We start from the raw sequence: 72,089 nt of genomic DNA, 5'->3' as shown, positions 1-72,089 counted from the left end.
AACAGATGAATGGATAAAGAAAAGGTGGTATATATACATAATGGAATATTACTCAGCCTTAAAGAAGAATGAAATGATGGCACTTGCTGGTAAATGCATGGAACTAGAGAATATCATGCTAAGTGAAATAAGCCAAACCCTAAAAACCAAAGGGCAAATGTTTTCTCTGATATGCGTATACTAATTCAAAATAAGGGGTCATACTAAGGAAAAATAGAGGTACTTTGGATTAGGCAGAGGGGAGTGAAGGGAGGGGAGGGGTTTGGGGGTAGGAAGGTCAGTAGAATGAATCGGACTTATGTACCTATATGATTACATGACTGATGTGATTCTACAACATATACACCCAGAAGTATGAGAAGTTATACTCCATTTATGTACGATGTGTCAAAATGCATTCTACTGTCATGTATAACTAATTAGAACAAATAAATAATTTCAAAAATTAATAATACATACAAAATCAACACTACGAATTCATGAAAATAATCTCTGATTCCTATGAGAAATTGCTCCCTTTTTGGTCCTTACTGTCCTAATGTTAATGGGTTTCATTGGCCATTGTCAATACTACCTTGGCAACTTTGACTGCTGAGCCATAACCGGTTGTAAATCCACAGCCGATGAGGCAAACTTTCTCCAGCGGGGATGCTGCATCAATTTTGACCACGGCCATCTCATCCACCACCGTGTACTGGCAGAAGGTGCTGGTGTGGATGAAGTGGTTGACTGGCTTCCCCCTGCAGGTGAACCTGCTGGTGCCATCTATCAAGGTCCCCCGGGGTTGTTGTAAACTGATCAATGGAACACACAGACACACAAGGGACATGAAACAGGAGCAAACAAATGTGCAACAACTTTGTTAGCTCTGCAAGGAGAGTGTAAGAGACCTACCTGCTTTTCAAACAGACATTGCCTTCTGGGTGTTTACAAACTTTGCATTTTCCACACTGGGGATTAAAGAGGGGGATGACTTTATCACCTGGAGGGGAGAAAAACAAATTTTTCTTAAATTTCTGTCCAGGAATTAATAAAGCAAGAACTTAACCTTACATGAAACGATGTGTATCTTTTAAAAGGCTACAAGAAATAGCGTTCAATCAACCATGCCTTTCCTTATTTGGGTTTAAGATGTATATGAAGATTCCCAAAGAAGAAAAATGAATGTAGAAAATAACATGGATTTTAAAAACTATTTCCACTACATTCATAGCTAATGTTTATGGCACACCCTGAATTTTCCTGGAGACTTAACACACATCATCTCATTTAATCCTTACTTAATTAAACCTGAAATATTCCTGCTGTAAGTATAGATATAAATTTCAGTTGCAAATAAGTTGTCATAGTTCTACCAGATGCTGGGAAGATCTTATATTTTGTACAATAGTTATAATAAAACAAAAATGAATAAAATAAAGTAATAAATGCAATAAAACATTTTTAGAATAAAAATAAAACAAAACTTGGCCATAAGTTACAATCAAAATGAGAATTTCAGCAACCACTTTTTGACTTTTCAAAGTGACTGTGCTTATCTTTTTTATGAAAGGAATGCTTTAAAAAAAATCTTCATTCCTTTTTGAGAAAGACTAACAAAAATGGGACAAAGAGCTAAAAAAATTCCTGTGAAAATCTCAACTCTGAATGTTCTCTCATTGAGAACAAGAACTATCAACTGTTTTAGCTGATAATTTATTAATGATCTATTTTTCTTGCTATAGAGAAAGCAAGAGTTAAAAGTAAGAGTGTCCTTTTGTTATTAATTTATTTCCATTTTTTGGCTTAGAAAACTAAGTCAAAAATCAAACTGTTTATTTATTATTTGCTTTTCAGAGTTTAATTAAGTATTTGAAAAGAGGGAGGCTGAGTCTACTGGCTAAAGTGATCTTTTTAGAATTAAACATAATTGGTTTTAATCATCTATACTACCTATCCAACCAGACCAAGAAAAACGGTTGGCCCATTACATTTTATAGACAAACTTTATGTGGGGATGATGGCATGAAAATTTTCTGTTTATTTATCATTTAACTCCAAAAGCATGTTAATATAAAATAAAATAAAGATAAAACAAGTATTAAAAATAAAATAATTAGGAAAGGTAGCAGAATACAACAGTTACTAATAGGGCATTATGTAAAAATGTGGATGTGTAACTGATGTGATTCTGCAATCTGTATTTGGGGTAAAAATGGGAGTTCATAACCCACTTGAATCTAATGTATGAAATATGATATGTCAAGAGTTTTGTGATGTTTTGAACAACCAATGAAAAATTAAAATAAAATAATTAGCCATTTGCAACCAGTCACCTTTAACTTGGAGTAAAGATAATAAAAATGATATGGTTTATGACCGATGCCTTCTGCCCTTTCTTTGGTTTCCTTCCATCTAGTGTGTTTTATTTGTTCGGTGTTTGAGAAGGAAGGCCATACTGGAAAAGGAAGATCGTGTTGACTCAGTCCTAGGCTCACAGCCTAGGACTTAGCACAGAAGTAATGGTTTCCATAAGCTGATCTAGAGTCTCAGGATCTAGACTTAGGATTTTTCCCCTTGCCCCATTTGTAGTTCTAAAATGGAAGGTATGAAGTCATGACTCCACTCTGGCAGGCTCTGTGTCTCTTTGGATGCTCAGATACCCCAGCCACTAACCTGGTATTTAGTAGCTACTCAATAAATAGTTGTTGAAGGAGAAAATACAAGATCATCAGAATGTACCCTGCCTGAGTCAGACCAGGGAGAAAGGGAAGGAGGGAACCTCTCTAGCCCACCTCATCTGTGAGCTTGCGCCAGTTTTATGGCACTTATTGCTTCTTTTTCCTCATCTGGTTTGGATGATCTTGGGATCTTGAACTAAAGCACGTTCCCGGAATGTGAATTCTGTACCTGGTTTTACTGAAGTCACCCCTTCTCCAATGCTCTCTACAATGCCAGCTGCCTCATGGCCTAAAATCACAGGAAGAGGCCAATGGAGGTTTCCACTGACCACATGGTCATCTGAGCGGCAGATTCCTGTGGCCACCATCTACAAATTAAAGGTCCAGTGATTAGGTCCAGAGAAGATGATGACTCTCAGAAGGACATAACATATCCACATGTGTGAAATTCTGCTTCTGAAAAGTTTTCAAGTCTTGCTAATTGTCCCCCTACTCTCCGAATGCAAAACACTGTTTGTCCTCAAGATTGTTCAAAACCCTTTTCTACCTTCCTTTCCTGAATTAAATAATTTAGAACAATCGATCCTGAAATATTGTGGTACGTGCATGATATACAAGAATGCATGCTTTTTTGGAAGGAAAAATTGCAGATTATCACCAAGAAAATATTTAAGGTTAATTGATTTTGATACCTTGTATATAATCCCTTGCATTTCTGCATGGATGCATAAATTCTTTTTTGTTTTACTGGGATTATACTGTACATGCTCTTGGGTTACTTTTCAAAAAATGAACAATATATTTATAGCTTGACTTAGCAATAATTGTAACACATTATATGAACAACAATATAAAAAGTGCCTGTTAATGGATTTTTTTTGGTTGTTTCTATTTTGAATAATCTCTGAATTTTTTTTTCAGAGATGGTATCAGGGATTAAACTCAGGGGTACTCAGCCACTGAGGCACACCCCCAGCCCTATTTTATATTTTATTAGAGACAAGGCCTCACTGGGTTGCCTAGTGCCTCCTGGTTGCTGAGGCTGGTTTTGAACAGGTGATCCTCCTCTTAGCCTCCTGAGCCGCTGGGATTACAAGTGTGCACCACCACACCCGGCTCTGAAAAATTTTAACCTAAAATTAAATATAAGTAAAAAAAAATCACCTTAATACGAACTTCATGGGCCTTAGGGGGTGCAACTTCCACCTCTTCAATGGAAAAGGGTTTCTTTTGCTCCCAAAGCACAGCTGCTTTGCATTTTATTACCTGGGAAATCAAACAGAAAGATGATACTCTCGAAATAAGGAATTAGTTCTTCTCACTTTTGTCAAACATCCATCCCCCCCTTCACCTATTGTGTCACAAAGTGCTCCATAGAAACGAATATGTATGATTTACAAAAACATTTTTTAAAAATAAAACTTTCAAAAATGTGTGAAGCATTACCACAGGAGAGAGAATCATAATTAACTGTAAGACACAGTTTTTTAGGCCATCCTTACAGATATCCTAATGTCCTGAAATCGGTTGTTTGCCTGCGACTTGTTGACTTGTATATGAAGTTCTGATCATTATGTTTTCTCACTTGCTCAATTTCTGCTAAAGTCCAAGGGATCTGACTTTATAATAACTTCATATTTCTCTTGCCACATATGATGCCTTTTTCCCCCAAATGGCCTCTTCTCCTCCTCTAATTTCCTTTTTCCCATGGTCAATGGCAAAACAAATATGAGGGTACTTGAAAATAATATACTAGTTGTAGGTGTGATTATTGGGTGTCCATGATGTGGCAGGCACATGGTGGTCTGTGCAAGTTTTACCATCTTTAAACCTGCCAAGATTGCTACCAGGAAAATATTATTGGATTATTGCCTTGTTTTGTATTTGAAAAGATTGAAGCTAATTGATTTAGTGATTGAATAATTTTTCCAAAGCTACAAAGTTGGCTGTTAAGAAAATTAAGATCAATCCAGCTTTATCTTCAAAGTGGAGTGAAAAGAAAACAAACAAAAAACTAGATAACAACAATAATAGCAGTGACTAAAATACATGGACTTATTTCAATGTACCAGATGCAATTCTAAATGTCAATAGTACAAATTTATTAAACTCTCAACTACCTTATGAAGTTGATGTTATTTCTAGCACCATTTAGCATTTGAAGAAAACAAAATGCAGTGTAAACATACATGAAAGGTTTTCAAAGAGTGAAGTATTGGCATTCCACCCGAAAGGATAGATTGCTTATTATCATTTTCATTGATATGATTTGTTTACAATTTTTCTCTATGAATTTCCTATTTTTTTCCAGCCAAGTTTTGGCAAACGTAAATTTTTCTTTTTCCCCAAGAACTTTTCTTTTTGAAATATTGTAAATACAAATGAAAAACCACAAGATGGAATCAGAACACTGGCAACTGTCAAGTGGTCCCAGTGTGATCAATATGGGGTTGCAGTGCCACACAGTGTATAGAGAACCCTCAGAATCTGTAACGAGAATTACCATAGTGAGATATTGTACGTGCAAGCCACTCTTCAAACAACAAACACGTTGGAAACAGTTGTATAGGCTTTTGCAATTGAGCCATTAAACAGTATGAATTAGATATATTGAATGACTGCATGTATTTCTCTGTACCTCAATCAGAATTTGCATGTTGATGCTGTCTTTCTGAACATTGATGATTCTAATGCTTTGAGAGCAATATGCCTTTTGTCAGAGATTTTGACAGGCTTAAAAGGAAATTTCAGTTTTCTGAATCAAATTCCTCTCATAAAACTTTAGTCAAACTTGACTTCCCCGTGTTTGTAAGAAGAACAAGATTACAAAGGATATCATTTAAATTATGGTGTCTCAATATAAAGATAACCTTTGATGACAGACATTTCCAATGTTAGGTAGACTTGACAATAAGTTGACTTGGAATTAATTATCACTTTATTGCAAATTTATTTAAGTAGGAAATAAAGATATTAATAGACTCATTCTACACACTCTATACATTGTTGAAGTTATTTAGGAATAGTTTATTTTCATTGTAGTTCAGTAAGTATCATATATCGAAACAAACATTGCATATTGCATTAATATATATTATTTCTAGTTTAATTAATTTTAGATTATTCATCAAAAACTGTATCCTTTTACATGTTATGCTAATAAGAGCATATGTCCAATAGTAAATCTTTTTTGCTTACTTTGCCTGCTGTGCTCATGTTTTTTCGGTCTTCTCTGCCTTCCAGGAGACTGAAGAATACCTGCAGACGTCTTCCCTGCACCAGTATATACAGCCTCTGGGTTGCAAGGGTATTTTGTTTGCTTGAGTGCTAGTGGATTCTGCACGTGATCTGGGTTTTTAAGCCACGCCTATCAGCTTATACTCAGACCAAGTTAAGTTAGAAAGCAAAGGACACTGACCTGTAGTGAAAAAAAAAAACCCTCGATTTTGTAATGTGCCCCCTGTACATAACATTTTGTTTCCATTAGGTTAAATATTTTCTTACACACTCCGTCCCCTCATTCCATGTGTCCCCTCTCTCAGTCCCACTCAGGTCCGAGTTCTCTTTTCCCTTGTCTGCACCAGACTCCAACTTTGAATCTTCCTGCTGCAGTTAGGGAGGAGAGGAGTAAGTCAGCAGGGAGATGAAGCAGGACAGGCAGAGCCAAGGGCCAGAGGATCGTATCTGATACAAGTTGCTCCTTCTATTTATAGCAGAGAAGCAGACACACAGTCAGCCACAGCAAAGCTGCTCGCTGTCCCTAGCATTTCTGTTGCATACAACACCCACCAGCATTGACTGACAACCTCCCGGTGTCAGGCACTAAGCTGGGGGTCTAGGGGCAAAGTGATGAGTCAGAGATGGCCTCTGCCCATGCTAAGGGGCAGTTTGGGGCAGTAATTTTGGCCTTTGGCCTGTTCCATCCTAGCTATGTGAGCTAGGACTTAATATGTTATTATTCTTTGCCGTGGCTTTCTTGTCTGTAGGGTGAGAATGAATAACAGCACCACTTCTAGAACTATGGTAAATAAATGAAAAAATTATGCAAATCAACTCTCATGGAGGCTGGCAGGTGGGAGAACACTCAATAAGTACTATCTACAATTATTACCCATAAAGGGAAGCTCGGGGTATATTAAGGGAGAAAGGCAAACAGGTAAACCAGTCATTACCTGGCTTATCAAGGGAAGAGCATCCTCACTGGAAGACTCAGAGGAAGCTTTTAGAAAGCAGACATTTGAGTTAGAGACTAAAGATTGATCATTTTGGCTAACTGACAAAAAAAAATTCACTTGGACATTTCTGTTGTCTTTTGTTCAATGCTATGAGTTCAAGAAAGAGAATATGAGTTTGATTTTTTTTAATCAAATCTCAAGTCTTTTACCAATACCCAGAGACCACAGTGCATATACCTGCTTAATTATATGTAGTCTGTCAACACATATACATAAACATAAGCTGTATATTTCTCTAGAGTTGTCAAAGGAACAAAGATGTTGACTGTGTACAACTTTGATTATGCAGGTGCAAAGAGTCAACTAGGGGTACACAAAAGGTAAGAAAGGTCTGTGTCTCACTGTGATCAGATGATCAATGAACAGGCATTAATTCTAGAGAATGGCCATCAATCTTCTCTCTCACCACACATCTTCATGTCCACTTGCTCCAAACTTGAAAGACTCCAGATGGCTTTTTACAGAGTAATGGACAGACACAGAATGGATTCAGATGTTATTTGAATTCTTAATAAATTGTTAGTTACTCTGTGAGGCATAAATTTACAGGAACCAAATGGCCAACTATTGTGTTTCCAGAACTCTACTTGGAGTTTTTCATACATTATCATAGATATTTATAACCTTTATAATACATTACAAGAAATTATGATTATGATTCTCATTTTACAGGTGAGAGAAAAGAAGCTCAGAGATTCCAGGTCTCTAAATGACCTTTTTAAGACAGATTGGCCTCAAGAACAGAACTGTATGCTGGGTGGTGTTCCTGAGAGATTTATAGAAGGGATATATTATGAAATCACACAAATATTAAAGGATAAGATGTGGGGGGTATATCTTGAACAACTGGACTAATTGTTCAATGAGGGGCTAATTGACTCTCTCTCTCTCTACCCTCTTTCTCTCTCTGAATGAACTAAGACCCCAATTTTTCTGTCTTTTCAAGTAGAGTTCCTCTATCATTCAGGTGGGTCAGGTGGTCAGCCTAGGCCTTATGAGAAAACATGTTCACCTGTCCAAGCCCAAAGAATGATCTAAGGTACATAAGGAACAGAAAAAAAGTGAGGCTTTACTTTAATGACAGTCTAGCAAGATCAGGTGCCTGGTGTCCAGAGACCCCCAGACTGGGTACAACCACTGCTTTATCTCCTAGAGCACAAGATTCCTCCCCAGTTCCTCATTGGCTGAGTACTATGGGGTGCACAATCTTCTTGAATGTGACAGGTTTTAGTATCTCCTACTGGGTTACTTAAAAGAAATATACCTTTAGTTATCCCCACCTTCCTTTGTTCTCTTGTGACAGGAAAGTCTCCCTGGATCGAGTACCTTTTGGCATATATACAGTTTATCTCTGTTGGTCAGGTAGGGCCCCTTTTTTCTCATCTGTCAAAGGGCTGTAAATCTTTACACTGAATGTTAACTTTCCATCCTGCTTTCCCCTCCAGCTGCCTTTCTTACACCCCAAGTCTTTTTACATTTTAAAGCTAAATACTATCTTTTGAAAATGGACCACCAGATTTTTTAATTTCTCAGAGCCTGATGTTTAGTCCCATGTTCAGAGTTGTCATGAAGCTGGTAAGTGGCCACAGCAAAATCCTAAGTCCCATCTGTCTGATTCAGAAGCCCTTCCACTCTTCTGAAAAGAAGGGAGTGGGACTGGCGAGAGTTTAAGACATTCAGCTGTCTACTCACAAAAGCAGCCCCCACATTTTGTAAGGTCTAAGAAAAAAACAATATAACTGGCAAGAACTTCAGGAATCATTCCATCCAAATTCCTCATTTTATTGGATAAAGGACTTGGCAAAGCAACATGGTTAATATTTACTTAAGAGATATTTGGATAGAAAAAAAGTACATTTGTTCTTGTGGGTGCATACAGAGTCGAAGAGCTTTCAAATATTGTGGGTTCAGGCAGGATAAGGAGCAAAACCAGCCTTCTGGCTGCAGGCCCACCCTTCCCTCAAAAATCGATGTGTTTAATCTACCCAAATTCCACACTATAAATCAAGAATTTACTTAATATTTTGATTTGATTTGAAAGCCCAAATCGGTGAGCATTAAAATTACCTTCTTTCCCCAAATTTAAAAAAATATATTGCCAAACTGGACCCTCATTTTGATATGAAGAGAATGGGTAAAATGTTGGAAATGCTTGTTTATAGATACCACATGAAAGGTCTTAGAGATAATCTCAGAGAAGCCAAAAAGCAAAACTGAACAGATATTCTTGGAAGTGTCTTTTAAATTTCAAATGAACAAAGTCTAAATATTCAGTGACATGCTGTAGATCAGCCTGATGAAGTCTATGCACATGATAACTTTTAAGATGATGCAGAAACAATAGCATTATAGGACTAAAATAATGATAAATGGCATGAATTTCATAATTTCAACATTATAAAATCATAAAAAATATAAAAATGCATATCAGGGATGTGTATAATATCTAAACAGGAAATAGGATAAAAATATGGTGATTTTTTTTATGACAGGGTATTGATTTTATTAGCCATCACATTATATCACTAATAGCTAGAATTTAACAGATGATTGCTTTATTAAGTGCATTACTTAATATTGACAAAAAATTCATGTTAGAAAATTAGTATTAGAAATCACTCTTCATGAAGAAACTGAGAATGAGAGAGATTAAGCAAATTCCCTGAGGTAAGAATGCAACAGGTTTCCCAGTCCTTGCCTGAATTGAAGTTCCTAATGAATAATAATGATAATAATAACAATAACAACTAACAGTTAGGTGGCACTTAGTGTGTGCCAGGCTCCTAAGTGCTTTACATTTACTCAAATTGGTCCTCTAAGTTCGCTACTTATTATTCTTTTTTGTAGATGAGGTAACCAGGGTCCCCCAGCCAGTCAGTGGCCAAATCAAGGTTGGAACTCAGGATCAGAACAGTCCAGCTCCAATGTTTTCAGGCTCAAGTGTTTACTGCCCTGGTCCCAATGCTTTGAGGAAATAAGGAAGGGAAGACAAAGAAAGAGAAAAGTAAGAAAATGAAGAAAAATTAAAATGATTTGTGATAAGTCCAGACCAACTTCCAATGTTGCAGTCTGAAAGAATGGGAGAGAAATAAGTGCTTTTATTGGCTAAGAAGGGAGGTTGATTTGAACATGTTAAATTTTAGGTAAGATTGAGATATTCTAAGTGGCATATTCAGTTGGCTGTTGGGAAACCTGGGCGTGTTATAGTTAATGTGAAAATGACTAATACTTAGACTGAGACCTCTAATTCTTAATTCTCGATCTGAGAGAAAATCTACAGAGAAGAGCAGTGTTTAAGAAAACTGGCAATAAGAAGTGAAGAGATGAAAAACAGCAATTGGAAAATTACATGGAAGATGAAGGAACAGTTATAAAGAACTCTGAGCAAGAAGTCAAGAGGAAAGACTCTGAAGAAAAGCACCAGACTTGGTTCCCAGAGGTTCTTTATGCCACTGAGGGAGTGGTGGGCCTGCAGCCAGAAGGCTGGGTGACCAGACAGGAAAGGATGCAGAGCCACTCATTTGGAGGAGTTTGTCGGTGACCGGAAGGAAGGAAGGAAACAGGAAGTGGCTGGAGGGAAGACTGGAAGGCTGTAGAGGTCCCTTCGCAGCAGTGAGTAACCTGTGCAACTGAGGCTGTTGAGAAAGCTCTAGTCAGAATGGAGCTTCTGTTGGTGCTGGAGAATGGGCAACCTGTGGAAAAGGGGCCCCGGTGGAGGCATTCAGATTTCTAAAGTGGAAATGCTTTATGTGGGGCAACTGGAAGGAAGAGGGGATGAGTATAAATGGGCCTTAAAAGAAACACAGAGAAATGTCACACAGCTTATTTACCTGTTATTTCTCCCTGTTTACCCATCTGTAGTCTGCTCTATGCTGCTAGGGTTGTGATTCTACAGACTCAGTTTTCCAGACTCTTTTGACATCTGGCTTTGCTAATGGTTTTGCCAGTGAGAGGTACTAGAGCGCTATGAAAGCAGGAGGAGGAAAGAGAGACCTGTCTTTCAAGTTCCCATTAGTGTCACTCCATTCACACAGTTGGCTCTGGCACCAGCCTCGCTTCACACCCACAAAAGGATCAACACAGCTGGGTCATGCTCTCTTGGTAGAGTAAATATGAGATTTGATATTTGCTTTTTGGGCAACCACAGGTTATAACCTTTCATGGGAGACCTATGGCCTTTTCTCTGACATCATAGTTCTGGTGGCCCCACCACTATCTTGTTTTTTTCCACTTCATGTTTTTAATGTTCTGAGTCACCTCAATATGCCCTTTGTAGTCTTTGAGGCTTCTAATGTGTCTATAATCAATTTTCTGTATCAAATACACTTGGTTTAAAGCACAGCATTTTTTTTCCCTTCCTTACTGGGCACGCTGATGTAGTTCTTGGCACTGGTAGTGGTCTCAGAAGCAGACCCTTGGGTAAACATACATGTTCACACAGATTGAGTTGATGTCTTTTTAATGGCTATATTTTGGTGAAATACCACTGAAGCAAGTAAGTTGATGGGATTTGAGAAGAAAAGAAAAGATGGAGAAGAGTCAATAAGGGGGAACCAATAGAGAAGACTAGCAGGGCCCAGTTGCTCTATCTTCATTTTAGATTTGATAGATCCTGGCTCTGAGTGTTTTACCCACCCCTCCCTTTGCCTTCCTGTAGAAGTTTTCCAGAGCACTTCCAAGGTGGTTTAAATCCTATATGATATAGTCACTAAAACATGTAATTCCAGTCACACATACCTACTTGTACAATGCTATGAAATTTGTCTTAAAATTTTTATTTCTATTGTATTTTGTAAGTCCTAGACCCAAGCTCTTTCATTGTGTTCCTCATTTTCTAATTTTTGACTTTTCTAGTTTTCATTTTCATCCTGCATAATTACAGGCAAAATTTTTTTTTCTATGAAGATTCTCATGGAAAAACAGCAATATTTGTTTCTCATTTTTTCCTATATTTATTCCTTTATAAAAGGCACAACTTTCAACTTTTAAAACTTATTATTTTATTTAGATGTTTATCTCCACATTTCTAAATGGCATGTATATTTTGCTTTTCTTCTGGCATTTCTATGACAAGGATTTGTGGCAGTCACTATTAGAAACAGACCCTACTTCTCTTCCATTTCCTAATAACATACTAGAAAAATCTACATTAGCATGACCATGAAAAGGCTCATACAGATTCGTCATGTCATTTGCCATGAATTTTTTTCTCTTTACCTGAAAATTTTTGTTTTTCTCTAAATACTGACTTAAAATTTAGACCCCTTTAAAAAAAATTATAACTAATTCAACCCCCAAATCATTGCCAGTTGGTAAGTTCCCTCCCAAGGCTTGCACATGTCAAGTATCCTGACAATTCTCCTTTAGAAAAATCTTTTCTGGAACCTTTGGAGTTTCCTATAAAACCAGATGTGCTCTACTTCAGGGCACACCTGCTGCGTTGGTTTCCCATGAGCTTTTCAACATATTATTACAAACTGCATGGCTTAAAAACACAGGAGTTGATCCTTGCTGTTCTAGAAGCCAGAAGTCTGAAGTCAACATTGCCAGGATAAAAACAAGGCTCAGCATATCAAGGCTTCCTCCAGGGGCTCCTGGAAAGAATTCTTTCTCAATTGCCTTTGCCAGCCATTCTGGCTGTATTCCTTAGCTTGTTGGTGCATCACTCCAATATCCTCCTTCTCTTCCTGTTTTTCTCCCATTCTTCCTTCTTTTAATTGTCTTTTAGAAGCTTGTAGGATGTTCTGTTTATCCCTAGTAGTCTGAAATTTTATTTTATGGGGTTTTTGTGTGTGTGTGTGTAGCGGGGGAAGGGGGGGGGACCTGTCCCTGAGAATTAAGTTCCCATAAACAAACCAATTGGAGAAAAGCATATAAATGTATTTAATGAAAGTTTTGTGTGGCACTGAAACCTACATAAGGAGATAAAGGCTCAAAGACACAGAATAAATACTTACATGCTAAATTGAACAGTGTTAAATTATAAAAATGTGACAAGGCAAAGGGGCTTGGGCTAGGGTAATTCATTGTTTGAGAAATGATTGGTTCTGTCTATAACCATCTATCTTTTCTATTCATTTATCTAGGTAGTTAAAGAGCTAGCTAACTAGACCCTATTGGTCCTATTAAAGAGCTAGCTAGCTAGATCTTATTAGTCCTGGAGAACCCTGACTAATGCAGAAGATAATCAGAGTAAAATCCAAACTCAAATCCAGTTCAGGTGCTAATAAATTTGATGTGACTTCTAATATTAATGGTCTGAGAGAAAAAAAAAACATATCTTCTCAGCATGAACAATAAATACCTCAGTCTCTGTTGTTCTTCTATTCAAGATGTTTTGCACTCAACAAAAATTATGATCCAAAGTGAGAAAAATACCACTTATGAAGAGATAAGTCAATCAGGAAAACAGGCTTAGATATGCCTCAGATATTTAAATATCATACAAAGCTTGAATATAATTGATTAACAAGTTAAAATATCTAGTCAAAAAGGTGAACAACACCTAGGAACAAATGGAATTTCAAAAGGGTGATGGAGACCATAAGAAGAGTCAAATAGAAATGCTAGAAACTAATTTAAAAGCTATGATATTTTACAGGTGAGGGATTCCTTTGATAGCTTTATGAACACACTGGGCACAGCTGAGGAAAATCACCTTAAACTGGTTAGTAGATGTTCTACAAAAAAATGAATATAAATATATCACAGGGCATTATGACTTATGAGACATCAAATGGTGTAACATATAGGTAATAGGAGTTCCAGAAGTAGAGAAGTGACCGAGGGAATGAGAAGTATTTAAGAGACAATAATAAGAATTTTCCAAAGCTAATTAAGGAAAGCAAACCTCAGGTACAGGAATTCTGAAGACTGTCCTTATGCACACACACATACATACACACACAAGCTTACACACACAAGCTTACACACACACACACACACATGCACACAAACCAGGCACATCTTAGTCAGACTGACTAAATAAGAAAACATTGTAGGAAGACAGAGAAAAGTACAACAATGTAGAGACATGAAGGTAAAAAATTATAGATGAACACCCATCAGAAACTATACAAACCAGAAGACAAATACTGAAAAGAAAAGCATGTCACCTCATAATTCTTCATTGAAAGCAAAAATAATTTTTAGAGAAATGAAATTTGGGTTTATTTACAGCAATCTGCAATACAAACTTTGCCACAGGTTCTTTAGGCAGAAGGATTATGATGTAGGATGGAAATCTGAATCTGCACAGAAATGAAGACCATTAGAATGCTAAAAATGAAGATCTATGTAACTTTTTCTTATTTCTAAATACTTTAATTTTTTTTTTTTACTGTCTAGAGTAAGCCTAGTAACAATACTATTGGGAATAAAATGTATAACAGCAATAACACAAAGAATGAAGAGAGAATGGAAGTGTACTGTTGGAAGATCTTTATAATTTGGTGAAGTGATGTAACTGTACTTCAAGATAGATTGTAATAAATTAAGGAGAAAAATCATAAATTTTAGAGCAACCACTATAATGTTAAAAAACTCAAAAGATTTAGTTAATAAGTAAAAATGAAAATAAAACAGAATTATAAGAATATCAAACCATTCAAAATAAGGCAGGAAAACTACCAATAAGAAGGTAAACAAATGGATAAATAGAAAAAAATCTAGTATGGACAAATTGTGGAAAAGGACTCTCCTGGTACGGAAGTCAACATAAGTATCTGTGCACACATGAAAAATACCATAATAGTGTTAAGGAAAACAGAAGAGAAAAGTACACAAAAACTGGACATAGCACATAAATAAGAAAAGGTACAGTGAAGGGGGTAGGAGGGACAGTTTAAATTACCCATCGTTTCTCCCACAACCCCTGGCAGCACAAGCATACAGATTTCTCTCTTATGTGGGGAAAAAAGAAAGAAGAGAGCATGGTACTTTATCCTACACCCCAAAACCATACCTACCACAGTAATACCAGCACCTGGCAGGTCCCCACCTTAGGATCTTGGTCTGTACCTATGAATTGAGCCTCCAAACTATATCATTGTTAGGCCAGACTCTTCCACATGCCAAGGAGTCAGGCAGCATTGTAGACTTGATCTCCAGTGTAATACTTCAGACCCACCCTGCACAAGGCCTGCCCCAGCCCTGCACTGGCCCAGCATCCAGAAGCTTTAGTTCTACCTCACCACTACACCAACCCAGTGGACATGACTTCAGTCTGGTCTCTGTGGATTGAGGCTGCAGGCACACTCCATAGCCACAATCAATGGGTATATCCAAGTGAATCCCACCTGCGAACCCAGGAACCAGGTCAATCAGATCATGTAGTCCAGATGACACAAGCCCTCCAGTTCTAGACAGCCTGCCCCGAATCTCTAAGTGGGCTGACTCTTGAAGGGCCATCCCAAACAAGGCCAGTTTGTGAAGACTGTAATAAGTAACTTCTTAAAATGCACAGGCAACAACGCATGGCCACACGAATCAAGAACAGTTAGGAAACATAACATCATCACCAAGAGAACAATTAAATGCCCATGGCCATTTCTAAGGAAATAGAAATGAACTACCTAAAAAAATCATAATAACTGTTTAGGAAAGCCAGCAAACTTCAAAAAATACAGGGAAATGATTCAATGAAATGTCAAAAACAAAATTATCAAGATGAGAAATTTAACAGAGAGATTGAAACAATAATAAAAATCAAACAGAAATTCTGGAGATAAAAAATATAATAAATAAAAAGAAAAAGAGCATCAATAGCAAATTTAATCAGTAGAAGAATCTGTGAATTTGAAGTGAGGAAATTTTAAAATACAGTCAGAGGAAAAAACAAACAATAAATAAAAGAGAATAAAGAAAGCTTATGGAATTTTTGGAAAATCATCTGAAGAGCAAATTTTCAAGGCACAGAAAGACAAGAAGAAGAATGGAAAGGTAAAGAGGTATAAAGCTTACTTAAAGAAATTATAGTAGAAAGCTTTACAATCCTGGAGAAAGATACAAATAAATATTCAATTACAGGAAGGTCAGAGAGCTCCAATTAGACTCAATTCAAACAAGACAAGCCCAGGATATAGAATAAAATTGTCAAAAATCAGTGACAAAAGACCATCATGAATACAGCAAGAGGAAGCAAGTAACATATAAGGGATATTTAATATAGTTAACAGATTTCTCAGCAGAAACCTTAGTGACTAGGAAATAGTGGAGTTATATATTCAAAGGCTGAAGGGAAATAACTGTCAACCAAGAATATGGTACTTAGCAAAAATGTCCTTTGAAAGTAGAGATTGAGAGTTTCCAAGACAAAAGCTTAGGGAGTTCATCACTACTAGACTTGTCTTACAAAAACTGCTTAAAGTTGAAAGACTAATATGCTAATAAGTAACACAAAAATAACTAAATGTTTAAAACTCATTGGTAAAAATAAGTACACACTCAGTAGTAGTGGAATACTAAAATGATGGCATATAAATCACTCATTTTACTAAAGACAGTTAAAATAAAACTATTGAAATACTAGCTACAATAATTTGTTAAGAAATACACAATATAAGAAGTTGTAAATTGTGATATGTCAAAAATTCAAAATTGGGGAAGTGGAGTAAAAGTGTTGTGTGTATGTGTGAGAGTGATCAAAGATTTATAAATTTAAAATAACCTGTTATATCTTTAAGATGTTTTTGTAAGCTTCATGGTAACCACAAAAACAAAATACCAATAATAAGTTCATTAAAAATAAAAACGTGGAATCAAAACTATACTATAGGAGAAAAATCACTTAACCACAAAGTAAGTCAGTAACAGAAGAAGTAAGGAAATAAATAATAAACAAAACAAACAAAAAACAAACCAAATTGTGAACGTCTAGAGCGTTCGGGTCCCTGGGTAAGGGTCACGAAATAACCAGGACACAGGGGATGCAGAGCCAAGGCAGCAATCGCAACTGCATGCTGAGGTTTATTTGCAAGTTCCTTTTATGCACTTCTTCTAACAAAGCAAGCAATTCTTCAATAACACTTTACCCACATTGTCCAAATATCATGCCTCAGCGGATACACAGAGCTAGATTCAAATTGTTCCTGTTTGTTTGATAAGTACCCTCCTAAAGTTCTTTGTAGACATTATCTACTCCTCTGAGGATGCATTTGTTTCTTCAGAATGTACTGTTCCCAGGATAAGTATGCAGGAAGCTTCTTCCTCTTCGCCAAACAATGCAGAACTTGTGACTTGCGATAAGGGGAAGAGAACTTTTCCTCCTCCTAGCTGAGGTTTGCCTCAGCTGACCTAAATCACAGCCACAGCTCTTGCAAAAAGTCAGGCCTGAGGGAGCTAAACTCTGCACACTTAAACCCCAACACCAAATAACAGCAACTGGAAAACAACTAATAAAATGATAGTAGTAACTTATTACCTTTCGATAATTACTTTGAATATAAGTGGATTAAATTCTCCAATAATAAGATATAAAGTTGATAAGTAGGAAAAAAAAACACAAAAAACACAGCCATATGTTGCCTACAAGAGGTTTCACTATACCTGTAAGAACACACATAGACTGAAAAAAAATATAGTAAAAAGATATTCCATACAAAAGGAAAACACAAAAGAGTAGAAGTAGCTATGTTTACATCAGATAAATAGATTTTAATTTTAAACAACTGTAAAAAGAGATGAAGATCATTGTGTAATGACAGAGATTAATTCGTCATGACAATTGTAAATATACATGACCTAAATTCAGAGCACATAAATATGTAAAACAAATATTAATAGATCTGAAAGGAAATTAGACTGCAGTATAATAATATTAGAGAGTTTCAACACTCCATTTTCAGTAACAGATGAACCATCCATACAGAGAAACAAGAAGGAAACATTGAACTTAAACTATGTTCTAGAGAAAAGGTACCTAACATACATGTACAGAATATTTTGTCTAACAGCTGCAGAATACACATTTTCTCAAGCACACATGGAATATTCTCCAGATAGCTCATATGTTAGACCACAAAAACAAGACTTAAACTTTGGATTGAAATAAGTATCCTTCTGAAAAAAAGGATATAAAATTAGAAATTGATGTCAGAAGAAACTTTGGAAAATTCAAAATACATGCAAATTAAACAACATGCTTCTGAACAATTAATGCATCAATGAAGAAATCAATAGAGAAATTAAAAAATTTTTATATTGAGACAAATGAACACACAACATACTTAAATTTATGGAATACAGCAAAAGCACCATCCCAAGTAATTAGAAAAACAAGACAAACTAAGTCCAAAGTAAATAAATGGAAGGAAACAATAAAAATCAGAGCAGAAATAAGTAAGACACTAGAAAAACAACAGAAAAATTAAAAAAAATAACTAAGTTGTTTTATAAGATGAATAAAATTGACAAACATTTATCTATACTAAAAAAGAGATTAGATTTAAATGGTGGAGACATTACAACTGATGACACAGAATATGAAGACTACTATGAAAAATTATGTTAATGATTTGGATAATTCAAAAAAGTCAATAAATTCCTATTTATTCCTAATATACATAACAACAAACCAAGGCTCAATCATGAACAAATAGAAAATGTGAACAGATCAAAAACGAGTAAGAAGATTGATCAGTAACAAAAATTTTCCCAACAAAGAAATACCCAGAAGCTGATGGCTTCCCTGGTGAATTAATCAAATATTTAAATAATTAATAATGATCCTTTTCAAATGCTTTAAAGAGCAGCTATCTGTGGTGGTGCACAACTGTAATCCCAGTGGATGGAGAGGCTGAGTCAGAAGGATCATGGGTTCAAAGCCAGCCTCAGCAATGGCAAGGCACTAAGCAACTCAGTGAGACCCTGTCTCTAAATAGAATACTAAATAGGGCTGGGGATGTTACTCAGGGGTCGAGTGTCCCTGAGTTCATTCTCTGGTTACTCCCCACCCCCAAAAGAAAAAAGTTAAATTGAAAGGAATACTTTCAAACTAAACTTACAAGGCCAGAATTACCTGATAATATATAATAGCTAGACAAGGACACCACAAAACAAAAAAGAAAAAAAATACAAAATCAACATACAAATATCAGTATTGAATCAAATTCCATGCTTGTATGAATTTGTCAGGATGAACCCAACTACTATGTAATTGTAAAGCTGTAATTTAAAAAATGAGAACATAAAAAAATGAGTAGTGTTTCTTGACACAAACATCAAACTATGAGGAAGAGAAGAAGTCAAATCCCATTTATAATAGCTACAAGAACAAAAACAAAACAAACAAACAAAAACATTAGGAATAAGTTTAATCAGGGGTGAAATATGAAATCTAGGAAACACTGATGAAGGAAGCTGAAAAAAACCCAAATAAATGGAAAGATATACCATGTTCATGGACTGGAAGGATTAATATTGTGAAAATGTCCATACTATTAAAAAGTATTTACAGATGCAATGTAATCACTATCAAAATACCACTCACATTGTTTCAAAGAAATAGAGAAAACTATCTTAAATTTCTTGCAGAACCCCCAAAGACTTTAACAGCCAAAGCTATCTTGAGCAAGTAGAACAAGGTGACAGTATTGTATAGTAAATAAAACAGTATGGCACTGATATATATATAGAAAGAAAGATGGAACAATAGAAAAGAATAAAAGTCCAGAATTATTCTACATATTATATTTATGGTTAACTGATTTTTGATATAGCGAGAAGTCAGTTTCTTCAATGATCTTGGAAGAATTGGCTATCCATATGAAGAAGAACGATTTGAACACTTATGTCACATCATAGACTAAAATTAATTAAAATGATCTAAGACTTAAATGTAAGACTGGAAACTATTAAACTACTAAAAGAAAACATATGGGGAAACTATAACATTGGTCTGGACATCAACTTTTTAAAAAAATGACCTTAAAATTTAAGCAACAAAAGCTAAACTAGACAAAGGGATTACATCAAACTAAAAAGTTTCAAAATAACAACAACAAAAAAACACTTAAGGAGACCTGAGCAATGGAAGATATTGACCAACTTAAGCTAACTGACAGCGATGGAACATTATATCCTCTCACCCACGACCCACGCAGACGAGTTGAACTGGGTTTTAAGGAGCTGGCTGCAACATTAAACTAAGAAAGTGGGGAAAACTCACGCAACACAGAGGGCGGGATGATTCTGCGACCTCAAAGGTCAGTTTCCACGCTGGAAAAAGAGCTGGAAAAGAGAGCGTGAGTCCAGAATCTCTTTATTTTATAGCAGGGACACGGAGGGGGATAAGGTTTCAAGGGTGGAGTGTTGCTTCCTGCTGTCTCCTGGTCCCCAGATTGATTGACATCTTGGCGAGCTACACCCATCTCAGGTGCTGTGTGGGATCTTCCGCAGGGAGGCTCACCTGCATCATGTGGTCACTCCCATCATCTGCAGTGCCAGGCCTCTCCCCTCAAGAGGCTACTATGCCCGACACAATCCACACACAGCCCATAGATGGCTCATGACAATATCCAACAATAAAATAGTATGTATTCTATTAAAATGATTTGTAACATTCGTCAAAATGGACCTTAAGATGACTGTTTATATCTTGGAATTTAAAATGCCTCAAATACTCTGAAATGCTCGAAATTATATAGCATATGTCTCTGATCACAATGAAATTAAATTAGAAACCAATAACAATATATTCACTTCAAAAATTGATTAAGTGTTATAAACTATGGGTAATAATAAAATATATTGAATGACAGTAGAAAATAGCATATGAAAAGTTGTGAGTTGAAGCTAAATTAGGACTTGGGTGGAAATTATATAAGCTTTCTAAGATGACAATAGACAAGAATAAAGGCTTAAAAATTACTGATACAATTTTTTCCTTATGAAGCACAAATAAATAAAAAGTAAATTGAGCACAAAATAAGTATAAATAAAGAGATAATATAGATAAAATTGAGTGTCAGTAATAGAAAACATGCAGAGGAAATTGAAAGCTAGTTTTTGGAAAAGATTATTATAATTGATAAACCTTTAGCAAGTCTGATCAATCAAAAACATAAATTTAGCTAGGCACAGAAATTCATGCCTATAATCCCAGGGACTCCCAAGTCTGAGGCAGGAGAATTGCAAGTCTAAGCCAACTTCACCAACTTAGTAAGACCATGACTCAAAATAATTTTTTTTTAAAAAAAAGGGCTGGGGATATAGCTAAGTGGTAAAGCACCCCTGCATTCAATCCCCAGTCTCCAAAACAAACAAAACCCACATAATTTTAGGAATACAATAGAAGACAGTTATGCATATATTGGAGACACATTATAAACAATTTTCAGTCATATGAATTTAACTATTTAAGTAAAATAGGCAAATTCCTTGGTGAACACAAATTGCTCCTATCTTACATGCATATCTTATATATGGAATATTAACCTTTCTTGGATCCATGATTTGCAAGTATTTTCTCCATTCCCAAAATTGACTCTTTGTCTTGTGAATTGTTTTTATTTTCTTTTTAAAATTTTTACAAAGTTTATATATCACAGTAGAATCCATTATGATATAATTATACAAGCATGGGATATATCTTATTCTAATTAGGACCCCATTTTTAAGTTTTTCCATTAAATGGATGCACTTTTTTATATAAAGTTGACACCAATAGTGTTAACTTAAAAATAAATGGAAATTTCATGACAGCATAGAGAGCTCAGAAGGCTCCAGAAGTCCACCTCCACCTTACATGGAAGTCATCTATTATTAAGTGTCTATTGCCTTGAAATTGCCAAAAGATATTCAAGAGCACGGTATGGTGTGAGTCCATGCCTCTTTCAATCCCTTTCTGCTGATTCTATTTATTTGAACATTTAGGGGAGAAATGATTTTTGACTGATTCTCTTTTAGAGACAAAATCATATATTTTGCTCCAGTTTTTCTTTTAACTTTTACTTTCCTGAAGCCTGAGTTTACCCAAAAAAAAATAGTAATTCCTGAAGTTGTTTTTTTTTTTTTTTTTTTTTTTTTTTTTTTTTTTTAGCATCTCCTACTTCTCCTCCCTGCAGCTCAGATTGCAGGTAAGGTATCTCAGCTTGACATTTATTTTTGACATTAAGTGAACAATATTATTTTGAGATCACTGTGATCTTGCTTAATGCAACTGTTACAGTCACAGTTACTGCAGTTCCTGAATTTCCAGGTAATTGAGTGGTAGGCAGATACCTAATGCTTACATAAGAATGACCTTGCTTTTTTTTTTCTGATTTTCTTTCATTGAAAAGAAAACTTCTTAATATTTGTTGCCCATGGTAAATATCTGAAATGTAGCTTGTTTGGACAATCTTTGCAAAGCTGTGGCAATCAGGATTTTAGTATTTCCATTTAGCATGTTATACAGGCCCATAATAAATTCTGGTCATGTTCAATTCTGTGTCAGTAAATAACATGAAGAAGATCTTCTGGATATCTCAAATGAAACTAAACAGAACAAAACAATAACAAGAAGCCCATATGCATGATTGTTAATCACTTCAAAAATTTGATTAAAGCCACATAGAGTTGCTATTATACTTTTCATTTGTTCTTATACTAACTGTTCCATTTATTTTTCAATGGCCAACTAACAAATTATTACAACTTTATACAAATAAATCTTGAAGTATTTCAATACAATGATCACTTTCAAATCCTTCAGTGAACACTTAATTGAGATTTTGTAATAATCATTTTCTAACAAGATTAAGTATTTGAATATTATGCAGTTATTTAATATACATTTTGATTGCTGAGGGTAATTTTGTTATGATTCTAAATATTTAAAATTATATTCACCTTTGCTCTTTCTAATCCTAGATGAGCTTGTATGAGCCTTAAAGTAGCAAAAGTTTGGTGTTATTATTGTTTAATAACTTTAATTGCTCTAATATCACCACCATCAGAGCTATTAGTTAAACAAAATGAAATTCTAACTCTTCAAACTTTGAACTTTTTTTATACTGAGGAAGACTTTGGTAGCTGGTTAAATTCGGGCTTTAAAAAGCATGTCCATTTTCACAAGTTCTGATTTACATGTAGGTGATTTACATGTGAGGTGGTCATATAATTAGTTGTCTGAACTAGAACACTTTGTGAAAGGTGAGTTATTTATAATTTCTTCTGTAATTATAATGATTGTCTCCAATTTCTATCTAAGATATATTGTACCCAGTTATAATTGTTTAAGCTGTAGCACAGGTTTGTGTAGACCATGAGCTCATCAATCATCATATAAATACCATGTATAATTTATTGGATGACAATGAGCAAAAAAAAAAAAAATAGTGTCCCTGCTATCATGGACAGAAGTGAAAATTCACAAGCAATTTTATTAGTCTTCCTCACAATCTGAGGAAGACTAACAAAAATAGAAGTTTTTGAACTAGAAACCAAAGTTTTCATTGCTGGGAGACAGTAGGGAACTGACCTTGCAGACCATCACATTACATCATGAAGGCTTTTATTTCAACTCACCTCCTTCTGCGCCACTTATATGTACCTCTCTGGGAAAATGACACCAGTGTCCTGTCCCACCTGTGCTCCCCTGCTACTTTCATTTTAGGAGAGGATTGGGAGGGAATCATCTAAGCATTCTATGACCACAGTACTTTACATGGGTGTTTAGAACCCTCTTTCCTTCTTACAGAATCCATGCTAATAAAGAATCCCAGAGCAGTGTCTACAGCGCTACTAAGGGAATTCTGGAGGCCTGCCTCCCTATACCTTTCATTTGGTCCTTGACTTAATGACTATAACTACACTTTAAAAAGATCACATAGGACTTTTACTAAAGTAGCCTCTTTCAATCTTTATCAAACTGAACAGGGCAGGTAGAATAATTATTTTGCAAAGAGCAAAAGGCTCAAAGAGGTTGATGTGCTCACGGTCACACTATGTATATGGTAGGACATTTTTACTTTACCTCCTATATCTTTTTCATAATCCAAAGCGGTTGCTATAGAAATTAGATTTGATTGTATTTGAAGTAGTTATACGTGTACTAAGGCTTTCATCATTTGGCATCAATAAATACATTCTGAGATTTGTAATTAATATCTATCTTCCCTGAGAGCATGATGTTTGTTACAGTTAAAAATAAATAAATAAATTGGGTACCTTAGTAGAAAGTTGAGTCATGGGAGAATTGAAAACAAATTATATCTACTTTATGCTTTTTTTCAGGCCCACCCTTAACTGTGACTAGCACTTGGGAAAGAACCATAATCTTAGTGCTAAAGCAATGGCCTAGGTTTTAATATTTCCCTTGCTGGGGAGTTCTACTGTTGATGTAGATAAAAACGTTAAGTACCTTGTTAAACCTTGGCAATTTAGCCAGGCCATAAGCAACTTAGTGAGACCGTGCATGTCTCAGAAGGAAAAATAAAAGAGGTTGAAGTTGTTGCTCAGTGGTTAAGCACTCTTGGGTTCAATCCTTGGTACCAAACACTTAAAAATTATATATATATAAAAAGATGGCCAGCATGATAATTTAAGTAATCATTTCAGGTTGTGATCTTTATATTTTGGTAAAAAGAAATGTGTAGTTTCCTAGATCCTCCCTGATTGTCTCCCTGGATACTCGGGAAGTCCTTCGTGCCACCTGGCTTGGGGACGCTGGGTTCCTCTCCTTTCCTCCAGTCCTCATGCATGGGGTGAGGATCCTATCTGCATGGATGCTTGCTTGTCCACTGCACTGGTGGCAGAGGGCCTCACCTGGGACAACACATGGTCTGGTTTATCTTGGTAGGCAGAGCCCAGTGTTGTTCTCCTGACCACTTGGGTCACCTTAGCTCTCTCTAGAACAACAAACCCCATGAACTTCATGTGGCCTCTTACTTTGTTGTTTCATCCCAAGACAAGTTTGGAGATCCTGTTACACCTCCCCTATACACGCCCTGTGGCTCTCAAATCACCTGATATCTCCGTCATTTCCCTCCTTCTCCCTAGCTCTACCCTGCAATTAGGAGATAAAGGAATATTTAGTTTCTGTCCATGCTTTGCAATGAAAAGCAAACTTCAAGGTGATCTCTGTTTGATCACTCTCTTTGTTGCCAAACTAAACTCTGATGTAGCTCTATCCCATCTTGGCCTATGTTTGGGTTCTTTGCAAGAATCCAAATAAGACCCAACAGCTCCCTTCTTCTGTAATATACCTGCTCTTTCCTAACACCCAATACTGGCTGAAGCTAGAGAGGAGAAATCAAGGCATTTAGATCTGTTTTCTGCTTCTCCTTCTCCCTTTCCTTTCCCACAGGCCCTACTACCCATGGAACCATCTCTTTCTAATCCTGTTATAAGGCTGGAATAATTAATCAAGCCCATGACAGCCAAGGCTTGCTTGGAAAGAGGATGTAATACAGAAGAAGAAATTTAGAAAATTCTCTCCCCTATTAATTTGGCCTTGAAGTTTATTGTCTTACTTCAAAGCCAGGGAATGAATAGCAACAATCTTAATCCACACTTCTCTGCTCACCAGATGAAACATATGGATGTTTCATTTCAGGTCAACTGAGAAGAACGTTGTAAAAGGAGACAGTGCTGTAAAGAAGCAAAGAATTCTAATCCTGAGGCCTTTGGAAATGGGTGGAAAATTCTAATGTCTTTTAAAGTTTGTTTTGTTGTTTTGTTGGTTTTTGCTAGAGCTGAAAGGGATGTTTAATGGAAACATCTACTTTCTCTTCTGGTTACCTATCTCTGTCATTTTGGAATCTGAGCCTTGTTAGTGCCACTGAATAATCTGCATTGCTCGCATAACACAGTGTTACCATGTGGAAAATAAGTGAAAAGTTCTTGGTCTTTTAGGAAACAAACTCTCCTTGACATGCATATACACAACTAAGAGCACACAACCAGGACTGGGGAAGTATCTCAATGGCAGAGTGCTTGCCTAGCATGTGCAAAGCCCAGAGTTTGATCCCCAGTACTACAAGAACAAGAAGAAAGGGAGCAGTCACATTAAACACACACACACATACACACACACACACAACCTTCTGTGGCTTCCTCTTCAGTTTCAGCCTGTTTGCTGCCCAAAGAAAATAATACAAAGAAAAAAAAACATTTATCATCCTTTAGTCATGTGGCTGTGTTCCAGGAGAAATGACACCACATGTCAACTGTGTTTCAAAATCTCTGTCCTTACCAAGAAAACAAAGAACACATAACCCTGATTTCATAGTATTAAAGTCTACTTGGAACTGAAAAGAGGCAAAAGATCAAGAAAAATGCCTGATCCATGAAGATAATCTCCTGATCTCTTTCTAATCATGTTATAACAGGTTAGAATAATGAATCAATCAACAAAGTTTCAAAGCAGAGTGTGTTTGGTGCCTCATATAAATAATATTCTTAGGAGACTGGAAAGAAAAGTTCAATAAAAATTTAATCATAAAGCCAATTTGTAAAGTTCTTCTAAAAGCAAATAATTGAAAAAAAATATGTATATAAACTTATTATTTAGGCAGTGAAATTATTAGGAAGTAGCATTAAGCAAAGAATATAATTTTTCTCTTTCTACCATAGACTTAAACTTTTGGCACCTGCTGCTATGTATGTATGCTATAATCAGAGTTGCATAATTACTCTGAATTTATTGGCGATATTCTATGATATTCCATAAAGGATATCATGAACTCAAAGCACTATGCCTTTTGAATATTTGAGAACCTCTGCTGTGAAAGGCTTTTTTGACTCTGGGGACAGAGAACTTTCCTACTGCACTTTGAGGGTTTTAACAAAATTTTACAGTCAGATAAGACTGTTTAGTCTTAATTATTTTATATGATAAAACCACGGATTATCTGATATTATGCAATTTATTCAACTCACATTAGCTGATGAAATATCTCTGCATTTTATACTACATTTAAAAAAATTGTTCTGGTTAGTTATACATGAGAGCAGAAGGCATTTTGACACATTGCACACAAATAGAGCACAACTTCTAATTCCTTTGCCTGTCGACTCAGAGTTACACCAGTCGTGCAATCATATATGTATATAGGGTAATAATGTCCATCTCATTCCACTGTCTTTCCTATCCACACACTCCATCCCCTCCTCTTACTTTCCACTGCCCAATCCACAGTTTCTCCATTCTTCCCTCCTGTCCCGTGCCCCCATTATGAATCAGCATCTGCTTATCAGAGAAAACATTTGGTCTTTGGTTTTGGGGTTTGACTTATTTCAGTTTAGTATGATATTCTCCAGCTCCATCTATTTACCTGAAAATGTCATAATTTCATTCTTCGTTATGGCTGAGTAATATTCCAATGTGTATATATGCTACAATTTCTTTACCCATTCATCTGTTGAAGGGCATCTAGGTTCGTTCCAGAGTTTAGCTTTTGTGAATTGAGCTGCTATAAACATTGACATGGTTGTGTCACTGTGCTATGCTGATTTTAAGTCCTTTGGGTATAACCCGAGAAGTGGGACAGCAAGGTCAAATGGTGGTTCCATTCCAAGTTTTCTGAAGAATTTTCACACTGCTTTCCAGAGTGGTTGCACCAATTTGCAGTCCCACCAGCAATGCATAAATGTATCTTTCCCCCCACATCCTCACCAGCACTTATCTTACTAATGGAGGTCTGATCACAGTTCTCTTAGTTCTCTAGCTTATTGCATTCTGGGGTTAAATTACTGGGTTAATATGAAAGCAGAATAAGTTTGACTCCTATGCCTTCACACACACACACACACACACACACACACACACACACAAGCAAACAACAACAAACAAACAAACCCAAAAAAACAATCACCACAAAGAATGGCATCTACAGTATAAATTCAAAAGGCCATAGTCAGAGTAGATTTTTCCATCTCTATTAAAAAGCATATTATTTGAGATATACCACATATTTCAGCCCTTGAATCTGATTGAGACTTCATAAGCCCAAGAAAATAGAAAAGCATTTTGTTCTATTTCCCTTCTCTGTGTCTTTTTCAGAGTGAAGCATTCTGATGACCATCAGAAAGTCTGGCCATTCTGAACTGACCATAAGGTATCTTTGCCCACTAGAAGTATTCTTCTCTCTAGTTATAACCTGCAATAAATATCTCTGCTTTCCTTTCTCCAACCCAGAACTTCCATGGATGCAATTTATCATATGAAACAGCTCTAGAGAAAGCACGTGGTATCTTGGGATGTTTAGTGAACTACGGGAAAAGTGTTGCAAATGTATATAGATTTAGCATGTAGAAACAGTTCATGAGAAGGTATAGTCTTCTATATGGTTCAATTAAGAACTGCATATTGTATGACAGTTGTATTGCAAGGCAATGCTAAATGAGCACAGAGCTTAGATAGTTAGCTTTAGCTGCAAAAGGAGCTTCCAAGTGCATTGAATGGAAACTTATGACTATCTCATTCATTGTATCTTTGGATAAATGTAATATCTGAATAGATGTATTTAAGAAAAACTAAATGAGAATAAAGATAAAGTGGAACTTATAAAAGGATACTGCAGCTTAAAGGAAGGAAATAGCACCCCCCAAATTTAAAAGAAATTTTCCTTATAGAAAAAACAAATTATACTTTTAGAAAGCAATTGTTGCATTGTCTTGCAAGTATAGGAATTGAGTAGTCTCCATCAACTAGATGTTTTGATGTATTAAGGCAACATAAAGACCAGGATCCAGGTGACATACAAGTGAATGGACAACTTATATAATAACCTCAAGATACAATAATTTTAAAATCTTCAAAATGGAAGTAGTAAAGAATAGAATTGATTTTCTTGACATCAAATCCACCACCTAGAAGACAAACTCAAGATACCTTTCACCAAAAGAGGCTACTGGAATCAATTCTTGAAACAAAATGAGAAAGGACAAAAATAACAAAATAGATGATGAAAACTTCATTCATTTGATTAATATTTATTGGGCACCCATTACATTTTAGGCATATATTGGACAAAATCAAGCAAAAAGAAATCAGGATCATTTCATAAACATTATTCAGAGTATATTTCAAGACAAGGAAGCATGAAACATGACAAGACAATCATTATGTTGATAAAAGGAAAACTGCATAGTCAAGAAATACCTAGCATTGGGTGAAGTAATATTTTAAAAGTTAAAATGATAGAGAAAGTAAGAGAAGCAAACACTTTATGGAAACTTGGAAGTGTGAATCTAATATGAAAGAGGGATGCATACAATTTAGGCCTCTATCTATGAGGATGCTTGGCCTCCATGTCACAAAATACCAAGGAACAATTGTTTACCTAAGCCCTTGTTACTCAAAGTGAGGTCCACCAATCAGCAGCCTGGGCATCACTAGGGAGTGCATTAGAGATGCAGGAACCTAGGGCTCAGCCTATACCTTCTGAATAAGAATTCACTATAACAAAATCCAGATGACTCATATCCATACTTTAATCCATAATCAGACATATACCTGATATACAAAGATTTTGAATAACAAAATTAATAAAACAAAATTATAAGTGCTATATGCTCTATCTACAGAGATCATCTTCTTTTTTGAACATTATGGAAGACTTACAAAATGCACAATTAGGCTATAGTCCACACTCCTATTAGCTCAAAGTCAGTTTGAAAACTAGATTAAAATTTAATTACACACTTTGAACAACAAGCCATTAATCAACTAATAAACAAACAAAAACCTTAGCTAGTTATTGTCTCGAAGAAAAAAAATTAAAACTGTGGTCTTTTTAGACAGCTGCTTAGCAAAGTTCACAAGATGCTCTTATCCATACTCATAGATTAAAAACTTTAATTATTCATTGAGAAAAATTATAATTTATATATTTAAGTTAAGGAAATAGGAAAAACTATAACAGCTTTGTTTAGAAAAAAAAAGACCAAGATCTGTGTGCATGGTGGCCAAAATGATTCAACAAGTTTTTATTTTTATAGCTCATAAATCATATGTTTCAATCAATGATAGTATTGTCATTGTGCGTTATACTGGATGGAAAAGAACTACTCTTGGGTGGTACTGTTCCCAGCCCTTTCCCTGAAAATGGGGCTTTCGGGTGCCTGAAGAACTGAGGCTCAGAGCTGGAACCGCTCACTTGCTTATGAGGGGACCCGAGGAGGTTTTCATTTGTTGCTCACAACTGATGATCTTCCCAAAAACAAGGGAAGAGGAGAGTATTATATTTTCTTTTATTACTTTCATGAGGCAAGTAACATAATTCTACAGTGTAATTTAATCAAAATATTCTTCTGTCCCAGGTTAGGTACCAAGAATTTAAACTTCAGATTATACATGGAAAAATAAGATAAATCCTTCATTAGAAACTTAGAAAGAGTAATCAGATACATAAACCAGTATGGCTGAAAAATATCTATGGAGAAGATGACATTTACACTAGACTTTATATATTTTCACAAGTGAGTATATAAGAGGAAACTAATTCCAAATGGAAGACTTTTCCAGAAGGGACAATGTCTAGGGTATGTCTTGGCTGGACATAGAGGGTATGGAAAGAAGTAGTCAAGAGAAGAAATTCTGAAACATATGTAGGATCTAATTATACACTACTTTAAAAGATTGTATTTCACACTTGCTACCTCTATTGAGCATAATACTGGAAGTCCTAGGAAGAAAAACTAGGTTAGTAAAAAAAGACTAAAAGGCATCCAAATTAGAAGTGAAATTGTCCCTGTTTGAAGATGACATAATTCTTCATGTATAGACAAACATAAAGATGTCACCAAAAATGTTATCAAAATTAATGAGCAAATTCAGTTAAGTTTCAGGATATAAAGTCAACAGATAAAAATCAGTTGTGCTTCTATACACTAACAGTGAACTTGAGAAATCAAGAAAAAAGAAATCAAGAAAGCAATTCCATTGATAACAGCTTCAAAAAGAATAAAAGACTTAGGAATTAAATTAACCAAGGAAGTGAAAGAATTGTTTGCTGAAAACTATAAAACATAGATGGAAGAAACTGAAAAAGACACAAATAAATGGGAAGTGATCCTACATTAGTGGATTGGAAGAATTAATATTGGTACAGTATCCATACCACCCATGCAATCTACAGATTCAGTGAAATCATGTTCCAATTCCAAGGGAGCTGGCACCATGCTCACCCTGTGGTTTGGAAGAGGAACAGGTGAAAAAGGATTGAGACCAAATTGTGGAAAGATCTTGAACCATTGGTTTGAAATTAACACAGAACAATTGAAGACCATACCATTCAGCCACATAGCTGAGCTAACTTCTTTAATGGATCCAGTTGGAATAAGAAGTCAGCATTCAAATGGAATCAGAGTGATCTGAGAAAACTTCACCCAGAGATGTTGGCTTTGTGGACCACAGCAAAGTGTGAAGAGGATCCCAGGGGACAGGACAGAAAGGACAAAGGAGTAGATTAGGAAAAAGGAGATCTCTTGTAGGACAGAGACTCCAAAAGTATGTCTGAACTGACAGATCCGACCAGATCAAAGCTGCAGGAAAATGGACAATGGGGTCCAGAGAGAAGGAAGGACTTGAATTTGATTGATGGTGCTTAACAGAGGACAAACTGCCTTATGAGGATGTTACACGACCACTGAACGAACTTCCTGAACCTCAACAACACCACGGTGACACCACAGAATCTGTGAAAGAACAAGAAATGAAGCGGCAGACTTGGACTTGCAGCACCCCCCTGAGAGGGTTCCTCCTCTTGGAAACTGACTCTTGGCTGCTTTCTCATGGTTGGATTTTCAAAATATACAGATACAAAATGTTTTCTTTCAGTCTCCTAAAAAAAGAAAGAAAGAAACTCCAAGGGAATTTTTCACAACAATAGAAAACAAAAAACAATTCTAGAATTCCTGTGAAACCACAAAAGACCCTGAATAGTCAAAGTGAGCTAGAGGGAAAAAGAACAAAGGTGGAGGCTCCATACTTCCTGATGGCAAAACATAATATTGTAAATCTATAGTAATTAGAACCATATGGTACTAACCTGAAAAAAACATGGAGGGGCAAATGGAACAGGACAGAGAGCCCAGAAATTAATCCAAACATTTATGTTCAACTGATCTTGAACATGAATATCAAGAATGTACAACAGGGAAAGCATTGTTCCTTCATGAAGCTAGAGATCTATGTACAGGAAGGAGAGATTAAACCTTCATTTATACCACATACAAAGATCAACTCAAATGGAGTAAGCACTTAAACATAAGACCTAAACTATAAAACTTTTAGAAGAAAACAAGAGGAAAAGTTCCATAGCACTAGTCTTGAAAATGTTTTATAGACATGTCCCGCCAAAATTATATACAATAAAAGCAAAAATAGACAAATGAGATTGTGTCAAACTAAAAAGTTCAAGCACAGCAAAGGAAACAACCAACAGACTGAGGAGACAACCTATGTGATGGGAGAGAATGTTTATAACCCAAACTTCTATAAAGTGATTATTATCTAAAATATATAAGGAAGCCAAACAACTCATTAGCAAAAAGCAAAATAGGATTTGTAAAATGGGCAAAGGACCTGAATAAACATTTTCCAAAGAAGACATACAAATGGGCAATAAGTATATGAAAAAATGCTCAACATCACTAATAGTCAGGGAATTACATACCAAAACCACAACGAGATTACCACCTCACACCAATTAGAGTAGCTATTACAAAAATAAAATAATAACTAAGGATTGGCTGGGGATGTGAAAATGTGGAGAAAAGGGAACCCTTGCACTGTCAGTAGGAGTGTAAATCAGAATAACTATTATAGGAAAGGGAGCTTCCTCAAAAAATTTAAAAAACTATCATATGATCCAACAATTCCACTTCTGGTTTATCCAAAGCAAATCAAGTCAATATGTTGAAGCAATATCTCCACTTCTGTGTTCATTTCAGCATTATTGTCAATAGCCAAGATATGGAACTCAGTATCCAGTGTCTGTCTCTGGATGAATGAATGAAGAACATTGATATAAATCACACACACATGCACACACACACACACGTACACACATACACAACACATTCACCGTGGAATATTATTCGGCCTTAAAAAAGAAGGAAATGGTTACCATTTATCCCAACAGTGACAAACCTAGAAAACATTATGCTAAGTGAAGTAAACAAGGCATAGTACAAGAAATACTACCTATCACATGGGAAATCTAAAAAAGTCAAACTTACAAAAGCCCGACAGTAGAATGGTGATTGCTAAAGGCAGCGGTGAGGTGGGAGGATGGGGAGATGTTGGTTAAAGAATATACAATTTAAATTCTACCAGATGAAGTTCTGGAGATATAATGCACAGCATGGTGACTATAGTTAATAATATTCTAATGTATACTTGAAATTTGCTAAGAGTAGATCTCAAGTATTCTCACTACCCCCCAAAATAAAAAATAGTGTGTGTTACTTTTTACAAAAGAAATAAACCATCAACAATATTCATATTAAAGTAAAAGAACAATGTCATGTCTTATAAAATATTTTCTAGGCTTGTGAAAAAAGATTGTGAGAAATGTGTGGTGGGGAGCTAGGAGTGCTCCCAGTGCTCCCATAGAAATATTTCTATAGGTAGGAGGACATGAAGATTTAGAATTCAGAATAAGGATGAAAAGAAATAAGAAATGACATGGAGAGAACAGAAAGAGCTCAAATCATGATTAGCATCACTGCACTTTATTACCGAGGAGCAGGTGGTAGCACTACCCTGTTTCTGCTTATGTAGAAGAAATCAGGGCCATGAAAGGAAACTAAACTTGTTGAGACTCTACCATGTACAGATCATGGCAGTAGGTACTCAACACATACCATCTCACTGGATTCTCACTGCATCACTTTATATATTGTTTTGTGTTTTTACCTTGTGCCTTTTGTTTTTTATTGGTGCATTATAGTTGTACATAATAGTTGGCTTCATTTTTACATAATCATACATGTGCAGAATTTAATTTACTCCCTTTCAATTCCTGGTGCTCCCCTCATTCCCTCATTCACCTTCTTCTACCCTTTGTGTGGAAGTCTACCTTCCATTCCTGTGTGTGTGTGTGTGTGTGTGTGTGTGTGTGTGTATTTGGTGGTGATGGTGGGAGGGTAACCAGGGATTGAACTCAGGCGCATTCAACCACTGAGTCACATTCCCAGCCTCATATTGTATTATATTTAGAGACAGGTCTCGTTGAGTTGCTTACCACCTTACTTTCTCTGAAGCTAGCTTTGAACTTGTGATTCTCCTGTCTCAGCCTCCTAAGTGTCTGAGGTTACAGGCATGTGCCACTATTCTGGGCACTCTTTTATATGCTTTTAATTGGTGCTTTAAAGATATACATAAATGTGGAATTTGCTGTCACCACATTTCAATTTCACCTTGAAATTCTCTCCCCAAAGGGGTGCTATAGTTTGGATCTGAAGTTTCCCCCAAAGAGTCATATGCTAAATACTTGGTTGCTAGCATGCACGCTATTGGGACATAGTAGAACCTTTAGGATGTAGGGTCCAGTGGAAGGAATCAGGTCATTGGCATTGTGCCTCCAAAGAGGATATTGGGATCCTGTCCCCTTCCTCTCTTTTTCTTTCCTTGCCACCAGAAAGTAAACAGGTTTCCTTAGCCACACACTTCTTCCATGGTGTATGGTCAAAAAGTCACAGGTTAAAAAGTCATAGGACCAAATGATCATCGACAGAAACCTCCTAAACTGTGAGCCAAAATAAATCTTTCCCCTTTTAAATTTATTATCTCACATATTGTGTCAAAGTAAATGGAAAGCTGACTAACATGGGGAGTTTTTAAAGTTAATTAATTATTTTTGAGAAACAGACCTAGGAGATGGTCAGAAGGAAGTGATTAAATACAGATTTATGATTTCCTATGTTTGTTTCTAGGCAGTGTTAATATTTATCTTCAATAATCAAACACAGTGTTAGTTTTCTCACCATTGACAATACTAACTAAACAAACTATTGAAGCACACCATTTCTCATGAAAGGGCTCTAAGAACTTTTTAATTTTCTCCTTGATGTCTTCTATAACCCATTGATCATTCAGTAACCTATTGTTCATTCTCCAAGTGATGCATGATTTTTCCTTCCTTCTTTTATCGTTGATTTTCAGTTTCATTCCATTATGATCAGATAAGATGCATGGTATTATCTCTACTCCTTTATATTGTCTAAGAGTTGCCCTGTGACATAATATATGATCTATTTTTGAGAAGGATCCATGTGCTGCTGAGAAAAAAGTGTAACTGCTTGATGTTGGGTGGTATATTCTATATACGTCAATTAAGTCTAGGTTATTAATTGTGTTATTGAGTTCTATAGTTTCCTTATTCAACTTTTGTTTGGAAGATCTGTCCAGTGGTGAGAGAGGTGTGTTGAAGTCTCCCATGATTATTGTATGGTGGTCTATTAGACTCTTGAACTTGAGAAGAGTTTGTTTGATGAACATAGCTGCACCATTGTTTGGGGCATATATATTTATGATTGTTATGTCTTGTTGGTGTATGGTTCCCTTGAGCAGTATGTAGTGTCCCTCTTTATCCATTTTGATTAACTTGGGCTTGAAATCTATTTTATTTGATATGAGTATGGACATTCCTGCTTGTTTCTGAAGTCCATATGAGTGATATGATTTTTCCTGTAGGCAGCATATTGTTGGGTCTTGTTTTATGATCCATTCTACTAGCCTGTGTCTCTTAATTGGTGAGTTTAAGCCATTAACATTTAGGGTTATTATTGAGATATGGGTTGTTCTTCCAGTCATATTTGTTTATTTATTTAACTGATGTGATTCTGCAATCTGTATACGGGGTAAAAATGGGAGTTCATAACCCACTTGAATCAAAGTGTGAAATATGATATATCAAGAACTATGTAATGTTTTGAACAACCAACAATAAAAATTTAAAAAAAATTATTTTATATTTTTCACTAGTATATAAAAGAGTATTTTATATTGGTTCTGTAGCAGTAATCTTTTAAAATTCACCATTTATTTTTTTAGGTACCAGGAATTGAACCCAGGTGTGCTTAACCACTAAGCCACATGCACAACCCTTTCTAAAAATTTTATCTTGAGACAGGGTCTCTCTACCATGCCCAACTCCTTTTTTAAATTTTTCAAGTGTTAAACCAATTTTTCATTCCAGAAAATAAATCTACTTGGTCATGATACATTGTCTTCCTTATAGTTAGCTGATTTAATTTTATTTAGAATATTTACATATATTTTTATGAGTAAGATAGGACTATAAGTGTGTGCGCGCATGCGTGTGTGGTGTTCTTATCAAGTTTTGGTATTTTTACAGTTCTGCTGGATTCAAAACCTGAGTCAGGGAATATTCCCTCTTTTTCTACTCTCTGGATGAGTTTGTATAAAGATGGTATTATTTCTTTCTCAAATGTTTGGAAGAATCTACTGGTTATGCAGTTTGAGTCATTATCTTAATTATAGTATATGGATGCAGTTTGACATGACTGGAACCATCTTCGGTGATAACTGCCATGATTACCCCAGAATAACCCAGAATTGTCTGTCAAATTATAAATAGACAAAACCATTACAGAGGTATGTGGAACTTTACAACTAGACCCTGGTGTCAGGAATGTGCCTGACTCTTTGATATGAGCTTAAGATAAACAGATACATTCCAGCTAGGAAGAAGTAACTTTTGTCCTAATCCATATGTATGGCTCTCCTTTGACACACATTACAAGGACCCAACAGGTCTTGTTGCCACTCAGCAATCCTGGATTTTTCTATCCACCTTTCCTTCTTTGGTGTCCCAGCATGTGGGGGCCAGTCCTCACTGGCCCCAACAACTGAGTTGTTCCAGAACACATAGCCTGTTCCATTTTGTTTTTGTTTTGCTTTTTTGTCTGTTTTTTGAAAAATTTGTCCATTTAATTCAATTTATTGTATTTTTGATATCATATTATCGATAATATCCTCTTACCCTATTTTTAAATTATTTCTGATAAAGAATTAAATATATAGAATATTAAGCAATTTCTATAACTAACATCAAGACAATCAAATAAGTGAACTGAGAATACAAATGGATATTAATCCAAAGGTAATATAGAAATGGACAAGAAGCATATGAAAAGATGCTCGGAATCATTAATCATCAGTGAAATCCAAAGCAAAACCACAATGAGATATCTCACACCCATTAGGATGACTAGTATGAAAAGAAACACAACAGAAATTAACAAGTGTTGGAGGAGATATGGAGAAATTGGAAGCCCTTTGCACTGTTGATGGGATTATGACATGGCACAACCATTATGGAAAACATTATGGCATTTTTTCCCAAAATTTAAAAATAGAAGTACCACATGATCTAGCAATACCATTGCTAAATGTATATCCAAAAGATTTGAAGGCAAGGCCTCAAAGAGAAATTTGCATACCCATGTTCAAAGCCACACAATTCACAATAGCAAAAGGTAGATGCAACCCAAGTGTTCATTGACAGATAAGTGGTTAAAGAAATGTAAAAGAATTGAATAATATGCAGACTTAAAATAAAAAAGAATTTATTTTATATGCTGTGACATGGATGAACTTGAAGACACTATGCTAAGTGAAATAAGCCAGTCCCATAAGACAACTACTATATGATTCCACTTACCTGGAGTATCTAAAGTAGTCAAATTCATACAAATAGAAAATAGAATGGTGGTTATCAGGGGCTTGGAGGAAGGGGGAATGGAGAATTATTATTTAGTGGGTATAGAGTTTGGTATTGCAAGATGAAATTTTTCTGGAAGTATGTTTAAATAATTTCAAGTTTAAATAATTTCAGTATAGACACACTACCAAACAGTATTTTTAAAAATGATTAAGGCGGCACGTGTTATGTGTTTCTTACCACAATGAGAAAAAAAATAGATCTAAGTTGGACTTTTAGACATATGGATGAAAAATATACTAGATAGGATGAAATAGCATTAACAGTAGATTAGATGCTGCAGAAGAAAAGATGAGTGAGTTTGGAAGAAAAAAATAGAAACTTCCCAAAGTTAAATATAGGAAAAAATGAAGAAAGCATTAGTGAGTGGGAGGACAACATCAAGAGAACTAATATGTTTAACTGTAGTCCCAGACAAAAGGAAGGGATGTAAAACATATATGAAGACATAATAGTTGACAGAAATTGTTGAAGGAACTGGGGATGAAGGTGGAGAAAGATGTCTTATCATCATCTTCAGCCATCTAAGAAAAGGTTGACACATGGAAAAAAGATCAGAACTCTCTCCTAGGGCCTACGAGGCAGGACCAAGGCAAAACTAGAAGCTAGGAAGAGGCACTTGAGTCTGATGTGATGAACAGTTTCCCCAGACCAGTTGCCCAGCAGTAGACAGAGCTAATGTTTTACAGACTTGGAGACATTCTAGCAAAGTTACACAACCCCTTGGCAGAGCATACTTGGAGAAGTCCACTAACAGATGGGAGGGCTGGCCCCAATGGATGACTTCCAAAGCTTTTCCTAGCCAGCGATTAGAATCTTCTGGGTTGTTGGGGGAATACACATTGTTCCCTGACTTTTTCAGTTCCATCTGTTCTGAAGCTTGGTAATGAAAAGACACACCAGGGGCTGGAAAGTGGAGCGTCCCACTCAAAGAAACTAAAGAAACTTTGCTAAGAAGAAATCATTGCTTCCTATCTCTGCTTTGAACCTACAAGACTTAGACTTCATTCTCCCACCCTCCTCATCTATAAAATGAAAGATTTGAATCTAAGGTTACGTTCAGCTCTCACAGTTTATAATTGCAATTTTTTTTTAAGTTGTTTGCCTTCTGCTTACTGTATATTATCAGTTCAGTTTTTCTTCACATAAAAATCTGTGTCTTTTAGTTTTGCTCTGTTTGGTTTATTTTCAGATTGAGGAACAGTATTTTAGCCTTGTCATGCAAAAGATGGGAATCTCCGTATTCTGCATGTGAGCGATGATACAAAGGAGGCTCAGGGATAGTGGAATATGAATAGCCAGTGCTTGGACGTAGAGATAAGAAGAGTGACAAGAGATTTTGCTCTCACATAAATGGAGTCCACAGAGTTGTCTTGTGTAAACTAAGTAGGAGGATGGACTCAATGAAAACAGACATTCATAGATGAACATGGCCCCACCCTGACTTGACCATTACACCATGTGTACATGTATCAAATTTTCAGCTGTATGCCATAAATATGTACAAATTAATGTAACAATAATAATAATAAATAAGAAAACAAGCTTTCACGTCACCATCATTGATTTTTTCCCTCCTCACAACAGCACCTGTGAAAGCTTTAATTATGCTCACAGAATATATACAAGAATCACTTCACTCTTTAGTGGCTCAACCTGAGTTGAGACTGTGATACAACCAAGGTCACTATTTTATTTGACAGGTAATGGGATCCACAGGACTCGGAGGACTCTGCAGCTAAAGAAGGAAGCACCCTCTGTCTTAAAGCTCCTCTATCTCACAAACTTCTGAGTAGTTCTCCTGTATCCTCTCAGGGAAACTGTTGTATGACTCTGTGCATAGGAGAGTTTCCGTCCACAGATACCAATGAGAGCCTGGTTGACCTTTGTAACTACTGTTTCCAATCACTACTCCAGTAAGAAAATGGGGCATGGGATTGTGCCCCATTTACAGACAGGAAACTGAAGATGATGACTGTCCTTGCCTCTTTTATTCTTGGGAATTTCAAGCATGTCTACTGTCCCCTTCTACCCTTCCTGTGTGTAGAAGCATCAAAATGGCTAATGATGGATACTCAACTCTGAGTTGTTGGGATTTCAGACAGAGTGACTACACTCTGGATCATCACCTATGAAAGGACACTCAGAGGCCACAGGGAGGTCCTGAAGGGTCTTACTGGTGGGTGAAATGAGAACAGCACTGAGCTATAGTGGCAAGTTCCAAATCGAGTTTTCCTAGCCTTTTGCCAAGGAGCCTTCAAGATCTCAGGTGAGGGGACACTGAGTTACCCCCATGGGACTGGCATACAAGGGAAGGGTATAAGGAGGTCTCCTGCTAGAATTTCTGTGCTTCAGGGGGCTCTCAGTCCCACTCCTCCACTTCAGGACCCCAAGGAAAGGAGGTGTGGGGATGAAGGGAGATGTCCTGATACACCTGAAAGCTTTTTCTTCTCAGTACATATTCTCAAGGTCACCTTGCCTAAGATATATGGGATGATACTAGCAATATTATCTAAGTCTTTTTAAGCTGCTAGAACAAAATACCATAAATAAATGGCTTATAAACAACAGAAAATTATTTTTCATAGCATGGCAGATTGGGTATCTGGTGGGACACCTACTCTTCCTGTTTTGCAGACATCACTTTCTTATTGAGTCCTCACATGGTGGGAGGAGCAAGGGATTATTTTTCCAGGCCTCTTTTTTATAAGGATACCAATCTCATTTAACTGCTTTTATAACCTAGTCACCTCATCTCCTAACACTATCCCCTTGGTGGTTAGGATTTCAAGATACAAATTTTAGGGGGTACATAAACATTCATATCACATCAAACACTCCACAGGTTAAACTAGAGTAAGGACTTGTTGAAACATTTATTTACCTGAAGTTTCACTTTAGGGCCTGAGTCCTCCATGGGCTACTGTATTAGTGAGTGTTCTCTAGAGGAACATAACCAACAACACTGTTATTTATGAAAGCAGGTTTCTTAGATTGTTTTACAGGATCAGAAACTGGATAGTCCACAATGGCAGTCTTCAGAATGGAAAGCTAGAGGCATCCGTAGCTGCCCAGTCCAAGAAGTTGGAGCCTCAGAGGAAGAAACACCAATGATGTAATCCCATCAGGGCCTGGGGCCTGAGAACTCCCTGTGGAGAGTCACTGGTCAGAGTCCCCTTTGGAAGAGTGAAAGAACTAGAATGTGATGTCCTCAGGTGATTGGAACAGGAGTCCAAACACCTACCCTAGAGAAAGAAAGAGAAAATGGTGCTGTATCCACATTGGCTTCCTTTTTCTTTTGGTCTCCATCTGTTCAAGCCCAAGCCCATTGGGCTGTATTCCCCACATTCAGGGTGGGACTATGCCCTTAATTTGCTATCCCACACATCAAGAATCTCTGAAAACACCCTCATCAATACACACAAAATCACTTAATCCAACAAGTTAACAATCCATATTAACTCTTACAGCTACACTCAAATACATATATTAACAAGACAGTCATTTGACATTTAGAACTTGACCCACCATTCCTATGTGTGGCAACTGGATATCAAGTGGGTGGGGAAATAAACTGGAGCATAAGGCCCTGAGTACTGAAGAACTCACTCTCATTTTTCTTCACCAGAGACTATGTTCTCCCACCTACTTATACAACAAGCCCTCGTCCCTATTTGTGGGATGCAGACATAATACTAAGAATATAGTAAATAATCTCCTTTTATCTCCCCAGTTATAGAGCAACACAAAGTCATTATGATCCAAAATCTCAAAGGCCAAGGAGAATGTCCTTCACCCTCAAAGAGTTGTGGGCATATGTCCTGCTTGTCCTTCCCCTCTCAAAAGGCATCACCTCCCCTTTTCCCAACATCCACAATTCCAAGAAACTCCTTTTTTCTTAGCCAAATCCATGTTCCCAGCTAGGAGAAGAAAGGAAGTTCTCTCGCTGTACACAAGACCATACCAAAATAATAAAGTCCAATTTGGATGTCCACCACAGCTGCTTTGTGGCCAAGCAGCTGAGAACTGAGGCACCCACTGCCAAATGCAATCAGCACAGATTTCTCTCTTCAACTGTGACCAAGGCAGATGGGCCCCGTTGGCCTTGTTGAGACCAGTGCTAAGTCAATTGAGAACATTGCAGCCACTTTAAATACTCTTTTTACTACTTTTTAACACTTTTTTCCATAAAGTTGTAAAGAGGCCAACAAGTGTTTCCTAAGTCCAATGTCCACCCACTCCCTCAGGGAATGCTCTGTCCTTTCAAAGGATCTTTGACTGCAAACTTGATCCTCACTTTGGGAATACTTGTTAAAACAGAACAAAGTTTATCCTGGCTATTTCTACCATATTTTCAAACATTGGGTCCCTAAAAGCTGAGTTAATCATTCACAGGATTAACTACACTTTAAAAGTTAATGGTTAATGACAAAAAAAAAAAAAAGTACTTATGGTCTTGGTTCTTCCTGAAACCAGATTGTGGACACAAAGTTCTAGAGAGAAATCAACCAATACTAGATAGGAAACAGACTATAAACTCATTACCAACATTGGGCCTGTAATACCTATAAACCTCTTACAACTGAATGCAGCCTTGTATGTTCCCAGAATATGAAAAGCGTTTACAAAACAGTTATCTCAAAACCAATATTCAAAATAGTGCAATAAAAAATAAGCAACTTTGTGGCCTTTATTCTCAAAGAGCTAGTTATCCACTTGCTGTTTTCAGGGAAAGAAACTGTGTGAATGAAAAGACAGAATTCATCTGTGCAGCAAAGTGGATATGATTTGAAGTGTGGTGCTGAATTCCCTGCTAAGAGTTCCAAGCATTAAGGACCAGAGAGGATATAAAATGAAGACTACTGCAAACACCAAGCAAATGCTTAGGGAATACTGAGCTAAACCATTCTTTCCATCTTTTAAGAAATTGGTCACTATGGTAGAGAAAATGGATTCTTTTGTCCCAGTAATTTTCCTCTTCAAGATAACTAATCTTTTTCATATATAAAAACATAATACATTTATATTATAAAAGGGGATGGTGACACAAAAGTCAATTGCAAATTTTACAGTGACTTTAATTCCCTTTCAGAACACCAGTTTTCTCGTCTTAAGACATATTTCAAATGGTTCTTGATCTTAGAGAATCCTGTGGCTTTGTGAAAGAGTATCAGGGGTAAAGAGCTAATTTAGATATTGTTAGCACAAACTTCACAGATCCTCTCAGCCTTTTATTCAGAAACAAGATTGCACCCGTGAGAATGGACCTACTCTCCAGTAGAAAATGAGCCACTGGCCAAAAGAGGAGTTTGAGCTTTTATAGGTTAGACTGAGATTGTCAGTTTGGGAACTCAGGAATTTGGGTTTTGGGTTGGGGGTCAGTGGCCAGTATCTGGAGAGAATTTATGTAGGAAAAGATTAGTGTTTCCCAGAGATTATCATTCTAGGTTTGATGAAACACTTTTTCCCCACCAGTGGCCAGCATCTGAAAAGGACTTATCTTGAAAGAGATTAAAGGTATCAAGGTATGGCTTTGTTTTCCACTCCCCTTTCCCAGTCCACGCTATCTTGGGGTTTTCCATTTTCCATATCTAACAGATATTAAGAAAGCAAGTGTTCCTCGCCCCCCCCCCTTGATAAGAATGCAGAGAATAACAAAAAGGTCCAGCTACCTTTCTGTTGGCTGGTAACCTTAGTTATTTTGTGCTAATAAGAAGCAATTTTTCATTAATAACAATGAGAAAAATAGCTATTGCTTTACAATTTTGTTTGGAAGACAAATGATCTCAGAATCTGAATTTTACAAGGGAACTATCATGAAGATAAAGGAATTGGTGATGAATTGCTGGTAATGAATGAAGGTGATCCCAGTCAGGATTCATGGATTCACTTCTGCCTTGAATTGGTAAATCACCTCACCAGCAATTCTCTCTCACTTTGGCCAATACTCCTGCATGGCAGCCCCTCTTCAACGGCTACAGCACTTACCAGATTTTGGTAACTCTCTTTCCTGACCTTGACCTTCAGGCCTAGGGGCAGTAATGGTTTGCTACTCTAACAAGACCCTGAAATTTTTATCATCCCTTATTGGAGTGGTTGATCTTGCTTATTCTTCTGGGTGGGGGAACCTTTATTAAACTATCTTCATTTAAACTCTAATTTGACTATACTGATTGTCCCCAGCTAGGACCCTGACTGGTATAGGTCCCACCTTCAAGTTTTTCACCAAATTAGTGAGCAATGATTATTCAGCATGATCCTCACTGTGATGAAAATTCAAATGTCTGGACTACCCAGTTACAAGTTCACTGACACAAGACCCAGAGAAAATATAAAATGAAGACAACCATAACCACCAAAGCAAATGCTTAGAGAACACTGAACTAAACTGTTCTTTCAAGCTAGATTTATTTAGAACCTATAGTTGAGGAATTGTGTGGAGGACGTAGAACACTTAGATAGGAAGAATGGAATCATCCACCAGGATTAAATGTAAATAAATGTAACTAATATATACAAAGAAAAACCTTGGACTCACAGGGGAGTTTCAACAATTTCCCCGAATAACTGTCTCAGGCTACAAAATTATTTATAAGCTATAAAATGGTTCGTGTACTGATTAGACCAATTTCTTTACATTTCTCCATTTTCTGAAGCAGCTCCTAGGGTCCTGTATGACAGAAGTCAAGGATGGGTGTTATACAAGATGTTTAGCTGGTTCAGCGTTTCAGGGTTTGTTTGGTGTCTTCATCTGTAAGCACAAAAAGTCAAAAAACAGGAGCAGACCTCAAACGGATCAGGAAGCTTCCTTTACTCAGCAGCAGAATCAATCAATCAGGCATCAGAGGGGCTCATTTTAGGGGTGGAAAATGACGCCCAGTTACAGAAGGGGGTTGTGTTTTATAGTTTACAAAGTGGGTGGCTTAATCATTGGAGACCGAAGCAGAATGTGTCAATTTGGGCAGTCAGGAAAAAAGTTGTAAAAAGTCTGAAACTCGAAAGCTCAGAACTTGGTATTCACTGCTTTTCTTCTTCCTCTGGAATTCATTGTTTCCCAGAGCTTCATTTTTAACTTTTTCCTCCTTCCAGGACTAATTGACAATGAGGAGGTGGTGGTGTTAAAGTTCAGGGCCTAGCCTCAGTCCCTTCAGGACTCATTGCTACTAGAGAGGGATGAAAGTTTGCTTTTGGTGGAGATGCTGGGGATTGAACATAGAAGGGGTGAATGTTTGATTTTTTCTCATTGTTACTGGGAAAGGATTGACTGGGAGAGAATTAAGGATTACCTTCCTCCTGGATCCTCCTCCTTGGGGTCAGACAGTTTTGGGATTTGTTATTTCCTTGTCTTGGGGGTTGTCATTTTGCATATCCTTCACCATCAAGCACAAAATTTTCTACAGTGCCTTCATTTTCGTGAAATCTACTGAAAAAGATAAATATGATTCTGGAAAATTGTCCCAAGGGACATGTGAAAGGGAGCAGTATTTTGAACTTACTCATTGATTTTTTTTTTTTTCCTTTTTTTTTTTTGCGGTGGGGTGGGGAGTTGGCTAGATACTGCCACCCTCAGGCCTTATCGAAGTTCTGCAGAGGAAACCAATCCTGATGGGCTTAAGTCTTTCATTTATACATTTATTTCAGAAACACTAATGGACTTCTATTCCTGTTAGTCTATCTGCCAGCATCTGGTGATAGATGAATAGATCCGTGAAGGAACAAACATATAGATAGAAAATTAAAACATGACAGGGAACACAGCATGACACAATTATACCCAGGTTAGAGAGAACAGGGAGTCATTGAGATCAGAGGAAGGTATTAGAAAAGTGAAGACTAATCTGTGTCCTAAAAGGTTAGCATGTATTTGCTAATACAAGGGGGAGGGTGGGAGAATATTCTAGGAAGAGAAATAGAAAGAGAGTGCTGGAAAAAAAAATCCCAGCATGGTTGGTGCAGTGAATTGAAGCGTTGCCTAAGTGTGATAGGTACATAGTGCAGGGGAAAGGAGGTCATCAGCCCAGCACAAGGGATTCTGACGGCTGTTATAATCCTGGAGGTAAAGTGAATGATTGTTAAGCAAAGAAGAGGCATAGTCAGATTTGCCCTTCAGACACTTCTCTATGGGGACTGTTGGGAAGCTATATCTGAGGGAGTAAGGGGCAATGTATAGGGAATTTCCTAAAGTTCTCTTAGAAATTACCTTGGAAAAAGACAAGAGGTTAGCACAATTTACCTTTAAGTATTGACAATTTTTAAAAAGAATAGTGAAAATTAATCACATAGACTGTTTCTGGTAAATACTGAGTAAACTTATTTTTAACAACTCAGTAAATCAAAGAATGTCATGATTCCCCAGTACTATTAAACTTGTCTCTGATGAAGGTTAAAGCAGTTAATTCCATGGTTTTAGAGCCTGAATGCTCTGCTCTGGTTTTAAGAGGTAAATAAATGAATGAAAAATAAGTCTCCTATGTAAGGGAGAAATAGGGTGAGTTTCTGCTCTAATAGAAGGAGAGGGTAGAGATAGGATCTAAAGCCTGGCCGTTGAGCACACCTGTGCTTGGCATTGCCCTTACTCTTTTCAGTTGGTGGCCTGTTTCTCTTCCACACGAGCAAGAATTCATCAGAGCACACACAGAGCTGATTCACAATGGACAGATCCCCTTATCTCCTCTCCGCCCTATACATCCAGGACCTATTCTGAGGCTTGAGGTGAAAGAATGTGGTGGAAAGATGTTAGTGCTTCTTCCTCCTTTGCTCTCAAAATGGCTCTTTGTATTTTTAAATACAAAGAGAAAATTTGGATGAGCTAATCCAAAGTCACTGCACAATAGGCAGGAGTGTGCATTAGATAGTTGTAGAAATCTGGGCAAAAGATGAAGGAATGAGCCAGATCATGCTTACTGTTAGACCAGGATGCAAGAAAAGACCACTGACTCCAATTAAAATCAAATTAAAGCAAGCTTATTATTTCGACCGGCTGGGCTGCCTCTATCACCCAAAACTGCAGGAACAAGACAGCAGCCCCAGCTTTCCTGCAGCCCAGCTTTATAGCCCAGAAAGTTATACAAAGGGGGGTTACAGATAACAAAACTCTGAGGAGCATAACGCAAATGGTAGTTTACATTTTTGCTGGCCCCAACATCAGAATTTATGAAGGTCATTAGAGCCTCAGAGAGGGTCCTTATCTGGCCAGGGAAGGCCAAGATTTGTGAGGCGTCACTAAAGTTTCAGAGAGGGCTGCTATCTGGTCAGAGAGCCAGGCATGGGTGAGTTCAAGGCACGGGCAGACATTCCAAGCAGGTTCAGAATTTGCAGTAATTTATAGTAAAGCCAAAATTATCCTTTCATGGCTTTGTGGCGAGATGGCTCCCAATTTTAAAAATCAGGTTGGGTCTATCACTTACAAGAAGAGGAAAAGGGACCATCACATTCCCTAATTAGGAGGTACTACCAGGAGGCCTTGATGATTTATTAACTTGGAGACTCCTGCACAATGCTTTCCAAGTTTTCATGTTGAGTGTGTAGGTGGGGCCACAATTAGAGAACTCAGGAAGCAGATTAACCTTGGAGGGGAAGAGGGGCTTAGTTTTGGTCATGTCAGTTTTGAGTCTCCATTAACACCTAGATGCTTGTTGACAATAACTGAGGATTGTACCTATAGAGTTGAGGTCAACATGGCAAGCTATTCTTAGAGCAAAGCGCTAGAGATGGAGATTTGGTGACATTTCCATTTTGCAAATTTTGAAAAGGAGAAAAATAATCTTGGTAAAAGAGTGAAGAGACTTTGTTTTAGATGTCTCCTAAGTGGGGCGAGGAGACTTCAAGAAATCATCATGTAATTTTGCTTTTAGGGTCTCTTACTATTCCCATAGCACCATGGGAAATGTACTGACACCAAAGGAACACTTCTGCCCTCCTCTATTCAAGTCCTCAGTCTGGCAACCATGGTTCATTGAGCCTCCAATGTAGTGGCTCACTGTTGGGGAGTAATTCAGCATCTTCTTTTTACCTTACTACAATTAGAGCAAATGATTCAGATGAAATATTCCTATGATTCAATCACTTAAAGGAACAGCCCAAATCAGGATTAAGATTCTGCTGTACCATACATCTTATAAGCAGGCAGGGCTTAGTACTAGGTTCAAAGTCCTGGAACCAAGGCCACTCTTGTTTTTTTTTTTTTTTCCCCCTGAGGGATTTAAGTCCTTGACCAGGCTGACTCTCTTGTGTCTTCCTGGGGAGAGCTATTTCTTTGATTCCCATTTTCCAGTCTAATGCACTAAATAAATCCTTTATTTTGAAGCACTGAATTGAAAGTGTTTTAAAACTTTTTGTTTCTAAATAGATACTCCTCAGTCTTCAAAATGAAGAGAAACCAAGTTTATGATTATTTCAAGCCCTCATTCTAGTTAGAGCCTTTGAGAATTGGAGCTATAAAGAACCTCAGGAAACAGGTGCTCAGGATTTCAGTTAGAGGTGGAACTAGGATCATACTCAGGCCACATCCATCAAGCCACCATCTCCTGTTCTCACCTGAAACTGTAATCTACTATCTTCAATATTTGCACTTTTTTTCAAATAGGAAAGTTTACTTTTTAAACAGCCTTGCTGGATGAATAGTACTTAACTTGATCCATGCCAGGCAGTTATGGGATTATATGGTTCTTTGCCAAAACTTGCATTGAAACATAAAATACTAGTGAAGTTAAAAGGCCATATCTATTTTTTTCAAATGTGCACTTGTCAATCCAAGTAAAAATTATTTTTAATTAAACCGTTCACTTAAATTCTAAGTAAAGTTCTTGTTCATTCACAGTAGAGGAAAGATAATATAGATGTCAGTGCAGTTGTAGCAAACTGAAAACACTTTTTGCTAAATGAAGTCATCTCTAAGTAAATAGAGACTTAAAGACTTATAATTCTACTTTATTAAAATGAATATTATGATAAATATTGTAAGTTACTCCATCCTGTGCTCTGTTTAAGTGATATTATAAAATATATATATATTATAAGACATTAATAGCCTCATATGCCCTTAGGTTATACTTTTCCAGTTTCACCAAGTTATATGCTGATAATTCTAAAAGTTAATCACTTAAAAATCTACTTTTCCCTAAATTCTCACAATTTCTTAATCTAATCAAATAATGTGTACAATGTAATGAGCTCATTTCACAACATACTTTAAGTTAATTTATAACAGGTGTTTAAAAAAATTTATATTCAAATCCAGAGAAGAATAGTTACAAAGTGTTCAATGAATATTACTTTAGGAAATACACTTACTATACCATTGTATGCTGTATCTGCTTTAAGTCATAGCAGTTGATTAAAACTTTTTGAAAAAACATCATTATTTCATCACACAAATTCATCACACAAATGTGTGAGTGAGAAAAAGGAAAAAGAAGTTTTATTGCTTTACTAGCAAAGGAGAAGCACAGGGACTCCTGTCCCAGAGGCTGTGATTCTGCCCATTAGCAGGAACAGGGGACTTTTAAAGAGGTGATTCAAAGGCTACGTTCCATGTGTTCTCTGTCTGAAGTTGTAATTCACTTGTGAATTTGAGCAATAGTCATTTCTGAGATTTTCTGGTGCCATTCCTAAAGTCGGAATTACTTGATTCCTGTAGACAGACAATTCTGCCTAGGTTGGGGAGGAAAGGTAATCCTGTTTCCCCTGAAATTAGGGAGAAGGAGAGATTAGGGAGAAGCAGGGAGAGAGGAAGAGAAAGAAACATGTCGTTTTAAAAATAAGCCACAGTGGCAGAGCTATATTCAAAGCATAAAGTGGACCACTGTTGCGTTTCCACACTGTCAATTTCTACATTCCATGTCCATGGAAAATGGGTGGCAACAGCTCCAAGCTTCTCCCTGCTGAGAGGGCAAAGTTGGGGGAAGTGACCCAAAGTCCTTGTTCTTTATCAGGTTGGGCATGGACAATTAATGGTATCCAGTACCAGGGCAGTCCAGAGGTCGATAGTAGCAGTTGATGAGTAACTGGACAAGGTTATATAGGGCAGGAATTATGCTGAGACAATAAACAAGATAGGAAAGCATTACTTTTTTTGTAAACAATTAACACAAAAACAATTATTATTTCACCCAGTCTCTGAAAACCACAAAGATAGTAACTCATAATCATATCAGTGAAAAACAGATCAAGTTACTTTATGTAGGAAGTTAGGAAGATTTTGTAGGTTTGAGATCAGGCTCAAATTGACTCAGGACAAACCTGTGACTCTAGAATCCTTTGTGATCATTTTTATTAGGCACTCTTCCACAAAAACCCTTCCTTTCTAGCCTCCAGCTTTACTTGCTTTAGATACGGCTGCACAAGTGTATATCTTAAGTTATATTTAAAAAATTATTCCTTTTATATGTTCATGTAGTACTGTGTTTTAGCTATACCCTTCTGCCAGGTGTTTAAGACCAAGTTGGTCAAAACTGACCTTGTTCCTATCTACCTTTAAGAGTCAGCTGAAATTGCTCAGGGATCAATTCTTGGATGTGTGTGAAGCTTCTAGGATCCTCTACCAGTGGTGCCATCTGCCAGGATAGGTCAGTGTCTTGCTGGCCATATGTGGCTTCTCTTAGAAGCTTCAGGGACATTTCCCTCTCCAATGACCCTCCTCTTTGCAGTTGGCTTCCTGATCTCTAGTGTCCTCTCAATCTCTCTGGCAGATTGGGTGACTCTCTGGAGTTGCAGGGACTTTAGAGAGGTCCTCTCATTCTCTGGACCGTGGCTGACTTTAGAGGGCAAGGGCTAAAATGTTGGCTGATTTTTTCCTTGGCCCTTTTATGTCCTTGACTTTGGTCTACAAGTTTTTGGATTTAATTACCCAGAAGACCAGTTTTATCAGTCTTAAAGTGGGAATAACAGGTTATAACTTCAATATCTGTAATTTTACAGTTATCCTTTTCATTTAATTGGGGTCAATATTAGTACTGGAAGCCAGGATTATGTCCTGTCTGTCCTGTAGGTGATGACTTATTGTCACAAATTAGTTCAGGTTGTTCTGTTAGAAGTATTATTTCTGCAAAACATTAACAGGCAACAGTTATAAGGTTTTACAAGGGAAATACAAAACAAACAGTAATGTATCTTTGATGCCTATTTAGCCTCTACAAAAACCCATATATATAGCAAGTCAGTTACATACAAGTTTTACTTGCTTTTAAAACTCTTTTACAAACCTAAATACCTTTTACAATTTACCCAAAACTTTACTTAAGTTTTCTATTATATCCGCTGTTTAACTTTGACATCGAAGTAATCTTTACAACAACAACAGCAACAAAAACCTATCCTTGGAACACAACTTTAAATGAGCTTAATTTTAGCAAATATATGTTTTTTAAAATATAAAATTACAGCTTTGGAAAATCTCCTGGTAACTCCCACACGCTCAGAAACTAAATCTTTATGAAAGTTGTCAACCTTTATAAAGATTCTATGTGAAATCTTCTACTTCTCTTGTGTTTTGAGACACATCCATAATCTCAGAGGAGAGATTTGTAAGAAGGAGAGCTCCAGGTCACCATCTTAAAACACAGGGCTCTTGTCACTTAGGATCTCAAAATGTCAGGACAGTTCGAATGCTGAAATGTAAAATGAGAATTTTTAGTGATTTGTTTAAATTTTTTTTAAACAAGAGTAGTTTACACAATTGTCCTTCCTGTTATAGAAAATTCAAGTAAATCCTATTATTGGAAAACCAACTGGGCTTGAGGTCCTCGTCAATTATTTTTCTTTCTGTGCACCTCTGATAAACTCTGATAAAGGTCTGTGAGCTGATTCTGGAAGCATTAGTGTCATTGCAATAAGTTGACTAGAGGATAGGGGCTTTCAGGTCATTGCAATAAGTTGACTAGAGGATAGGGGCTTTCAGGTCATTGCAATAAGTTGACTAGAGGATAGGGGCTTTCAGGCTGAAGAGAGCACAATTAGGGCTGAGGATGGGAGAATAGGAAGGACAATCCCAGGTGCTTAGACTTCTGGATGTTCAAGAGATTGTAAAAGTAGACAAAACTTATTTTCCTACTTTATCCCTATCCTTAGTTCAAAGACTACAAAAAATGGGTGCTAAACTCTTAGTTATTAAAAGATTAGATGAATTAATAAATGAAAATAGTCTTTGACTCAATAATGAAGGCTTTCAAAGTGGTGCTCAGGCATTTACATTTTGGTGCAACCTAAACTTAGCACCTTAGTGAAGGACTGATGAATATGGGAAAACATAGAAAACAGCAGACCTATTATTAAGCCACTGTGTTAACATGTTCATATGAGCCATGATCAGACTGAGCTAAGGCTACGAAGGTTGGCAGTAAAGAGGGAGCCATGCTGGAGAAGAAATGAGGGGCTGCACCTCAGGGCTTCACAATGGTTTGTTCATGGCAGGAGAAGTAGAAGAGAAGTCAGACATGATGCTATAGCTTCTAGTCTGTGAAAGCAGAATAAGTGACATTATTTTGCTGAAATAAGATATGCTATGAAAGAATTCTTTGGGGGTGAAATTGAGGTGAATGGGACATTCAAGTAGAGGTATGCAGGAAGTAGATGGAAATTAAAGAGTGTGGGCTTACAAATGTAAGTGGGTTATTTTCTTTTTTATTGGTTCTTTTTAGTTATATATAACCACAGAATCCATTTTGATCTAGTTATACAAGCATGGAATATATCTTATTCTAGGAGTCACTGAATTAGGGTGACATTAGAAGCAAAATTTCTGAAAGCAGGATCTGTTTCTTTGGAAAACAATAGTAATTATTTTTAATAATTTTAGTCAACAATAAAATAAATAATATAATAGAATATGTTAATATGTGATATAATATTGCAATAAACAATATAATAAAAATAAAATAATTTTAATAACAATAGTAATTATTATAATCTGTAAGTTTATCTGAATACAGGTGTATTGGGTACTGATAGTTTTTCTGACAGAGGTCCATGGTTTACTTGTTTAAAAATAATTCACATGTGTGCTCATAATATCATAGTCTTGTAGACTATACCAGATGTAGAAACAAGACACAACATTGAAAAAGCACTTGGGAAAAATTGGTGAAAATTTGGATCTCAAATTAATGTACATTTCCTTTTACTAATGAAATCCAAGTCCTTGGCACATCACAGATGCTCAAAAAATATTTATGAACCCAATGAATGATATCTCACAGAGAGGCTCTTTAGTTGCTGATCCAGCTAATCATAGGCAAATGCACTTGAAATTTGTGTGAATTCTTTGTATTCCACCTTTACTATTTCCCAACCCTCAGAAGCTACAAGAGAAACCACTTTGAGAATACCCACGTTTACCTGGAGCTTGCCAAGCCCTGCCAGAGAAGTTTGGCACATGGTGAACAGAACAAAGGCTTTGCAATGAGTTTGCATCCTGGCACTGCTCTCAGGCTGGATATGTTATTTGTTTGCCTCTCAGGACTTGAGTTTTGTCAACTAAAAACTGGAATCATAATATTTGATCTACAAGGATCCAAAGAAAGCACATTTGAAAAATCACTTTGAAAACTGTAAAGGAAGGGAAATGTGTGGTATTACTTGAATAACCTAACAGCTTTATGATAAAATGAAAGAACCATGGTGAAATCAATCTGGTGTTAAAAAAAAAAGTTCAGAGAATATTTAGATTAGCATAAAAAATAGATACCTTTTCCCTGAATAGAGCAGTTCAAATCCTTCATTGATGTTTTTAAATGGTAAAACATGGCTTATCAGCTGGTTGAGGTCAAATTTCTTTGCCAGGAAATCAGTCACTAGTTTGGGTACATCGTCTCTGCTTTTCCAACCTGTAAATAAGCACATAATCTTCTCTTTAAACTTCACTAAATTATCTTTTATTATTTTATATTTATGCCTCCTCTCTCCTGCTTTGCTACCTGCCCCCACATTGGAACATTCCCAACAGCATATAAATGAGGTGTTTTTCTCCCATCTTAAGAATCAAAGGCTAAAACACCTTTCATAATCCCTGTACATCCTCCCAGCTGCCCCATATCTTACTCCCATTGCCAATAAACCACAGAAAGAGCTGTTTCCCACATCCTGTTTCTGGTTCCAGTTCCTTTCATTCTCTCACGAGCCCACTTTGATCAGGCTCTTTTCCCCAGCACACAGGTAAAGCAGCTCTGTCAAGGTCATGCTTGGTCTCCACTGTGACACAGTAGTCAGCTCTGAGTCCTGGATTTAGATGGACTATGAGGTGGATTTGTTGGAGTTGGGGGCTCCCTTCTTCTCCCTCCATTCACTTGGTTTCTAATTGCCATCATAGTTCTCCCACTTCACTAGAAAACAAGAACTCTTCTGAATCCCCCACATTTCACCGACCTCTCACTCTCCTGTGCCCCAGGGCTTGGTTCTCAGACCTTTTCTCCTTGCTAACTACATTTACTCCAGCTTCATGGCTTCTAATACATTTGTTTTGAAATTTTTTCCTTAATACTTGTATTTGCATTTTTCAATAAATTATGTACTTCTAATTGAAGAATAATCATTTTTTTTCTTTTTATGTTCTTAACAAGTTCTTGAATAGTTATTATTCACTTAAGCTGTATGAGGCTGTATGAGGCTGTATGTAATATTGGAAGTGCATCCAAAGCACCTGGCAAAATTCTAAACGTAAGACACTGAAAACTGAGACCCCAAGGAGGAGAGGAATAACAGGATTCACTGTGTCACCAACCGAGCGGGGGGCAGCTCTGGTCCTTTCTTCATGGCTTTCTCATTCTGGTATGAATCTGCACTGTCCCTAAAGAATGCAACAATTCCTTTTTGTTTGTTTATTTTGGTTTGGGATTCAGAACTTTTACTGATGTTATTGTGAATTTACTAAATTCTGTTTTTCACACACATTCTGTGTCTTTGGAGAATAAAAAGTTACATCAGAACTAACTATCACATAAGTCATTCCAACAGAGCCACTTGGTGCCTTTTATTCAGGCCTTTGGGGAACTCGACTTGCACATGCTAATATTAAAAATGTGTGGGGCTGGGGATGTGGCTCAAGTGGTAGTGGGCTGGCCTGGCATGCGTGAGGCACTGGGTTCCATCCTCAGCACCACATAAAAATAAATAAAGATATTGTGTCAACCCAAAACAAAAAAATAAAACAAAACAAAATTATGCCCACCATTATTAGCCCTAAGTCAAGGAGAGGACTGGATAATCATCTTTTGTGTGTTTTGGTCACAGTTCCATTTTAGATCATTTCATACTCATCCTTAGAAGGAAGATTTGTAAGGACAATGTGATGACATAGCAGGCTTCTCTCACTTGCCAACCAACAGAGGGAAAGCCATCATGCCCTGTCCAGAGGCTCTACTGTCCTCACCTCCAAAGACGCACCCCTTCCATGTGCGCCCAGTGAAGAGCAGCATCGGGTCAAAGCTGAGCATCTTGGCTGATGGAGGAGCACCTACCACCACACTGGTCCCATAGTTCACATGGCAGGATGCCAGGGCATTGACCTGAATGGAGAATGAGGGAGATGGTCTGCTTCTTAGTTCTCTTATAATATTTCATGGGATCAGAAATGACCTATGAACTAACTCTCATCGTTCTGGTAATTAGCTCAGTTTCCAAGTCATGAAATTAAATTAGGCCCACAGGCCTTTCATTTTCTGCTTGCTTTTAAAATTCTCAATGTAACTTAAGTCCTTAATTAAACTCCTACACACATTTCATTTTGAAGCATAAGGCAGTAATTAATGTGGTCATATCCAGGAAGTTTTTAGTGTACCATAAACTGAAAACGTGGGAAATCCTTGTGATGTTTTCATACTAACATCACCACTTCAGATAAGCCTTAAGAAGTCATTTGCACTTAATGAAATTGAATTAGTCAATTAGTATGGTTTTTTTAAGTTTAATATGAAAATGTGAATAAAGTAAAGTCTCTCTCTCTCTCTCTCTCTCTCTCTCTCTCTCTGGCAATATCTGAGTCTAGCCTCATATTTTCTGATCATTTACCAATTCTATTATTTATTAATAGCATGTTGTAGTTCTTGCTAGATTGTAACAATTGTTGGTATTTTTCAGAGACCAATGTTTCTCAAAGCACCACCTGCAAATCAGTAGAACCTAATAATATGTCCAGTATTGCATATTGCCTGGTGAACACACAACACCTAGAGTACTATTTGTTGCTATGGAATTTCCTAAGTATTATTAGAAAAACGATATGGCAATAATAGTAAGTTAAAGGCTACTTATCCCTAAATCACCAAAAGCCTTAAAGAAAATATACTGCATACTCGAAAGTGGCTTAGTTTCATTTTCTAGGCCTCCCTAACCTACCCCAGGTCAGAGATTTCTCATTCCAGAAGCTCTGGATTTCAGATCTAAATGGAGTCTGGTGCTGCTGGCTGCCACAGAGGAGGCATGTTTTAGAATACTGAAGGAAGATATTCTAAAGGTATTTAGACAAAGGAAAACAAAGCTCAGGTGAAAAGAATGAGAAGATGATAGATCATGGATTTGGGGGAAGAGATGGCAGCGTTTAGAACAGTCCCTTTTCCCTGAAGTTTCTCGTATCTCTCTTTAAGAAGTAACCTTGTGATACTTGGATTGTTAAATAAAATTCCAGAGATGGAATCACCTTTGCCAAGAATCCCACACATACATGGAAGATAACACTTGAAAAATCTATGTTGATGGGTCGATTACCTTGCCCTCAAGTGGCAAGAGAGTGGTATGATGTGATACCTAACTTTGATCAAGTAGAACCACTCTTTGAGATTTTGACTTTTTAGGTAAACCTGCTGTGTGGTTACCTGAGTAACATATATTTCCATAATTGGTTGTTAGTAAAGCTATGGAAAATGGGTTTTAACTTGTGCAAATCTAATGCTTGGTATTTTGTAGCTTCCTGAATCTTGACTCTTACCATGGTTTCAAGATGCCCGATAACTTCAAAAGTGTACTTCACAGTGTCGCCTGTCATTTCCGACAGCACCTCACTGATGGGCTTGGTAAAGTCCTTGGGACTAATACACTCAGTGGCTCCTAAAGCCAAGGCCTTCTCAAATTTGTCTTTGTTAAGGTCAATCCCAATGATCCTGGAGGCACCAGCTGACTTGCAGCCCATGATGACCGACAGACCAACTCCTCCTAAGCCAAAGACAGCACAAGTAGAACCAGGGGTGACCTGCGGGAGAGAAAGCCTCCTGTAAATGTTAAAGGTGAGAGCCGCAAAGTATCGCCAGTATTAAATTCAGAGGATTGCTATGATGTTCTCTAGGACTGGATGAATCATCACGATGATAATGCCACAGAGAGAATAGAAACAATAGAAGGCCTGAGAAAAGGAGAATTTGCCAAAACAAAAACATTGTTCCTTAGATAAATGGAAACCCTTTCTAAATGGTTTCCTCATGCAGCCTTCCCTATGGAAACTTCCGCAGGCTTCTTGGCCTCACCCTCAGCCTCCTGTGCCTCCTCACCCTTACAGCATGATTAACAAACACCAAGCCCTCTATTATCTCTTCTCAAATCATGTTAAATTTGTTTTAAATTCATTATGATTAATATTTTCTGAATAAACATGACTCTGAGTAATTTGTGAATAATTTGGTTTTTCAGTAAAGTCCAACCTCCATGTTGCAATTAGATCTGATCCACATGTAGTTTCAAAAAGGAAATGTAATTAAATCAATTTTGGCATTTTAACCCAATCCTATGCTACTAAAAAAGGTTTCAAGATGGGTGCAGAAGCACTCTACTTACAATCCCAGTGACTTGGGAGGCTGAGGCAGAAGGATCTCAAGTTGCAGGACAGCCTAGGCAACTTAGTGAGACCCTACCTCAAAATAAAATAAAAAAAAATTTAAATGGGCTGGGAGTATACCTCAGTGGTAGAGCATCCCTGGGTAAAATCTCCAGTACCCAATCCCAGACATAAAAGCTGGATGCAGTAGCACACATCTATAATCCTGTAATCAAAGCAACTCAGAAAACTGAAGACAGAGAATTATAAAGTTGAGACCTGCCTGGGCAACTTAGTGAGAACCTGTCTCAAAATAAAATAAAATAGGGCTGGGAATCTAGCTCAGAGATAGAACAAGCCTGGGTTAAATCCCTAATGCTAAAAAAAAAAAAAAAATGTCCAGTCCAAAGTTATTTTCCTGCCAGAAGAACCCTATTCCAATTTTACATTAAGTAGCCAGGAGGGGGCCTGAACACAAGAGAGCCCATGGAAAGGGTGTGATCTTTATTAGGATAGTTATTTTTTCATTTTCTTAAATGCAAAGGTATATGGGAGAGCTGGGCATGTTTTCAAACCTCCAGGTACTCTGGCTCTGTCCTCCCTTGCAGGAAGTACCTAAAGAAGCAATCCACATGATATATATATATATATATATATATATAAGAATATGCATTGAAATGTCTGTACCTGTAAGCAGAGAGTCCACAGAAAATTGCACAGGTCTGTGCACCCACCTTCCATGATTTTTAATTTTGGCAATGGCATCCTAATGCCTCAGTTCAGCTCTTGAGTTGGAGATTTTGAATCTAGATAATTGTTCTCTCAAGTATCATTCCATCATTGATTCATCTGTTTGCATTACTGTTTGATTCCTGGTGATCAGCATTCTTTTGTTTTTGTTTTTTTTTTTTTTGGTTGGATAAAAAATTCTATATACTTTTTATTTTTTTCTAGTTAGTTATACATGACAGTAGAATGCACTTTAACACATTATACACAAGTGGAGCACAACTTCTCATTCCTATGGCTGTACATGACAAATAATGGTGCTGCAACGTTCATAAAACAAACTCTCCTCAAGTTCAAGAGTCAAATAGACCACAACACAATAATTATGGGTGATCGGCATTCTTATGCCAGAAACTCAACTGCACACTCCTTGCTTTTTCTCCCATTTATCAGTTAGTTCTATTGTTTACATTTAAGAGGGAATTTTTGATAGTGGTTGAATTTCAGGCTCTAGAATTAGGTATGAATCTTATGATCTAGCTCTGTCTCTGGGACCTCTTTTGCCTGCCCGGTTGAATCCCTGGAAGCCCTAGGCTATGGAGAGTCTGAGGAATATCTTCCTAACAACTAAAAAATGGAACCACTGAAGACTTCTCCCTGTGTTTAGTTGCTTATTTGTTAAGTGCTAGTTTTTTGATTCTCCTATCATTCTGCCTCTGAGTCTTTTAACGAATCATGGCCCCAATTTCTGTTAACTTCCAGACATTTCCCCTCAAATAGATTGTCCCCCTTTCCTAACCTTTCTTTTCTGAGGAATAGGAACTAAATAATAACATGTATAATGAATTATCTACATTATCAATACTGTGAAAGAAGGCCTTAGTCTGAAGTAATTATAGGTCATTTAAAATGATTTTATTATTTTAAAATATAGTAAGGCTCTACTTTTCACTATTGTTTTATTTCATGGATCTGATCTCTTAGTGTTCCCCAGTTAAAAACATTGAAGTCAAAGGTCTTCAGGACTGGCCCTTGATCAGCTCTTGGAAGAGAACTTTTGAGTCTTTGAAATATTCTGCCTGATAAGAGTGTATAACTGAGACCTTGGGTCAAGACTTACAGTTAATGTTAACAGTGTGATTTATAATCAATTCCTATATTTTGCTTTGGGCTATTAAGCTGACCTTTTTGGGGTGGGCTACGGTATGAGTGCTGAGGCTGGTCACATGGGTGCTGCATATCTACGTGACTGGCTCCCAATAAAGACCCTGCACACAGGTGAGCTTTCCTTGTTGGCAACACATGCATTGTTCCACACCATTACTGGGAGAATTAAGCACTGTCCTTGTAATTCCCTTGGAAGAGATTCTCAGAAGCATGTGGCTGGTTTCACTGGAACTATACCCTATGTCTTTTTCCTTTGCTAATTTTAATCTATACTCTTTCATTGCAATAAATGATGATCAAGAACATAATAACTTGTCTGAGTTATTGAAACCTTCTTGTGAATCATTGAAACTGAGGGGCATTTGAGGGTCTGCTATTATGCCCTTATAGTGAATTTGGCTTATTTTCATACAGGCAAACACAAAAATTTGGGTTTATTTATGTTATTTGTCTTAAAATACAAGTACCAGAAAAAAAGATCTGAAAATAGCAAATTTCTTGGTAAACAGCATAACTCTGAAGTATTCGTATGGTATCAACATATCAAGTACAATAAGAAAAATTACAAAGAGTGAATTAAAGCTATATTGAGTGTCCCTTCTTTTACATCTATATTGGCAGAAAATTCTTAGTGGAAAATCTGAAGGAGACCTTGGAAAGGAAAGTTCCATCTCCAAGGTTTTGCCTAGAAAATCTAGAGGCAAATGGTAACAAACACGCTACTGGTGTGTATTCATGATAATACTATACATTCTGAACTGCAGACGTGTCTTGAACCCCTGTTAGGAATAAATATGTCTACCTTGACATCCAGATATATTATTTACCACAAGCCCACTCATCTTTTTGTTCTTCCACAAATTTGGATATTCCTTTCTTTAGTTCATCTATACATCTTTTTCTTCAATTAATGTTTATTAAGCTGTTTCAATGACAAGACTTCTGGCTAAACATTGGAGTAAATAAAGCAGAGTTTGTAGATGTCCTCTAGGGCTTAGAGTTTAATGGAGAAGATTGAAGATACAGTGACAGCTTCAGATTCGGGACACACAATATTAATGAAACAATCACTCTTTCTTGAATAATTAGAAGGGGTTGCTACTTAGATGGAGTAGACGGAGGACAAACAAAAGAACTTCTTTGAGAAAGCAGGTGATCTTTAAACTGAGAGTGATGCTAAGGAGCCAGTCACAAGGACTGAGTGATCCAGACAGTCAAAATAATCTTGTACAACAATTACTCTGTCTTGTAAATAAAGAATTATCAGAGATGGTCAAGAAGAGCAAGGAAGAAAATAGTATGGAACATGTTACATCTATCCGGTTCAGTTGTGATGATGGGACTGAGTTAAAGAGAATGGTGAGATTTAACATATAACTCATAGGTACAGTCAATGGGACATATAGTTGAACTGGATGTCAGGTAATGGAGAGAGGGAGCAAATATATTTGATGGGCAGGTAGAAGGCAAAATTAAGAACTTAGTTTTGTACATAGTTTGAGATATCTGTGAGATGTCTACATGGTGAAAACAGGGAGTTGGATAAAAAGTTCTGAGGCTCTGAGATGGTTTGAAATATAAATTTGGAATCAACTAATACATTCATAACTTTTAAAGACTTTGGAATTGAATGAGAACACCACAGTATGGGGATTTATTGAATTTTTAGCAGTATTTTACTCTTTATTAATAATTTGTAATAACAACATAAAAATGACTTATACACCCCTAATTCAGTAATTATCCATTGTTAGAATGATTTTACTCTTTATGAGTATTTTGTAATAGCAACATAAAACTGACTTATGTAGCCCTAATCCAGTATGTCTGGTGTCCTTATAAAGTAAGGAAATTTGGATATGAAGACACACATATAGGGAAGATGATGTGAAGAGACACAGGAAGATGATGTTCATCTATCTGCAGGTCAATAGGAAAGGCCTGTATTATATCATCCCCTTGCAGCCCTCAGAAGGAGCCAGCCCTGCCAACATTTTAATTATGGACCCCCGGTTCCAGAACTGTGAGACAATAAATTTTTGTTGTTCAAGCTACCCAGTCTATAGCACTTTGTTATAGCAGCTCTAGCAAACTAATAATCAATACTAATATACTTCAAAAAACAGATTAATTTTAGATGCAAATCTAAATTTTAGAAATTGAACCAAAAGAAGATGCAAAGGAACCAAAAAGTAAATCTAGAAATTTTGTTTCCATTTATTTGGAAATAAAATTCCCAGTCTGTTTCTTTTTCCCCCCCAATTGACATGGTATTATATAGAAATAGCCTTGAAAACATGCAACATGTTTTCAGCATCTTTTGCTTGTCTGTTTATTTTCAAATATCTTTAGGATCCCAAGGGAGGAATAAATGAGGTAAGTAAGTAACGAAAAGTGGAAGAAACGAGTTTACGCTGCTTCTTACCTTGCCGGTCTTAATAGCAGCCCCATAGCCAGTGGAAAATCCACAACCAATTAGACAGACTTTCTCAGCAGGAGCTGCAGCATCAATCTTGGCAATGGAAGATTCATCCACCACTGTGTATTCAGTAAATGTACTGGTGTTCATGAAGTGATAGACTGGTTTACCCTTGCACATAAATCTGGTAGTGCCATCGGCCAGTACTCCACGGCCAGTAATACTATTTGATAAATCAAAAGCACATATTAGCTCATTCAATTAAAAAATTAGCACAGGAAACAACTTACATGACATTAGGATAAGAATGACCGAAACCTACTCGCTCCTGATGCAAAGATTGCCCTCTGGGTTACGGCAAGCATTACATTCTCTACATTGTGGCACAAAGAGAGGGATGACTTTGTCACCTAGAGGAAAAACATAAGGTGTTGTTCATCAATATTAAAATGTGAAATAAAAAAGTGCATCAAGCCCATCCTACATATAACAGTTTCTTAAAAGTATTATAAGCACCATGAAATTTGCATGCTAAAATTTGAGATTTTGCCAAATTTAGCATTACTTAGTCCAATCCATTCTCCTTGTGTCCTTTTGTCTCCCTAAAGTGGGTTAAGACTTTAATTCCTAGTGTGTGCTATTTCTTTAATAGAAGCCTACTTAATGCAAAGTTGGGATTGACATCTGCATACCTGGTTTCACTGTAGTGACTCCTTCTCCAATGCTCTCCACGACTCCAGTTGCTTCATGTCCCACAATTACTGGAAATTTAGAAACAATTGCTCCTTTTTTCACATGGTCATCTGTGCGACAGATTCCTGTGGCCAAAATCTGTGTTAAAAAAAAAAATTACCAACCAGAAAACTGTAAACTGGTCATTCATTTTACAGTTGGTTAATATTAAACTGGCTCTTGAAGAGATTGTAATTGTTTTTTCCAGGTCATTATCTTATTTAATAGTGTTGACCCTTAGAAGATTCTAAGCCAAAAAGCAACCATCAGACAAATTCCTCCTGTTAAGGAATTTGTAATATTACTGACTCTGGCCCTACATTAAATCTTGATGACTTTTCTATAATAAACTGGTACTCTTGTGAGGGAACCAGAATAGAGATATTACCATGTAACTCACATCAGGTGATTTTTATAGTAAGTCCTCCTAGGACTCTCTTAATAAAAAGTAGAGGGAATGGTGTATAAAAAGACAAATGAGGAACAAAATTTTACTGTAACTGCAGTATTCAAATGATGGAAGAGGGTCAGAGAGATCGGCAGCAATGCCTATTCAGTCACAGGTGTCCAAACCAAAAGTCAGACTCTGTCTACAGGACTGGGGGAACACCCCAGGAAGCTGTCATTTCCCAGGCACAAATGAGTTCCTCATTTTATGTGAGAATTTACCTCCATACAATTTGACTCCCAGAAGATTTTTAAAGAAATCATTAGTCATAACTACTAATCATTTTTTAATCAATACAAATGAAAACTTTAATAGATCAAATCGATTAGCACTGTTGTTTTATTAATTGGTAATAAACTTTTAATTTCACAGTAGGGCAACGATTACTTTAACAATATACAAGAACCAGTGGGAGAATTAAGACTGAAAACTTGGCAAACATCTCTCTATTTAATACTCTAATCTCCCAACAATAATTTTCTCAATATAAGTGTGATAAAATTACAGGCTTATATGGTCTGAGGTTCTTTCTTACCTTAATGCGAACTTCTTTAGCCTTTGGTGGGGCAACTTCTATTTCCTCAATGGAGAAGGGTTGATTCAGTTCCCATAGCACAGCAGCTTTGCACTTAATAACCTAAAAAATTGGCGAATGTTATAATCCTTCCTAATTATGTTTTTATAAACACAGATTCCCTAAATTTTATATGTGTGTGTGTGTGCGCGCGTGCACGTGTGTGTGTGTATATACACGCAGAAGATTGAATGCAATATTCTAATTTGCTCAGATGTTTTTCATCAAACGCCAGAATTTTAAGCCTTATAGATTATTTGTGGATATCTTTATTTATGGTATGGGAAATGCAGCCCAGAAAGATAAAATGATCGTTGATCCATTGTCACATAGCACATGAGGTACAGGGTTGGACTAGATCTGAGGTGCACTTCTCCCAACCCATTTTTTTTTTTACATAATATTCCAATAAACAGGTTTCTTTTGTTACAATTGTAAATGCACTAATTAATAAAACTGTTGTCAATGCATTCTTTATTCACAAAAAGCAAATCAATAAAATAAAATGCTGCAGATTTATCCACAAGATTTTAAGCCAGTGTTTAATTGCTGCATATAATCACATCGCAATGGTGAAGAATCTAGAGAATCAACATATAAGAGGTAAAGGGAACTGTGAACATCAGGAAGTACAGGCACTGTGACTACATTCCTGGATGATGTCATCTGAGTCCTTGTAAACTTTTTTGTACCAGGCTGAGATTTCACTAGTAGGTCTTAATCTTTAGGCAAGTTAGAGATTCTCATCTTGAGAAGTGGGAAATACTCAGTGATTGGCCTTCAGTTAGTTAACTGGTTTTGCTAGAGTTATCCAATTAAATGGTTTATCAATATTATCAAATTTTTATGAGAGAGAGAGAGAGAAAAAAAGAGAGTCTCCCATCTTCTCACAAATTTGTCTAGGATGCCTATAAAATATTTAATTACACATCAGCCTTCCTATGTAATGATTCCTGTCCTTCTTAATGATGATTGGTATGATGATGAAGGGTCACAAATTCTTAAGAAACTTAATGAAATAATTAGACCTAAGCGATTTGTTGCAGCATTAATTTTAGGAATTACGGCATTAATAGGAATTATTGCTACTTTAGCTTTATCTACTACAGATTTAGTTAAAGAAATTCATACTTCTCATCATGTTAATAATTTATCTCATAATGTTTCATTAGCATCAGCTATTCAAGAAAAAATAGATAAGAAATTGGAGACCCAAATTAATGCCTTAGAGGAAGCTTTATTATATGTAGGAAACCAGATTCAAAATATAAAAACTCAAATGACAACCAAATGTCATGCTAATTTCAAATGGATCTGTGTTACTCCCTTAAAATATAAGCAAACTAAATATGGATGGAATCAAGTACAAACTCATTTATTAGGGATTTGGAATAAAACTGAAATAGGCCCCAATATACAAGATTTACAATAACAAGTAAAAGATATAAGTAAGGTTTATTTATCCACTGACTCTACAGCTGATTTTGCTGCAGATTTATACAATAATGTACAAAAAAACTATTTCCAATAGTACTTGGTGGTCATATATGATTAATATTGGTTTTGGCTTTTTATTCATTGTTCTTATTTGTCTCATTCTTCCAGTCCTCTTCAGACTTGTCTGGAAGTCAATCAAAAGCATCTCCGTCCAAGTCGAACACCTCAAATTAAAAAATAAAAATGGGGGAAATGCTGTGCCCCTCCCCTAACTCAGGCAAAGGCAAGGCCCTACTGAGGTGGATGGTGCAAGGCGTCCATCCTCTGGAGGAGCACAGTATGTTTCTGAGAATGGGCTGGTTTGTTTTTGTACTCCTTTAATAAGTATAGTTGTGACTTCTCATATGACCATTAAGTATGAAGGAAAAAACATGACTTTCCCAATTAATGCAACTACTTCTAAAGAATGGATCTGCTTGCTCTAAATACAATGATTCAGCTGTGGAACGTAAATTGTTAATGTCTAATGAAAAACTCCCTGTATTCCTGTCAAGGAAGTTTTTGAGAAATTAAATTAAAATCTAGAGAAGAAGAATTAATGTTAAGAAGACAGATTAGTGCTTAGTACTGGGCAACTTGTTCTTGTTCCTGTGCACAATGGTTTGTTGCTCTTACACTTGTTTGATTAAAATTAGTAGCCTCTCTTTTCAAGTTAACCACTTACCATAACCGTGGTGCCGAATCTAGTCAGTCAGTCAAGAAAGAATAGTCAAGGTATCGGCCAATAGTCTGGGACATTTCTAACTATTATTAAAAGCTAACTAAGCAGAAGCAGCTCAAAGCAAAACACGAACTGAAAGTAAAAATGCTTGCTTATGCATAAGCCAAGATACATTCTTCTTATGTAATTGTAGCTACGTAATATTTTGTTTCTTTGAATTTTTTGAATGATTCCTGTTTTGTAACCACAAATTACTGTGAGCCTGCCAAAATGAAAAGTATATATGATCAACTTTACAAGTAAAGATTGGGATTCAGCACCTTCACTTTTTATCTGTGTTGTTTCTCCACCGCCTTTCGCCGCATGCCTTTTGCAACACCATCCATTTGTCTCCTGAGACCCCCTGCCCTAGCTGGATTCCCACAGTTCTGATGCAAAATGAGTTATCTCATATTTTGTTATTTGACCTGTACATATTTTGTACAGGTCAAATAACACTCCTAGAGTATTCCTTAGGTAGGCAAATGGTGCTTTTGAAAAGAGATTAATTGTAAGAAATTATAGGCTGGGGACAGATGGGTAACTGAAAGCCATCAATGTTTCAATTTAATATTCACCCTCTGCCTTGCTAAGGAAACTGTTAAGAGTCACAGTGTAGTTTGTGCCAACATTGAATTTAAAAGCCTCACACAACATTATCAAACTGAGTCCAGATGGATTCTTAGTTAAGATTTATTTTTAAAATCAAATTTTTTATCAATCAGTGAAGAAGTAAACATTAATAATAAAGAACATGGAGGAATTTTTATGTTTAAGAATGACAGGGAATGATCCTACATTTAGAAGGCCCAGAAAACTTCTAGAACTCATAAATGAATTTGGGCAGTAGCAGGATACAAAACTAACACCCATAAATCAAATGCATCCCTATACACCAATGATAAATCAGCTCAAAGAGAAATCAGGAAACCCATTCCATTCAAAATAGCCTCAAAAATAAAACAAACAAAACTTGGGAATCAATCTAACAAAAGAGGTGAAAGATATCCACAATGAAAACTACAGAACACTAACAGAGAAATTGAAGAAGACCTTAGAAAAATGTAACAATCTCCCATGTACTTGGATAAGCAGAATTAATATTGTCAGTGGCCATACTACCAAAAGCACTATAGAGATTCAATGCAATTCCCATCAAAATTCCAGTGACATTCTTCATAGAAATAGAAAAGGTAGACATGAAATTTATTTGGAAAAATAAGAGGCCTATAACACACAAAGCAATCCTTAGTGAGAAACACTAAGACTCACAATACCAGATCTCAAAATATACTACAGAGATATAGCAACAAAAACAGCATGGTATTGGCATCAAAACAGGCATGAATAGAATAGAAGACATAGAGACAAACTCACACAAATACAGTTATCTCATACTAGACAAAGGCACCATAAACATACATTGGAGAAAAGATAGCCTCTTCAATAAATGATTCTGGGAAAACTGGAAATCCATATGTACCAGAATGAAATTTAACCCCTATCTCTCACCCTGCACACAACTCAATTCAAAATGAGTCAAAGACTTAGTCATTAGACCAGAAACCCTGCATCTATGAGAAGAAAATGTAGGCCCAACTCTCCATCATGTCGTCTGAGGAAAGACTTCCTCAACAAGACTCCTAAAGCACAAGAAGTAAAATCAAGAATCAATAAATGGGGGGCTGGGGATGTGGCTCAAGCGGTAGTGCGCTCGCCTGGCATGCGTGTGGTCTGGGTTCAATCCTCAGCACCACATACAAACAAAGATGTTGTGTCCGCTGAAAACTAAAAAATAAATAAATATTTAAAAATTCTCTCTCTCTCTCTCTCTCTCTCTCTCTCTCTCTCTCTCTCTCTTAAAAAAAAGAATCAATAAATGGGATGGTATCAAACTAAAAAAACTTCCTCACAGCAAAGAAAACAATCAAGAGCATAAAGAGAGAGCCTACAGATGGGGGAAAAATCTTTACCACCTGTATTTCAGAAACAGCATTAATCTCCAGGATATATGAAGAACTCAAAAAAACTTAACACACACACAAAAAAAGAAAGAACCCAATCAATAAATGGGAAAAAGAATTGAACAGACACTTCACAGAAGAAAAAATATGAATTGCCAAAAAAAATATGAAAAAATATTCAACATCTCTAGCAATCAGAGAAATGCAAATTAAAACTACACTGACATTTCATCTCATTCCAGTCAGAATGGCAATTATCAAGAATACAAGTAACAAATGTTGGCAAGGATGTGGGGAAAAGTATACACTCATACATTGTTGGTGGAACTACAAATTAGTGCAACCACTCTGCAAAGCAGTATGAAGATTCCTCAAAAAACTAGGAATAGATCCATCATTTGACTCAGTTATCCCACTCCTCAGTATATATCCAAATGTCTTAAAATCAGCATACTATAGATTTTCCCCATATCAATGTTTATAGCAGCATGATTTACCCTTGCTAAGCTATAGAACCAGCCTAGGTGCCCTTCAACAGATGAATGGATAAAGAACTTGTGGTATACATACACAATTAATACTCATCCATAAAAAAGAATGGCTTTATGCCATTTTCTGGTAAATGGATGGATCTGAAGACTATCATGATCAACGAAATAAGCCAATCCCCAAAAAACAAAAGCAAATGTTCTCTTTGATATGTGGATGCTAAGCCACAACAAAGGATGCGGGGTGAGGGAGAATAGAAGTTCAGTGGATTAGACAAGAGGGAATGAAGGGAAGGGAGGGGTTAGGAATAGGAAAGATAGTGGAATGAATCTGACATGACTTTTTTATGTACATGTATGAATACACCACAGTGAATCTCAACAGCATGTATATCCATAAGAGTGGGATCCTAATTAGAATAAGATATAGTCCATACTAATATAAATAAATCAAAATAGATCCTACTGTCATGTATAACTAAAAAGAACAAACAAAAATTAAAAAATAAAAAGCTTTGTTAAGAAAAAGAAAGTATAATGGGGAAAAATCATAAAGGAAACAGTAACTCCTCAGGAAAAAAAATTTGTGTGTTGAAAAACAGTAAGTAAACTTTCCAAATTGAAAACAAGTAAGCCTAGAAGAATCCTTAAAGCAAAATGACAAGTTACCTTGCTTTACACCCACAATGTTTAATCAAATTTTTAAAGAAAGCATGAAGACCACTAGTCTTCCCATTCCTGGCCTCCCTCCTATACACGAACTCCAGGAGATCCAGGAAAAGGACTTAAGGAGGAAAACACAACAAGTTAATGTATAGTGAAGTGTTACTTTCCTCAGTCATAAAAGTATGTTTTTTAAATAAAAATAATGAGATCCATTTCTCTGCACACCAAAACATTAATGATGTTTTACTTAATGAGAATATACAACTTTGCAATAAGGATGATAAAAGTTAACCTCATTTATGCCCACCCCTCTGGAAGGTAATTTACAGTGTATGTCAAGATACTGATGAATGTCTTGACACTTTTCCCACATAATTTGATTTTTAAAATCTACCTTAAGGAAGTGCTAAATGCCCCCAAACCTTAATACATAGTTGAGGTCATCATAGCACCATTCATAAAGAGAAATCTGTAAACAAAAATAGAACATGAAATTAATTATAGCAAATCTAGAAATCAGTCTTACATGTTTCAAAAATGTTTATGTTACTTTTAATAAATTGGAAAAATACTAATGTTAAGTTGGAAAATAGGATAAAAATACTTATATGCTGTGTGAGTTCAGCCACATAAAACATGGACAGAAAAATATATGAGGGAATCAAAGCAAAAACAAAATAAATGGTAGTCTGTGGATGTAAGATTATGGTTTATTTTTTACCCTTATATTTTCTAATTATCCAAATTTTCTAGAAAGATCTTGGTATAGGCTAAATTCTGTTTCCTCAAAATTAGTATGTAGAACCCCCAATCCTCAGTACCTGGGAATATGACAAACTACTGCAGACTGGGTGGTTACCTATTTGGAGATAGGGTCTTTCAAGATGTAATTAAGTTAAAACGAGGTCATGAGGTTAACTCAAATCCAATAGGATGGTGGCTTTATAAGAAGAGATGACACAAAGGAAGACCATATGAAGACAGCAAGAAGAGGTCCATCTACAAGTTAAGGAGAAAGGCCTCAGAAGAAACCAAGCTCATTGACACTAGTTTTCAAAATTTGAGTTTCCAGATTTATGAGAAAACAAATTTCTGCTGCTTAAGCCATCCAGTCTGTGGTATTTGGATTTTCCAGCCTTAGTGAACTCAGACAATTATCTTTCACTTTTTATAAAATAAAAATAACTTAAATATAAAAAGGAAATAACAGTAATCCTCAATATAAAAAAGAACCTTTTCTTTCATGATCAATACTGAAATCCTAAAGTAACTTGAAAAATATGTAACCTTCTGCAAATCAGACTATTGCATGGGTATCACCATATCAAAATTATATAGCTATTATGCCACATGTATTATACACTGTATTATTAACTAAAATTAGAAAGTGCTGCTTGGAGGGCACTGAGTTCTCTATCATTGGAAATGTTCTGACAGCGGCTAGATGCCCACTTTATAGAGATAGCAGAGCTGGTTCTTGAGCATTTATTGGTTGAATGGAGTTGCAATTTTTTTTTTTTTAAGATTCCTTTCAACCATAAGATTCATTGATTTCTATGGGTAAAGTGTCTAGCTTCTGTAATGAAAAATTAATTCTTCAAGTTACTAGTTTTGCTGGATTTCTGACCCAAACTAGAATCTCTCTCTCTCTCTCTCTCTCTCTCTCTCTCTCTCTCTCTCTCTCTCTCTCTCTCTCTCTTCCTCCCTCCCTCCCTCTTCCAGTTCTGTTCAATTCTGGGAAAAATTATTTCAAATTCTAACATCATAGGGCCTCCTACCTTATCACATTATCCAGACCTCAAATGCCATCTTTATTTTTCCAAAACCTTAAGTTTGGCTAAATGAAAAGTTGTTTAAATAAGAATAAAACAACTAAAGGCACATGACACTTTGGGAAATTGTGTACCCATTTAAAGCAAGAAACTATACAGATGTACTTGCAAAAGATAAATAAAATGTTAAAGCTATTTCTGAAGTTACTATCAACTCTGGCTGTTAGTTTTTAAAAAGGATACTACTTACTCTACAATGTAGTCTTATTTACAAAGAATTTTTATGCTTATGTTTTGATAGAAAATATGTTCTTTTTTGTGGTTTTGTATCTTTTTCATTTTCTCATAAATTCTACATATTTATTTTCTTTTTAAATTTTTTTTATTTGTTTTAATTAGTTATACATGACACTTTGATATATCATACATAGATGGGGTATAATTTCTCATTTTTCTGATGGTACATGTTGTAGAATCACATTGCTCATACAGTCATATATATACATAAGGTAATAATGTCTGTTTCATTCTACTGTCCTTCCTATCCCCATATCCCCTCCTCTAATTTCACTCCCCTCTACCTATCTAAAGTAATTCTATTCTTCCCTAGTGCCCCCACCCACCCACCCCCTTGTGAATTAGCATCTGCATATCAGAGAAAACATTTGGCCTTTGTTTTTTTTGGATTTGCTTATTTTGCTTTGAAATTATGGCATTTGCCGGTAAATGGATAGAGTTGGAGAATATCTTTCTAAGAGAATATACATTCTTAAGAAACCTTAAAAGCATGATACGTTTGTTGTTCACTTTGCATTCCATTGATTTGGCATTTTTCATTGTCAATAGCAGGACGTTTTTCTAACAGTTCCCAAGAAGGAGATGCACATCTTCTATTGAACTACTGAGGTGAACGCAGTTAAAGTCTACTCAAATTCTCCTCATAGAAATATTTTACTTAACAGAGAAAATGTCCAGTTATTCTGAGTTAAATTATGAATAAAGTCAGTATTCTATTTTCCTCTGTGTTTTACCGGAAAGCCTTCCACATGTGTTTTAAAATTAACCTCGATTTTATTGACACTGTCTGTAACAGTTTACCTAGGATTTCCCCCAGTATGCCTACTCAAGAGGCACGTCATTCCTCAAGAAATATCCCCAAATGTTTAATTAGTTTACTGGATTTGAAAGTTCTAAAAGCCAAGCCCACACCATTAGCCCACCATAATGAGATACAGGAACATTTTTCTTACTTTTCCAGCAGTGCTCATCCTTTCTCTTGGCTCTGTTTCTGTAAACAGGGACTTTTTCTGACTGACGCTCAGTTCATTCTGCTGCAAATGATAGCATCTTCTGCCTTCAAATAAATAGTACCCAAAGTTCTGCCTTCAGCAATATGATTCACACTCTTCAAAACTTTCCAACATCCCAGGAGCCCCACCCTTTTGCAGATTGAGTTGTGAAAAGAAAGACAGTTAACTCTTATGATCAAACCCAAATCAGGGATCTAACAAAGACAGGACAATCAAACCTACTGAAAAGGGCTGATGGCATGTTATCCTTCTTATTTTCGAGGATATAAAAGCAAGTCAGAGGTAGTAAGAGGAGGGGAGGAGTGGAAAGGGGAAT

General features: G+C 36.5%; 2 protein-coding genes and 1 pseudogene across 3 annotated transcripts in view; 1 reads left to right on the top strand and 2 right to left on the bottom strand.

Annotated features, from left to right (window-relative positions):
• The window catches only part of LOC114092883 (alcohol dehydrogenase E chain), an 18,837-nt gene extending 12,534 nt beyond the window's left edge, over positions 1–6,303 (bottom strand). The window contains exons 1-6 of one of the 2 annotated variants that reach the window (XM_071614517.1): positions 6,165–6,303; positions 5,859–6,078; positions 3,825–3,926; positions 2,890–3,028; positions 895–982; positions 575–794 (exon numbers count right to left, since the gene is read on the bottom strand). In XM_071614517.1, coding sequence (XP_071470618.1) covers positions 575–794; positions 895–982; positions 2,890–3,028; positions 3,825–3,926; positions 5,859–5,876 — 567 coding nt within the window. In that variant the 5' untranslated portion in view covers positions 5,877–6,078; positions 6,165–6,303. Of the gene's footprint in view, positions 1–574; positions 795–894; positions 983–2,889; positions 3,029–3,824; positions 3,927–5,858 lie in introns of both variants that reach the window. The other variant, XM_027935475.2, reaches the window with a different exon arrangement.
• Positions 6,304–31,373: 25,070 nt separating this feature from the next.
• On the top strand, positions 31,374–31,595 carry LOC114092780 (anaphase-promoting complex subunit 13 pseudogene; annotated as a pseudogene).
• A 16,949-nt stretch (positions 31,596–48,544) lies between these two features.
• Adh7 (alcohol dehydrogenase 7 (class IV), mu or sigma polypeptide) lies at positions 48,545–71,773 on the bottom strand. Its single transcript, XM_027935456.2, has 9 exons — positions 71,714–71,773; positions 63,338–63,439; positions 62,315–62,453; positions 61,945–62,032; positions 61,629–61,845; positions 56,489–56,749; positions 54,935–55,070; positions 53,255–53,393; positions 48,545–51,179 (listed from the first exon to the last, which is right to left on the bottom strand). Exons 1-9 carry the CDS (start codon positions 71,729–71,731, stop codon positions 51,155–51,157), a joined length of 1,125 nt encoding a protein of 374 aa, XP_027791257.2. The 5' UTR covers positions 71,732–71,773; the 3' UTR covers positions 48,545–51,154.
• Positions 71,774–72,089: the final 316 nt, after the last annotated feature.

This window comes from Marmota flaviventris, chromosome 7 (assembly GCF_047511675.1).
Source record: "Marmota flaviventris isolate mMarFla1 chromosome 7, mMarFla1.hap1, whole genome shotgun sequence".
Lineage (NCBI taxonomy): Eukaryota > Metazoa > Chordata > Mammalia > Rodentia > Sciuridae > Marmota > Marmota flaviventris.
The sequence above is the reverse complement of the archived record's forward strand: the minus strand, read 5'-3'. Positions and strand labels throughout refer to the sequence as shown.

What these genes read in the sequence shown, in the direction of transcription:
- Adh7 (XM_027935456.2), bottom strand. An exon ending in CTAAAGAAGTTCGCATTAAG is followed by an intron (nt 62,454 to 63,337) that starts GTAAGAAAGAAC and finishes TTTTTAACACAG; the next exon opens with ATTTTGGCCACAGGAATCTG. An exon ending in AGTCACTACAGTGAAACCAG is followed by an intron (nt 62,033 to 62,314) that starts GTATGCAGATGT and finishes TTTTTCCTCTAG; the next exon opens with GTGACAAAGTCATCCCTCTC.